General features: G+C 52.4%; 2 protein-coding genes and 1 pseudogene across 4 annotated transcripts; 2 read left to right on the top strand and 1 right to left on the bottom strand.

The window, feature by feature from the left end:
* Positions 1-27,002: 27,002 nt before the first annotated feature.
* OTOS (otospiralin) lies at positions 27,003-28,496 on the top strand. 3 transcript variants are annotated; one of them, XM_019839200.3, is made up of 4 exons: positions 27,003-27,111; positions 27,332-27,434; positions 27,548-27,574; positions 28,254-28,496. In XM_019839200.3, exons 2-4 carry the CDS (start codon positions 27,362-27,364, stop codon positions 28,436-28,438), a joined length of 285 nt encoding a protein of 94 aa, XP_019694759.1. In that variant the 5' UTR covers positions 27,003-27,111; positions 27,332-27,361; the 3' UTR covers positions 28,439-28,496. The 3 variants fall into 3 exon arrangements, with proteins under 3 accessions (XP_019694759.1, XP_003991353.2, XP_019694758.1); XM_003991304.3 differs by lacking the exon at positions 27,003-27,111 and having other exon boundaries at positions 27,168-27,434; XM_019839199.2 differs by lacking the exons at positions 27,003-27,111; positions 27,548-27,574 and having other exon boundaries at positions 27,168-27,434.
* Positions 28,497-31,013: 2,517 nt separating this feature from the next.
* On the top strand, positions 31,014-35,810 carry COPS9 (COP9 signalosome subunit 9). The gene is made up of 3 exons (XM_023259944.2): positions 31,014-31,162; positions 33,084-33,156; positions 35,535-35,810. Exons 1-3 carry the CDS (start codon positions 31,100-31,102, stop codon positions 35,570-35,572), a joined length of 174 nt encoding a protein of 57 aa, XP_023115712.1. The 5' UTR covers positions 31,014-31,099; the 3' UTR covers positions 35,573-35,810.
* Positions 35,811-59,204: 23,394 nt separating this feature from the next.
* Positions 59,205-60,940, bottom strand: LOC101093881 (annotated as a pseudogene).
* Between the last annotated feature and the right edge of the window lie 8,877 nt (positions 60,941-69,817).

The raw sequence follows: 69,817 nt of genomic DNA, 5'->3' as shown, positions 1-69,817 counted from the left end.
TACATCCTGGAAACAAACTACTGGAGGTTGAAATTTAAAGAACAGCATTTACAGTAGTATAAAAAATATCAAATATTTAGGAACAGACCTGACAGAGTGTAAACACCACAAAGCTGAGAAAACGTGAGGAACTAAAACCAGGAGTGATATTCCATGTTCATGGACCCAAAGCCTTGATGTAGCCAAGGGAGCAATTCTCCTCGTTTTGATGTATATTGTGGGTGCAATCCCAATCACAAATCCCCAGAGTATCTTTTGAAACAAATGTGATGACACGTTGATTCTGAAATTCTTTTGGAAACGCAAGGGAACTAGAATAGTCAAAACAACTTTAAAAAGAAGAGAGTCAGGGACGCCTGGGCGGCTCAGTTGGTTAAACATCCGACTCTTGATTTCGGCTCAGGTCATGATCTCAAGGTTTGTGAGACCGAGCCCCATGTCGGGCTCTGCCTCTCCCATGTGTGCGCGCTGTCCCTCTCTCTCTCAAAATAAATACAATAAACTTCAAAGAAAACAGAGAGTCAGAGGACTGACACTATGTGGTTTCAAGACTTTGGTTTCAGGACTTACCGCAAAGCTACAGTAACGAAGACAGTGTGTCTATGTAGACAGACGTCTAGGTCATCGAGACAGGACGCTGTCCAGAGAGAGACCCACACGCACACGGACAGCTGACCTTCGACAAAAGCGCAGAGGTGATTCAGTGGTGAAAGGGAAGTTTTCACAAACGATCCTGGCATGATTGGATACCCATCTGGAAAAAAAGATCCATACCAGGCAGGGAGGGATGGGAGGGAAGGACTACAGGGCCATGAGAAGCACAAGGAAGCTTTGGGTGGTGATGGATAATGTCTGTATTTTGGTGGTGATGATTGTATCTGTTAAGCACAGGTTGAAACTTACCGGGCTGTACTCTTCAAACGTGCGATTCATTGCAGGTAAAAACTTGCCTGCAACAGCCTATGTGGTCTGTCCTCCATTCACCGTCTGACCTTAATTCCCAAAACTCTGTCCCTTGCTCGGTCCACCCCAACCACGGAGGACTCTTTACCGGTTTGGGGCCTGAAGGGGTTTGCACACGCCGTTCCCGAGGCCTGGAATGCTTTTCCCCAGGGTCTGCTTCGCTCTGTCTCACCAGCACACTTTCCCTGAGCACCCTGTTTAAAATCAGCCGTCTCCACCCCTCTCTGCCAACACACACACACACACACACACACACACACACACTCACACACACTCACACACACTCACACACACTCACACGAGTCGTGGCCCACTTTGCTCCTTCATTCTCACCCATGGCACCTGTCAACCTTCTACAGGTTATATTCAGTCGTTTGCGGCCACCCTCCCCCCACGCTTCCGCAAGGACAAGGCCCACTTGCTGCCTGTGGCACCCCAATCTTGGAACAGGGCTTGTCACTGTTTAGGCACTCAGTAAGCCTGCTGTGCAAGGGGGCGAAGTAACGAGCAAATGCTCCTCCGTCGGGATCTCTAACAGATGCGTCCTGACGCAGCGGGATCTTATGCCCGGTAGAAGAGAATGAAGTGTAGTTATGTATATAGTCCTGCCCTCATGCTGCGGGGACACCCAGCGGCACCTCCCGAGGAGGCCTCGGGACATCCCACCGACAGATCAGGTGTGCCTCCACTTGGAGAAGCCCGGTCTGTGCCCTGAGCTCTGCTGCTGCCTCTCTGCTGTGTGACCCGGAAGCAGACCTTGCTCTTCATCCCAGCCCCCCTTGACCCTGCCCTTCATCCCAGCCCCCCTTGGCCCTGCCCTTCATCCCGGCTCCCCTTCCACTCTCCCGAGGCTGTCAGCTCAGAAACGGAGGAGGAGAGTGATAACTGGGCAGAGAACGATTTATCATTACTGCCAAGTCCGCTGATTACAAAAAAAAAAATTAGGCAGAGAAGTTTAACAAATCAGAAAACTCTGGGGTGCCTGGGTGGCTCAGTCGGTTAAGCGTCAGACTTTGGCTCAGGTCATGATCTCACAGTTTGTGAGTTCGAGCCCCTCGTCAGGCTCTGTGATGACAGCTTGGAGCCTGGAGCCTGCTTCGGATTCTATGTCTCCCTCTCTCTCTGTCTCCCCCACTTGTGCATGCTCTCTCTCTCTCTTTCTCTCTCTCTCTCTCTCTCTCTCTCTCTCTCTCTCTCTCTCAAAAATAAATAAACATTTAAAAAAATCAAAAAAAAAAGGAAGAAAGAAAATTCTTCTGGCTTAGTTTTGATTCATTTTGGGCCAAATTGTATACTCTCTCCCTCCACAGTCTGAATATTAAAAAAAAGGAAATGAAATCTAAAGAAGAAATTCCCACCGTCAGGTAAAAATCCACTTCCCTAATTTTTGCCTCAACTCCAAGTTCAGTTCATGCCAGAATAGAACCTTAAAACCCACATGTCTCTGCATATAGATGTTCAAGATACAGTAAGCAAATTAAGCAGATCCCAGAGTGAATACAGAGAGGATTTCAGTTATATCAAATAAATTATGCATACACAAAAGAACACACTGAAAATTGTTCATTATAGCTGCTAACCTTAAAAATAAAACTGCCAGTTACTTCACCAGCAAAAAAAAGGGTCTTATTTGGGAATAGCAAAGAATGACAACTTAGGACAAGCAAGCTATGGCAAAACCCTAGGCAAGTCCCAAGAGCAAAGGAGAGGAGGCTCCTTTATAGAGGAAAGGAAAGGCAGGGGGTGGGAAGGCTACTGTAAGTTAACATTCCATCAGAGTTGGACGTTCTAAGTATAGTGGCTTCTCATGAGCTGGGCTGTGACTGTCTCTCATTGGCTGGGCTGGGCTGTCTCTCATTGGCTGGGCTGGGCTGTCTTTCATTGGCTGGACTGTAACCATCTCTCACTGGCTGGGCCTTGACTGTCTCTCATTGGCTGGGCTGTAACAGTCTCTCATTGGCTGGGCTGGGCTGTCTCTCATTGGCTGGGTTGTGACTGTCTCTCATTGGCTGGGCTGGGCTGTCGCTCATTGGCTGGGCTGCAAGTGTCTCTCATTGAATGGGCAGTGACTGTCTCTCTTTGGCTGGACTGCGACTGTCGCTCACTGGCTGGGCTGGGCTGTCTCTCATTGGCTGGACTGTAACCATCTCTCAGTGGCTGGGCAGTGACTGTCTCTCTTTGGCTGGGCTGAGGCAGTCTCTAATTGGGGCTGTGACTATCTGTCATTGGCTGGGCTGTAACAGTCTCTCATTGGCTGGGCTGGGCTGTCTCTCATTGGCTGGGCTGTGACTGTCTCTCATTGGCTGGACTGTAACAGTCTCTCATTGGCTGGGCTGTGATTGTCTCTCATTGGCTGGGCTGTGATTGTCTCTCTTTGGCTGGGCTGGGCTGTCTCTCATTGGCTGGGTTGTGACTGTCTCTCTTAGGCTGGGCTGAGGCAGTCTCTAATTGGGGCTGTGACTGTCTCATTGGCTGGGCTGTGACTGTCTCTCGTTGGCTGGGCTGGGCTGTCTCTCATTGGCTGGGCTGCGACTGTCTCACATTGAATGGGCAGTGACTGTCTCTCATTGGCTGGACTGTAACAGTCTCTCACTGGCTGGGTTGTGACGGTCTCTCTTTGGCTGGGCTGCAAGTGTCTCTCATTGAATGGGCAGTGACTGTCTCTCATTGGCTGGACTGTAACAGTCTCTCACTGGCTGGGCTGTGATTGTCTCTCTTTGGCTGGGCTGTAGCAATCTCTCATTGGGGCTGTGACTGTCTCTCATTGGGGCTATAACAGTCTCTCACTGGCTGGGTTGTGACTGTCTCTCACTGGCTGGGCCTTGACTGTCTCTCACTGGCTGGGCTTTGACTGTCATTGGCTGGATTGTAACAGTCTCTCACTGGCTGGGCAGGGACTGTCTCTCATTGGCTGGACTGTAGCAGTCTCTCACTGGCTGGGCAGGGACTGTCTCTCATTGGCTGAGCTGTAATTCTCTGCGGGACAGGAAGAAACCATCCCTCCTCCTGCTGGGATAACATAGTAGTGTGAACCTGCAAGGTGGTCCCTTCCCTTGGGGCCTGCAATTGTCAACCGGTGCTGAGCCCGAGGCTGTGCCTGCTGGCCTCCCAACGCTATTCTAAATGAGGTTTCCCTTTATCAACTTGCACACAGATGAGGGGAGGACTCACACTGTTTGACATCATACATTTCTGTAAAGTCTGGACATGTTTCATCAGGTACATATTTATCCTCACCGAATAATAACGGTGTTTCCATTTTGGGAGGGGGTGGGACCCAAGCGAAACAAAGGAACGAAACATTGGCACTTATTCTGGACCTTCTAAATATTCCAAGCAGGCAGCTTATAAGAATAAATGGAGAACTGGAAGATTGCTGTTTTTGTTTCTAAAACCCCTTTGTTATTTTAAGAATGCTTGAAAAGTAAGTATTGAAATCATGTCAGTTTCCGCTAAAGCCCCCATTTGGTGCGCATCCTTCCCTCTTGGCGAGCGCTGGCTTGCATTTGGCCAGCCAACGGACGAACATGTGCGTCAAAGATAAACTTGGGATCAGGAGAAAAGCCTGTTGCCTTTCCAGTGGGCGCCCGGGGGAAAAGAGTAAGAACGACAGAGACCTCATCCAAGGCATCTCTGTGCCGCAGGAACGTTTTGCTTGATGGAAGTCGTCCTCGTAAGCCACGCCTGCGCTGGGGAGCGGAGAGCACAGGGCAGTGGGCCACGGTGACGGGGAATTCCTGGAGGCCTTACGAACCTAAACACTTGCGTGGCGAGAATGCTTGAAATCCTACCGTGGAAGGCTCACGCGGGTAAACCAAAGAACAGTATCCCAGAAGGGCTGGCACGTTCGGCCGCCAGAGTCCGATCGGCTCATTTTCCTAACGTTTGGGTGACCTGGGGAGGTAACTTGAAACCGTGGGTACCGCTCCACGTGACTCCTGCAAGAATGTGGCCAATTCTGGACAATGGTGGGAACCACAGGCCACTTTGGGCCAGCTGGGCTCCATGGGCGTGCGTGGAGGTGGCGGGGTGGGGGGGTGGCCTCACACTTTCGGGATTCCACAACCTCAGGAACGTCAGGTTTCTGACCCGATCCCACTACCTGCCGATCTTCATATTAATGTTTTTGAAAAGTCCGAAAACAGTGATTGGCTCCCGCTATTTATAAAATGAAGTCAAAATCCCTCAACCCAGCACACTCACGTTTTCAGCCTCGCTCACCGTTTTCCCCAGACCCCTCACCCTCGAGCTCCTGGCCTAGGGCTGACATCAAACCCTGCCTGCCCCTCCTGGCTAGAAACACCCCTTTACTCAACCAGCCTCCCTTATGTGGGTCACAAACCCAAAGGCACCCTTGCGTGGTCCCACCCCTGGAATGTGGCCGAAAGAATGACCTGCTTCCAGCGGTTATAATACGGCAGAGACGGCAGGGCGGCCTCTCCGTGAGTGTGTGATGTGAGGCTCAGGTCTCGGCAGGTCTCGGCAGGTGTCCTGAAGGCCTGGGAGGGGCAGCTCCATGAATCCTTCAGCCGCAAAGGGATTCCCACCACCAGTCCCGCCAACGGCCGGCCTGAGTCGCAGCAGCAGCCTCCGGCTGGTGGGAACACAGCCCGGCTGATACCTCCGTTACCATCTGGTGAGACCCTGAGCGGACAGCCGGGCTGAGCTGTGCCTGAACTCGGGACCGGCAGGAACGGAGAGGTAAGAAATGAGGCTGCTTCGAGCTGCCGTGCTGGTGGGAGCTTGTCGTGCAGCCTGGAGTGCCGACCATCGTCCGCTCGTGAGGCTTGTCGTGCCCAACCACCCAGACCAGCCGTGCGTCCCCATCACGGGTCCGGGGCTTGGCACACCGGGAAGCCCCGCGAAGGCGTGGCCAGCGACACACTGCGTAAAACAGACGCTCTCACGGGAGGACATGGCACAGGAGGGGCCCGACTAGGGACGCGCAAGACGCAAAGGACTGAACGTGGTCAGTGCCTGCAAAACAGAAGCATGGCCTTCATCACCCTTCTGTGAAGCTTCCCGCCTGGTGACTCCACGGCACCCGGAGCCCAGCTGGGCCTCCGGCGAGGCAACGCGGACCCGGCGGCCGAGCGCGTGATTGCGGAGTGTAGACGCCTAGGGCGCTCGCCCTCCGGCCGGATAAAAATGGGCTTCTTATTTCGCGCACTATCAACGGGGAGCCCGGGTTCCTGTCAACAACCCAAAGGGAGCGCCAGCATTTGATCTGACGTCGCGTAACTCAAGGAACTGCCACCACGCAGCTGGGCGGCAGCCAAAAGGTCACCCGATCGGAGTTCGGTCCTTAATCTCTCAACCAAACCTAAGTGACCGAAAATACGGGAGAAAATACGTGATTCACCTTCTCCATGGTTAACTTCGTGACACGAACAACCGTCTACGTCGGCCCCGAAAATCAGATTCTCTCTTGACTCAGCAGCGTGGACCGCATAAAACAGCACATTAAATCTCGATTTAATAAACAGGCCTACAATCGCATTTGAACCACTCGCCGCTCGAGACTGAAGGAAGCGAAGAGTTCTGCGTCTTCAGAAATTCTCTGTCAAGTCCCGGCGTTTCTGCCCCGAGCCGGGAAGAGGCACACGGCTCCCCAGCAGACGCTTCTGCTGACACGGCCTGGCCACCCGCCTGAGCCCACGGGCTCGCCTGCGGGAGCAAAGCCTGACTGTGACGAGGGTGGACTTTCCATCCTGGCCACGGGGAAAGGACGGCGTGGACGGCCGGCGCGCACGGGAGCCCTTCCCACGCCAGCTGCGAGATCCACGTCCCGCGTGTCCTCCTTGTGACCGCTTGTCACAGTCACGTGACGAGCCCGCACCCGGCAGGACGGGTCTCAGTGTTGAAAAACTGCGTGTGGGAGGCGCCTCCGCGACAGTCAGCCCTGGAGGCAGGGAGAGGGTCCGGGCCGAGGGTCCCCGAGGCTGGCGCTTCCTTGACCCCCAGACGGCGCTCCGCGTTTCCAGGCCACCAGGCCGGACAGGCGATGGGGCGCCCGAGACCCCAGGAGAGCACAGGCTGTGGCCACAGCCGGCTGAGGCCGGGCTGGATCGTGACCCGGGGGAGCACCAGGGTGTCTCCAGGACACGAAGTGACCTGGAGCCGGGAGGTCACGTGAAGTCACCAGTACCAGGGCTGGTCACAGCCATGTCCAAACCCAGTGGCCGGAGGGCAGAGACGAAGCTTGGGGTGGGGGCAGCAGGCGTCAGAGAGGAGAGAGAGCAGGCACAGACGGATGGAGGCCGCGGGTCCGGGGGGAGGGGCGGGGAGGCCGGGGTGGCACCGCCTGCTAACCTTCCGGTCCCCGTGAGGTCTGGCCGACAGTCCTCTTGTAGGTCCTGGGGACCATCAGGACCCCTGGGCTCCTCCAGAAAACATCCTTTGTCCCCAGGTTCCTTCGGGAGGCTCTGTCTTTCGACGGCAGGTCCTAAGCCGTGCCCAGTTTCTCCCGCCAGGACTGCCAGTGTTTCTAAGGGGCGCACGTGATCCACCCGGCTGCGGGTAAGACGGCCTCAGGGGGGTCAGACAGCCTGCCTGAGGTCTCACCGTGGACACACGGAGGAAGCCGGGCCCCGGCCCTGACGTGGGCCACGTGTCTAGACAGGAGCCCACGCCCGGACCACGAGCGGTCCGGCGCGACCCTGCCCTGCCGGCTGCCCTCTGCCGGTCCCACCCGGATCAGCTTCCGCTGCACCCTGACTGGGCTGGGGACGCTCAGGACCCCGGAGCCACGCGCCCCAGCCCAGACCCCATCAGAGGAGCCGCCCCGGGAGCTGGGGGAGCGGTCGTGTGTCACAGCCTCCGCTGGCCGTCCTTGCTGGCTGGTGCGGTTTTGAGCTCAAAGTCACGAATTGGGAAAAACGGGACATTATTGAGTTTGGTGGCACTGCTTTTAAAAGCACGGACCCGGGGCATCACGGATCTCCCTTCCACAGTCACGGCCGCCTGAAGCGACAGGCACCCTGGAGGCCCCGGGGCCGTTGACACGGGCCCATCCCTTCGGCGGACCCCCTGCCTCGTGGATTCATGGGCACCTCCCACCACGGGACCGCAGCACCTGTGGGCGCTCAGGACCGCTCAGACACGGTTCCCTTGGCCCGGTTCTGCCCCGGGGCTGCCTGGGGCAGTAAGGGCTGAGCTTCTGAACCGAAGCCCAGTACAGAGGCCGCAGCAGAAGGCGCCCGAACGGTGGAGCAGGGAGGGGTCAGCCCCGGGCGGCTAAGACCCCCGGAGGGCCCGGCCTGCCTCTGACGGCGCAGTTGGGACACAGCAGCCCGGGAGCCCGGCCCCCGGCTTGCGGGCCGGGCTCCCGGATCACTTTTTCTGTAGCTTTAGAGAAAACGGGCATTTCCTCCCCACCTTGGGTGCCTCCGACCCCGACTTGCGTGTCGGCCTGTCTGCAGGTGCCCCCACACACCCCCTCCCCTTGCCCGCCGGCTGCCTGGTGCCCGTGGGTCCTGCGCAGGAGCCACCCCGGTCAGGGCACTGATGGTGGCACATTGCTGCCACCCAGATTTCCACGATTCAGTTTGCTGTTGTCCCTGAAGGGTCCCTCCAGCCAAAGGCCCCTCAGAAGCACACGTCACTTTTAGCTGTCTTGTCCCCCGGGTCTCCTTCCACCTAAAGGAACCTCTCCTCTTCTTGGCTTTGCCGACCCTGACACTTGCCAGGCCCGCAGGCCAGTCCCTGCACAGCCACCCCTCCACGTGGGCTCCTCCGACGTTCCCTCCAGGATGCTGGGTCCCGGCGCCCAGCGCGGCAGACAGCTCCCGGGGGGGGATCTGCCGGCCGGCGCGTGGCTTCAGCTTCCCCACCACAGAAGGTACTCCCTTCTGCCGCACGACTGAGTGCTGTCCAGCACGCTTCCAAACTGTAGAGTGACCGTGTTGTTGTGTTAGTAGGTAACTCTGACGCGTCCCGTGCAATGGATGCACATTTTGTGGAAGATTCTTGGAAACAGCGTACGTATCCCGTCCCTCTTCAGACTTGCCGTGAGCTCATTGATTTGTGTTGGTGGGGACCCCGCGTTTCCTGTCTCACTCAAGAAGCGCTGGTCCGGCGCCGCTTATGTTGCTGCTAAGTGGCTGCGATCGGGCGGGGACAGCCAGGAGGGCTTCCCGGAGGAGAAAGCCGGGGTTGACTGTGGGAGGAAGCGCAGGCTTCCTGGCAGACCGCACAGCGTGGCTGTGTCATCCCAGGGGGCAGATTGCGCTGTGGAAGCCCAGGCCGACCCGGGGGGCTGCAGCGGTCCCAGAGGCCAGAGTCCCCTTACAGGCGAGCACACGGGGGAAAGGAAGTGTCCTGGGGCCACCATAATGTGGCACCAGAAACTGGGGGGCCGGAAGCGGCAGCAGTGACCTCTCCCCCAGCTCTGAGGTCAGAAGCCCCAAATCAAGGTGTGGGCAAGACCAGCTTCTCCCAGGGGACCTAGGGGAGGGTCCCTCCTGCCTCTTCCAGCTTCCGCTGGCTCCAGACGTCCCTCGGCTTGAAATCAGGGCCACCCTTCTCCCGCAGGACCTCATCTGCCCTTGACTCATCACGTCTGCTGCAGCCCTACTCCCGAACAAGTCCCAGGGCTGGAGCACCGGGGGCGGTGGGCTTTGCCATATCTTTCTGGGGGGACGCGGCTCAACTCCTAACAACGAGGTGCTGTCTTCTCGCTCAGTGCTTGGTCCTTTGCTCCTGCAGAGGCCTCCGGGGACACGGTTGCCCTCGGCAGGCCTCTCTCCCTCCCCCCGGCCTGGATCCCGTGGCCACCGTCTGTGACTCACATCAGCGCAGAATCCCTGGGATGGCCTGGGCAAGGGGGGCCTCTAGCCACGGACGCCCTACCCCAGGCCCCTCTCCAGAAGGCAGGCCAGGCTCAGGCTTCAAGAATGAGGCCGTCAGCCACAAGTTCGCTGAAAGTCAATTCTCAGAAGGTCACAGAGCCACAAAGCCTCCCACGGAAGGGGGAAAGATGAGAGGCAGTGAGGGTCCCAGGGAGAGCTGCACAGGGAGGCCTCGCACGCTTGCTGTGTGTGCGGTGGATGGGCTTGCACTTCACCGAAGACGCAGGGTCTCCTCCTCCAGGCAGCCGCGTCTGGGATCAGGACTGACTGGTGGAGAAGCCCCCGGGGCCCCCACCACCTGCACCTGCCTGAAGAATCCAGAGGCTGGGGCATCACGCACACCCGGCCCTGCCCTCCACCGGCCCCCAACCCAGAGCCCTCATCACAGCCGCTCCTAACGTGGACCCCGTCCTGAAACAACACTCACCACCTCCCGCCTGAGCCCAGCCGTCCCCAACCCCCACTGTCTCCCGGGTCTGTGCCCCCTCTCCCCCCACCACTGCTGCTCCCCCAGGATTCTCCCTGAGCTGGCCCTGCACTTCCCGTCCTCCCTCCCCCTCCTTCTGGGCTGGCACGGGTCCTCGCCCAACCCCAGGACCCAGCTGAGCTGACCCAGCACCTTCCGAGCCAAGGCCTTGGCCCTCCTCCAGGTTCCCCCACCACCGAGGACCAGGACAACCTCAGCGCCTCCTTCTGGGCCCCACGGAGGCCCTGGGACGCCAGCACGGCCACCTGCCTCAGAGCTCAGAGCTCAGGAGCGGCGGCTCGGCCTCTGTCCGTCCGCCTGCCCGCAGTGAGGGCCACAGACCCAGGCAGGCGCACCTGCAGGCGGGCGGGAGGGGGTGGGGGCGTGTCAGGCGCTGGGGAGACACTTTCGTGAAAGACCCTCCGAGGACGCGAAGGCTGTCTGGCGGGCCCCGAGCACCCCTGGGGCACATGAAGGGCTCTGTGATGGTACAACAGGCCCCTCGTGGGGGCCCAGCCACCAGCCAGGCAGGGAGAGGCGCGGAGGCAGCAACCCGGGAGGGAAGGTGCAGGGGTGGCCAGGCACTCCCACTCCAGCCAGAGCCAGCGCCGCGTCCCTCTCCCTGGGCATCCTCCCCTCCAGACGTGTCCCCGATGTCCCTGAGACAGCAGACACAGAGCCTCTTTCTGTATCTGAATCTGCTTCATGCGCGGGAGAGCGGCTGCTGGGCAGAACTGGGCCTTCGGGGGGCAGGACCACAGCCCCAACCACGTCTGACCCCCAGAACCCACATGGCAGGTGGGGTTAAGTTTCAGCTCACGAGCGGGGACCTTGTCTTGGGGTGTCCGCGTGGGGCCCACGTCCTCACGAGGGTCCTTAAATGCGGAAGGGGCAGACGACGTAAGAGTTCACAGATTCACCATCACAGACATGCCCAGAAATAACGTTTGCCAGTTCCTGGGGTGCCCTCTGGCCCAGGCAGGTTGGCACAGGAGATGAATGGGGGCCCCCGTGGCACGAGAAACGGGGACCCGCTGCGGTTCGTGTTTTGCCAGAGCATCAGGGAGAAGGGCATCCGTCACTTAAACGATTCTCGATTCTCGATTCTCGGGAGCGGCTTCTGCCTTTCTGCAAGTCCCGCCTTGCCTGGCCTCCTCTCCCCGCTCACACTTTGGGTACCAGGCGCTGGGGGGCACCTTCGAGATGTGACGAGACCTCTTGCCTCCCCCTCACCCCCACCGTCCCCCACCGTGAATCAGCAAGGCGGTGACAGGACTATTCCGAGGACTGTTCCAAAGACAGCAACGATGGAGAAGTTTCTCTGCCCGGGAGTGATTGCAGGCCTCCTAAACGTGTCCCACAAGACCCTCGTGGACGATCCCCTCCACAGTCCCCAGGTGCCCACGGCCTGCCCACCACATGCACGTGGGCAGCAGAGCAAAGACATGGGCTTAACTCCTTGTTGGCAAAATATCGCCGTCTGGTTGGTGTTTTGTTTTTGGGAAAATTTACAGACCCGCGTGAGCACATGAGCAGAGCTCTGGACAGGCTCACGCGCCCTCGCGTCCCAGCTGCCCGGATGCAGGCTGCCTGTAGGGAATCCGACTGGGAGGCCAATCAGATAAAGTAAAGCCACGCATGTAAGACGCACTTCAAGATGTTTACTGGGACGCCGCGTGGGGATCTCAAATGGCCCGGCTCTTCATCAACACGGTTGCTGAGTGAATGCAGCTTTGGGCGAACCACAGAGCGAGAGGCCGGGTTCCTGGGAGTTTGCTCCCGGGGACTCGCGATAAGGTCTGGAGACATTTCGGTTTGTCTTGACCGGGGTCTAGGGGACGGACGGAGGCCGGGGGTGTTGCTAACCACGCCTCCACACACAGCAGGGCCGCGCCACGGAGAGTCACGCACCCCACGTCCGCCGTGCCGTGGCCCAGAAGCTCCACGCCACAGTGTCATCAGCCATTAGGAAGCGTAAGAGACTCTAACACACCGGGACCTGGCAGGTGTCCAAAACGTATCATTCGCTGTGAAGACACAGTCAGGGGCAGATGTGTGTGGGCTGAGTCTGATTCTGGAGCAGGAGGGACAGTACCCTGGTGGCACCTGCACCTGGGGGGGCAGGGGTGATGGGGACGGCCTGGGGGGCAGGGAGGGGATGGAGGTGGCCTGGGGGGCAGTCAGGGGATGAAGGCGGCCTGGGGGGCAGGGAGGGGACAGGGGCAGCCTGGGGGGACAGGGAGGGAAGGGGCGGCTTGGGGGGCAGGGAGGGGACGGGGACAGCCTGGGGGTGCAGGGAGGGGAAGGGGGTGGCCTGGGGGGCAGGGAGGGGAAGGGGGTGACCTGGGGGGCAGGGAGGGGACGGGGGTGGCCTAGGGGGGCAGGGAGGGGACAGGGGCAGCCTGGGGGGACAGGGAGGGAAGGGGCGGCTTGGGGGGCAGGGAGGGGATGGGGGCGGCCTGGGGGACAGGGAGGGGATGGGGACGGCCTGGGGGGACAGGGAGGGGAAGGGGCGGCCTGGGGGGCAGGGAGGGGATGGGGACGGCCTGGGGGAACAGGGAGGGACGGGGGCGGCCTGGGGGGGGCAAGGAGGGGATGGGGGCGGCCTGGGGGGCAGAGAGGGGATGGGGGCGGCCTGGGGAGGCAGGGGGGATGGGGGTGGCCTGGGGGGGCAGGGAGGGGATGGGGGAAGGGGGGCATCTGTCCACACCAGGCCAGCAGCCCTGAGCATGTACTCGGAGAAAGGAAATGGAGGGTAGGGGGTGGGGTATCATTTTTTTTTCTTTTTCTTCCACTTTAAAAATATTTCTTTGTTTGCAACGTGTGCCCATTATTTGGCCTGCTTACGGAGTGAGAGGCGGGCCTCTCCCTGGGAGCAAAGCAGGAGGCTGGGTCTTGCTTCAAGGTCCTCGGGCTGCCTCCCAGCCGTCCAAGGAGACCAATTTAGCGTGCGTTTCAAAGGCATTTCCAGCCCTTTAATTCCGAGGTGCCGTTCCCGGCCCAGCTGGGCTCCTGCCCAGCCAGAGCCCCCGGCTCCCCACGTCCCCCCGGGCTCACAATACCTGCTTCTTGGATGAGTCAACGAATCTAGGACAACCAGCTAGAAGGGAAACAGGCAACCTGCTCCTTTACCAACCTGTTTCCACCGACATCAGGGAAGAAGGAGCCAGAAAGTCAGAGGGAGGAGGCCAGGTGGGCGGCTGGCCAGGGGGAGCAGGATGGCTGGTGCCCAGCACCCAGCAGAGCCCCTCAAAGACAAGAGAGCCTGAGGGACCCCCGATGGTGGCGGGACGGGGCCATGCTGCCCAGACGCCTCAGCCAGGCTGAGAAACACACTGAGCCCCGGTTCCCATAAATCCGGCTTTTATGTGGCAATGAATAGGGGTGAACAATGGATCTATTTCAGGCCGCAGAGAAACTGGCCCAGCCTGGGTCCCTCTCCTGCAATTAGGAGCCTCAACATGGCGGGTCCTGGAATCCCGTGCCTGGCCTCAAAGCCTCACAAAGACAGCCACCTGCCAGTGTTTGGTGGCGGGTGGGGGGGGGGGAGATTCCGCCATCCCCTGGGGTCTGTTGCTGGCAGGGCCCCCTCCCCAACCACAAGAGGAAGTGCCGTTGGCCGCCCCAGTTGCCGGCAGGACCCGGCTGGTGGTCACTGCCCCCTGGTCCCATCTCAGGGAGCATGGAGTTGGCCCTTGGCCTTGGCTGGTCTCTCCCAACTCCTCCCCGAACGGGACCCCCTCTGCTGCCCCGTCCTCATCCGCGGTGGCCAGCCTGTGCTCCAATTCTCCTGCAGTGGCAAACCCACCCTTGCAGACAACTCGTAGGTGACATCCGCCTCCACCAGCTACACGCTGCCCTACCTGTGGGCGCCCAACACCCACCCACCCCCAAGGGTGGCCGTTGTGCACGTGCTGGTGGCAGCCAGACCGAGCCGGGCAGCCACTCCTGCACAGCAGTCCCCAGCCCATGGTCTAAGGTGGCCCAGGACCCACCCCCAGTCCTTCCGCCTGCAGGCAGGCGTCCCGTAAGGGGCATACTCTGCAGACTGTCATCACCTAGCCCCCCGTGAGGACCTCGAGGGGACAGGATTCACAGAGAGACCTTAGCATCACACTGCCCTCACTCAGCCCAAGGAATAACTGGCTGGCAGCCTCATGCCACACGCCCCACCCCTGCAGAGAAAGGCTGTCAGCCTGTCCCTCCCCAACTCCCAGCTTTACCTCTCAGAAGCAATCGTGTTCACCTCTATCAGCTGTACCTCTGGCCTTCGCCTACATATCTCCAAAGAATCGGTTTATACTTTGTGATGATTAACTCCGTGTGTCACCCGGGCGAGCCCACGGCACCCAGGTGTTTGCTCAAACACCAGTCTCGAGGTCACCATGAAGGGAGTTTTTAAATGAATGCAGATGGCCGGTGATAATGTGGGTGGGCCTTGTCCAATCAGTTGAAGGACGGAAGAGGAAAGACTGAGGAAGAGGGGACCCTGCCTCCTTATGGCCTTTGGACTCAAGCGGACGCGGAAGCTGCAACTCTTCCCTGGCTCGCCCGCCTGGCCCACGGATTTCAGACTTGCAAGCCCTCACGATCACGTTAACCCATTCCTTAAATCTCTCTCCCTTTCTCTCTCCGGACACATCCTGTAGATTCTGTTTCTCTGGAGACCCTTGTTGTGGGCAGCCGCTGAAACGGCCCCCAGTGAGTCCTGACCCTTGGTGTGCCTGCCCCTGAGTGTGGGAGGAAGCTAGTGTTGGATTCCAGTTAGCAAGTACGGCGAGTGCGGCGGGAGGCCGACTCTGAGACTAGGTTGCGGAAAGACTTCCGTTTCCTCATCTTCCCTTGTGCCCTTTCTGGAGTCAGAATCTTCCCTTTGAGGGAGTGCAGCAGCTTCAGTGGGAGCCACCCGAAGGACGGGCCCTGTGCTAAGCAGCGGAGAGAGGCCTCCCGCTGAGAGGCTGTTAGGGATCGGAATCCTGGCAACGGCACTGTGAGTGAGGCGGCCCCTTCCCCAGTTAGACCCTCAGATGACCGCAGCCCCAGCTGATACCTTGTGAGGGACCCCACGTCAGAAGACCCTGCTGTCCTGGGCCTGGATTCCTAACCCACGGAAACTGGGGGACGATAAACGTCTTTCAGTTGGGGTTCTGTTGTTTTGGGCCCAGACACTTTGAGGTGACTCCCTACACTGGGAGAAGGAACTCATACACCCCCTGCATACATTTAGACCTTATCTGTTGAGTCTTGCTGTTCCACGCGATTTCCCCTTCCCCTTCCTCCCAACACAGCCACATCCAAGTTTAGGTGAAATCGATACTCAGGCCTCACAGGATTATGACTATGTAAAGGAAATGTTCTTCTGAGCTAAATAGCACCTTCTGATGATACTACTGTGTTTTCCCATTTTCCATCCTTTTTTTTCTCCCAGAGTTGGTTATTGCCTTGCTTTTTAAAACGTATTTATGTATTACTATTATTTTAAATTTATTTTGTAAGGTTTATTTTTGAGAGAGAGAGAGAGAGAGAGAGAGAGAGAGAGAGAGAGCAAGTTGAGGGAGGGGCAGAAAGAGAGAGAGAGGGAGACACAGAATCCTAAGCAGGCTCCAGGCTCCAAGCTCTCGGCACAGAGCCCGACGGGGGGCTTGACCTCACGGACTGTGAGATCGTGACCTGAGCTGAAATCAGACACTTAACCAACTGAGCCACCCAGGCGCCCCTGTTCATTTATATTCAAAAAGTGTTGTTTTTCCATATACCTATTGACAATCCAAATGCTCAGAGTTTTTAATGCTCAATACTTGTCCAAATGCTCAAATGTGTCAGATCATGTGTAGTTTTCATTTCCCTTCCTCCCGACGTCTCCTCTGGAGTGCTGGTTGCCCAGACCCGCAGCACCCCCATCGGCACCCTCGTCAGCACCCTCGTCAGCACCTCCGTTGCTCTGGGGCTTCCCTTCACCGCTCCCCGGGGTGACGCAACTTATTTCGCATATTGCGTAGTTTCCCTGCACTCTGTGCCCCAAAACCCAGGCCCAGCGGCTTGCCAAGAAAGAGAACGCATTTCCATCCTTATAGGTCTGCGCTGTCCACATAATCTGCCGGTGGTTGGCCGCTAGAGTGTTTAGGCACCTGGTCCTGGTTCCCCTGCAGGTGCCGGGGGCACCCCGCCGTGTCTCCCAGCCTCCAGCGTGGCCATAGAGAGATCAGACGCCGCTGCAATTCTCTTTCCTTTTATGTGGTTTGCCCTTGCAGTTTGGAAACTTGTAGGCTTTTTGTCTCCAGTGTCCTGACATTTCCCAAGTGGTGCTTTCTCGTGGGTCTGTCTGGGTCTTCTCCTCTGGACAGGAGAAAGAGGGAACCCTGTCATTCTGGACACCCTCTTCTACCCTTTTCTCGTCTTACTGTTGTGCCGTCCACACCAGATCTCCCAAACTGACCTGCTAACGTTCCTGCAATTCCGGTCACTTTCCCTGTTTTCGTCTTTTTATTTTAATCTAGGAGAGGCTTTCTCTGCTCTATCTTCCCGCCTTCCTGTTGATTTTTAAAATTTAGATGATTATGTTTTGAATTGCCGGTAACAGTCCTTGTCTTCCGAATGCTACTTTTGTTGTGACTCCCTCTTTGTTTCATGGGCACCATATCTTACCCGGCCCTGATAATATTCGTGTTTTAAGCCTTTCTCCCCCTGTCCCACTAAATTGGGGCTCACACCCTTAATCCTGTTGACATCACCAGCAGCTAATGCCAGATGCCAGGGGTTCCCTAGACGTTATTTCATCACTTGGTCCGTTTCTCAAAATTTGTCCCTCAGGACGAGGATGGGGAGGTGGACATAGCAGCTCAGAGGGCAGCGAAGCTAGCATTTGTTGAGAGCTTCCCACGTGCCAGGTCCTGCCCCTTCGGTCCCCTTCACGGCCCCGTGACATCAGCGCCCGAGTCTCCACTTTACACATGAGGACGCTCGGGCCCAAGGGCACCGAGGAACTTGCCCCGGGCCTCCCGGTTAACAAGCCGAGATGCTCTCCCCTTAGCACAGCTGTGATCTGGAGCCAGCACCCGGTGCCCTGCCCCTAGGCTGGGAAGGACCTGGCGGGGGGGGGGGGGGGTCCGTGCGTGCGTGGCTGCGCCTTTGGCCAGGTCCCAACACCCAGGATCCCTTGGCTCTTCTCAGAGGGAGGTGAAGCTTTCAGGGAATGCAGCGCTGGGCAGCGGCGGCCAGCAGAACCCACCCCTCCTTGCTTGCCCCTTGCACCCCAGGAGCTGGCCTTAGATCCCACGGGGAACCGGCCCAGCCCAAGATCCCCAACTGGAGAAGGGCCGGAAAGAAGCAGATAGCTGTCTCCCTGCGGGAGAGGGGCGTCCAGAGAGCTGGGTTTGAAGAGCTTGGGTTTGAACTGCCCTCACCTCCCGGAGTAGCAGAGGGAGAGGGAGGCTCAGGACAGAGCAATCATCCCGTGGGGCTTCTCACCCTCCTGGCCTCCGTTTCTTGTTTATGAAGCAGGATCAGTGTGTGAGGGCCCCTCGAGGCTCACGGCGGGCCCGAGTGACACAGGACTCCCTCCGCCCTCTGAGGTCCTGGATCCCAGGATGTAGGGAGCCCGGCATGCCCCGTGCAAGCCCCTCTCCCCCAGCCTCACGTGCTGCCTCCTGGACCGCACCTGCCAGCTGCCCCTTTCCCTGGGTGGGGAGGCCGGGGGGCCAGAGGGGGAGAGGCCAGGAGACCCCGAATCCTCTCCGGGTGCAGAAACACAGACCCACCCAAGGAAAGAAGGGTCCGTCCCCTCGGTGTGCTTCCTTGATCAGAAGCAGAGGTGCACCAGGGGAGCCCGGGGCACTAGGCACGTCCTGCCCTGCCCTCAGGCGGGGCCAGGCTGGTGCAGGCGGAGGTGAGCCAGCTGGGCGTCAGAGACCCGCACGCTCCCCTCACTGCCCCTGCGTGAGCCCCGCAGAAGGGCCAGCTCTCGGAAATCTGTGTGCAAATCCCTGTGATGCCACCGTCACCTTGGCGACCTGTGGTCAGACCTCACTGCCCTCCTCCCGGCCTGGCCCCTGGACGACCGCCCGGCCTGCTCCCGACACCCAGAGTCCCCGTGGCACCCCACTGTCCCCACGGTGTCTAGCATCCGCTGTCTCCCACTGCCCCCGTTTCCCACTGTCCCCACAGTCCCCACCGTCCCCACTGTCCCCAAGCCCCCATCACACACCAGGCCTAGAAGAGTTGGGACGCGCTCCCACTGGCCAAGAACAGATTCCCCTCCCCCCTCAGCCCTTTCCTGCTGTACTTCTGGGACGTGAGGGCGTGTGGGTTTCGAGGAAGCGGGTTGTCCCTGGGTTGACATTGAGTGGATTCTCTAGCGAGCCTTTCAGAATCACGTGGGCATCAGGGATGCCCATACGGAGGAGTGCCCGGAAGTAACCCGCTCACTCGTGCCAGGCGCTCTCTTCTCCCTGCGCTTGCTCCCTGCTCGCGGAACCAGACTCTGGTCGGAAGGGCTGGCGTCAGAAGAACACCACTGTGGCATTCTCTCCCAGGATCCGCCCACCAGACTTCTGCCCCCTGCCCGTGCCCGTGTCTGGATGGAGGCCCTGTGTGCCCACCTGGCTCTCGAAGTCCCCGGTCAGACAGACCCAGACCCATAGCTGGACAAATTTAAACTCGAGCCACAGCCAGTCAGCTGCTGTCCCGCTGTGGCAGCCATCCTGGAGGAGTCCCTCGGCCGGGGCGGACCCCAAGCCAGGGCAGGGGGCCTGCAGCACACCCAGGGGCCTGTGCCCCCCGGGACGGGCCAGAGCGCGCTCTCTGGGCAGCCCACTGGAGGCGTCAGGCCCTGCAACCCCCGGGCCTGGGAGCATGTCAGCAATGCCGGAGCTGGGGCAGGCCGGGCCTTCTGAGCAAGACTCTGCAAGAGGGACGGGCGTGCACACCGGCTCAGGGTGTACCGATGGCCCAGGGAAGGAGGGAGTCGGGCCCTCCCCCGGGGCCGCCCCCGGGCCTCTACCCTTTGCTGTTGTCTCCAGCAGGTCCCTCAATTTGGAAAGCCTCCGTCCCCTCCCCAACACAACGGAGAAGGTAGGAACAGCTCTGGGCTCACCAGGAGCGAGGAGGTCAGTGGGTGGTCCGTGAAGGGCCGGCGTGGAACATCCACTCGGAGACATTTGCTGTGGGGGCACCAGGCCCTTAGCAAGTGAAGCGGGGTCCTCGGTGGGGAGAACACCCCCAGACACGGGATCATCCGAGCCAGCGTCTCCGTGTTGTATCACACGACAAGGGGAACGAATGCCCACCGAGGCTCACCGCCTTCTGCCACGCAGAGCGCTGTGGTCTGCCTTCCTCACGAGTGTGGACCCAGGCCTGGCTCTGTGTCCTTAGGGGACACCTGAGACAGGAAGACTGAGGAGTACAAGGTCCTGGGGCAGCTCCCCCCTCATTCCTCCTGCCCCACAGAGGCAGTGTCAGCCGCAGGGAGAGCTCCTAGGCCTCACTCAGTATTGGACGCCTGCAGGGGCCCAGCGGGCACCCCGCCTGGAGAGGGGGAGTTAACCCCCAGGGGCCCGGCCCCAGCAGCAGAGACAGAAGGCAGTGGATAAATGCTTCTCCTGGTCTGAGGTCTCAGAGCAGCCCCGGGGTGGCCAGGGCAACATGCCTGGGTTCCGGCTTCCCCCGCCTGTCCCCAGCCCCGTCCAGTCCTCCATCGGGCCCCCTGGGACCCCCCCCCCCAAAGGAGCACACACGGGCACCCATGCTTGTGCACGCCCACACACTGAGCTGGCACTGATTTAGTCTCAGGGTGCTGGGGTGCGACCCTTGCAAGCCCTCAGCACCTGGAAGGAGGAGGACGTATGGGGGGTTCCCACGTTCTGCATCCCCGAACATTGTCCCTGGGGGACTGGGGGCCTCTCCCTCTGGGTCTCTCTTCCCATCGGTCCAGGACCGCAACTACGACCTCCAGCGGAATTCTCACACCACCGTGGTGCTGGGGCCCCGGGCTGCCTTCTCAGGGAGTACTTCCAGAAGGAAGGCCGGGGTGCTAGCAGCTTTGGGGGTCTGGGGGCACTAAGCACCCAGAGTGGGCATGTCGTGGCCCCCAGGCACCTGTGACAGCGCACATCTAAGGCCAGTGCCTCTCTGCCCCGAGTCCCGGCCCCACCCTGCCCTGCTGGGCTAGTGGGCTGCACCCCACCGCCCCAGCCGCTTCGACTTCTTTCCCGCTGTGGAGACGCTCGGTGTGCCGAACCAGGAGCCTCGCTGACCTGGGGAGTGCAGGCTTGCAGCCCACCTGCCCATCTGGGTCAGGACCAGAGCCCCACAGCTCCAGGAGGAAGCATCTTGGAAAAGACATGTGTCCCCTCCGGGACTGGGGCCCCCTCTCCGGGCCAGCCTCTGCCCAGAGCCACACACGTGGGATTGCCAGATTTAGCAAATAAAAATACAGGTTTCCCGTTTAGATTCGAATTTCAAATAATCAGTGAGTGCTTTGTTAGCATCGAGTCCCCCCGTATTTTATGAGTCCACCCTAGAATCCTGACGGGTCCCCACTGCCTGGCCTCAATGCCACCCCAGGCCCAGGTGTCCCGGGCTCAGGAGAAGCCCTCTCGGGGACCAAACTGGGACCTGATCAGAAGTTCTCACAAATCAGCTGAAGACAAAGATGAGTTTTACGAAGAATCGTATGGACCTTACACATCTTAGCTTTCAAATCTACACGGTACCCGTCTTGACGGTCAATCCTCTGGGCACGGGGCCTTCTGGCCTGTGAGGATTCCCGTGGGGATGGCGCCCCCTGGTGCCCGCTGCGGGGATGCGCCAGCCGAGATTTTAGGGTCTGGTTTTCTCCCATGGGGGACGCTGAAGGCAGGTCCCCGGGGAATGTGAGGACTTTGGCCCCAAACTCAGCATCGTCCAGGCCACATCTAACTTGACAGTAGTTTCCAGAAACGTCCACCTCGAGTGGGCCTTTCCAAAGCAACTTTGTTTTCATCCACAACACTCTTCATGTTCATTAGATTCTATGATATTTAATTAAATCCTTTTCTCAAAACGACACGCACAGTCAGAAACCGTGAATCTGGGGACAAAACAGGTGAGTGTGAGGAGCGCCCCCTCACTTGCAGGTGCAGAGGGGCTGGTGCTTCCCAAGGGGACCCGGAGAACGGCACACACAACCAGGCGCTGGCCCAGACGCCCAGGTTACAGCCGAGTGAGAAGAGGCCTGCAGGATGCGGCCCTAACGCGCACGGGGGGCCCCAGGCCGGGCACCGACCCGCCGTGTGTTCAGCCCGTCAGCATGTTACCAAGCCCCACCCATGGGGCGACAGGAGCATTCCAGGCCCGAGACACTCGGGAACGCTCGAGCAGCCAGTGGCTCGGAAAGTGGCTCGAACACATAGCCAAGCAGGAGGGCAGGACGTGGGGCAGAGTGACTGTGCGCTGGGGATGGCGGAGGCTCCAGAGGGGGCAGAGCTCCCGGGCTCGGGGAGGGTGGAGACAGAGGCCCCCCGTGCTGGAGCAGTGGGGCACAGCGCAGGGGCCCGAAGGCCGGCCGGCTGGCCGGAAGGCACCCTGGGAGCAGGCCTGCAGCCAGGGCTCAGGCTCCCAGGCTGGAGGGGATGAGCAGTGTGGACGTTTCCAGAAGCAAGCCGAGGCCGTGGATGGGGGCTGAGCTGGTGGCAGCTGCAGGAAGGGTCCAAGAAGAGGCACATCCAGAAGGAGCCCATGGGTAGGGGGACCTATGTCTTTGGGACTTAATAAGGAGCAAGGCTCGGGCTTGCGCGGGGACGGCTGGAAGGGCTGTGAGCCCTGGGGTCCTGCCCACCCTTCGGAGATCTGAAGTGGGCTGGGCCTTGTCCTCGGGGGGCCGAAGCCTGGGTGTTTGCAGCTCCCAGTGACCTCAGCGAGAGGCCACGCTTAGTGTTCCCGAGTCAGACGGCAGAGGGCGCCCCGAGACCTCATGACAGGAGTGTCCGCTGTGCCGGCTGGGGAGGACGCACCTGGGTCATTCAGGCGAAGCAGCAGGGGACAGAAGGCTCCGGGGCCAGCCACCTGGCTTGCTCCCTCCTGCTTGTCTGGCAGAGACCACAGCCCTCCCCTGAGTTAGCCTGGGGGCAGACTGGTGTCCACGAAGACCCGGTTATGCAACCAGAGCCGCCTCTCGCTACAGGCGGGGGGTCCTTGCAGGCCTCCCGTGCATCTGCAGGGAGAGTCCCGTGCAGGACAGGGGCAGGGGCCGGAGGAGCAGGGGGCCTGACCACCCCCAGGCAACAGCACGCTGGGCCCCACCTGGACCCGTTAGAGTAAATCCTGCCTGTGGAGATGGGGCTGAAATCCCCACGGCTGAGCAGCTCCGCGGGTGGTCTGCTGTGCAGTCAGGGTCCGAACCTCTGCTTCCGACGGTGGCTCTCGAAGCCTGGCCCTGAACCTGCTCAGCACCCTTGGTAACACGGCAGACATGCAGAGTCCCGGGCCCAGCCGCGAGCCCTTGGGGCAGAACTCTGCGGGGTGGCACCCGGACCTCTGCCCTCTAACATGTCCCCGACATCGTTCTGAGAGCAGCTCCTTCAGGTGATTCTGACCCTGCCCAGCTTGAGAACCTCCTCGAGACCCTAAATGTACTTTAGGGGCTGGTAGCATGGGCATCTCCCAGGAGCTTGTTAGGAATGCAGATTCCCAGGCCCTCCCCTCAACCTGCTAGATCGGAACCTGGATTTAACAGATCCCTGGACCATCTGATCTGGATGCAGTGTGAGGACCATTGCTCTAGGGATCCCGTAGAACAAGAGTGATGCAAGGCTGGCCGTGCAGACCCCCGGCAAGGGGCACTGTGGGAGAGCTGCCGGGTGAGGGGGAGAAGGGGCCCTTGTCCAGGGCCAGAGGAGTTGGCCTCCAAGGTGGGGTCCTTCGGGTGGGATTCTCCAGGTGGGGCCTTCCAGGTGGGATTCTCCAGGTGGGGTTCTCCAGGGGGGACTCTCCAGGTGGGGTTCTCCAGGGGGGGACTCTCCAGGTGGGGTTCTCCAGGGGGGACTCTCCAGGTGGGATTCTCCAGGTGGGGCCCTCCAGGTGGGGTTCTCCAGGTGGGATTCTCCAGGTGGGGCCCTCCAGGTGGGATTCTCCAGATGGGACCCTCCAGGTGGGGCCCTCCAGCTGAGATTCTCCAGGTGGAACTCTCCAGCTGGGACTCTCTAGGTGGGGCCCTCCAGGTGGGGCCCTCCAGGTGGGGTTCTCCAGGTGGAGACCTCTAGGTGGGATTCTCCAGGTGGGGTTCTCCAGGTGGGATTCTCCAGGTGGAACTCTCCAGATGGGACTCTCCAGGTGGGGCCCTCCAGCTGGGATTCTCCTGGTGGGATTCTCCAGGTGGGGTTCTCCAGGTGGGGCCCTCCAGGTGGGGTTCTCCAGGTGGGATTCTCCAGGTGGGATTCTCCAGGTGGGGCCCTCCAGGTGGGGTTCTCCAGGTGGGATTCTCCAGGTGGGGCCCTCCAGGTGGGGTTCTCCAGGTGGGATTCTCCAGGTGGGATTCTCCAGGTGGGGCCCTCCAGGTGGGGTTCTCCAGGTGGGGTTCTCCAGGTGGGATTCTCCAGGTGGGGCCCTCCAGGTGGGGTTCTCCAGGTGGGATTCTCCAGGTGGGGCCCTCCAGGTGGGGTTCTCCAGGTGGGGTTCTCCAGGGGGGACTCTCCAGGTGGGATTCTCCAGGTGGGGCCCTCCAGGTGGGGTTCTCCAGGTGGGGCCCTCCAGGTGGGGCTCTCCAGGTGGGATTCTCCAGGTGGGGTTCTCCAGGGGGGACTCTCCAGGTGGGATTCTCCAGGTGGAGCCCTCTAGATGGGACTCTTCAGATGGGATTCTTCAAGTGGGATTCTCCAGGTGGGGCCTTCCAGGTGGGGTTCTCCAGGTGGGGTTCTCCAGGTGGGATTCTCCAGGTGGGGCCCTCCAGGTGGGATTCTCCAGCTGGGACTCTCCAGGTGGGGCCCTCCAGGTGAGGTCCCCCAGGTGGGTCTCAGGAAGGCCAGCAAAGGAGAGTGGCTTGAAGGACTCGGGAAGAGGGAAAAGGTGTGGGCTGGGCTTGGGGTGGCCACGTGGTTGTGGGAGACCTGGGAGGTGTATCCAGGGCAGCAGCTCAGTAAGAGGGAGCTATTGACGGCGGTTTGTAAGGTTTTCTCCCCACCACGTAAGTGCTAAGTCAAGGGATATACGTACGCCCAGAAAGAAAACAAGACTAGTATCCCCATGGCTCTCCCACCCAATACCATCACCGCTCATCACTTGTAGATGCTTTCTAGGTTGGGTTTTTTTTAATTAAGAAAATAGCTATAAAGATATAGTACAGGCAGTTTATTTCCTTTTTCCCGACATCATGGGAACGGCTCCCTGGGCGTCATCTTTGGGCGGGGAGAGGTCAGCGATGAACAAAGAGCTATCACCCTCTGGCGCGGCGAGGCGCGACGGGTCTGCCGGCCGGTCCTTGTGCCCTCCACGCCCTGCCCGGCCTGGCATGGCCGCCGCCCACCTCCGAGGCCCCGGCCCCCACAGACGCGCAGGCCACTCGTCGGGGCTTCCTCAGTCCCCGTGCTCCCGGGTCCGGCTCTGCAATAAACCTCACATCCTGCAGGATGCCCAGGGGCCATGTGGGTGGAATACTGGAGCCGGGAGGGATTCATCTCCAGGGGATCGGGTTCGGGATAGAATCGGGAATTGGTTCTCTGGCCCGACCGCAGTGCCATTTGCAGCAGAACAGGGCGCTGCCGTCCCCGGAGCCAACGGGCTACAGAAAGCCGGGCTTTGTGGCTAAGGCCACAGGCCACTTAGCAGTGGAAGCAAGGGCTGTGGGGTTGGTTGGTGGTTTCTAAGTGTGCCGGAGAATGTGGGGAAAGCAAATTATGAGCTTGGAACTCAAAATTCCCAGCTCAGGGGCCAGATAAGGAACCCAAAGCTTCTGTGTTGTGCAGAAAGGGTTGACCAGCAGGCCCCGCTGCCCTCCTCGGGAACGCCCGCCCACCAGGTGGCCCGCGGCTGGAACTCATGGATAAGAGGACCTCGCTGCCCCCTGACGTCTGTGTGGTCTGTGTGGCGTGGTTTCAGCTGAGCACCCGCTTCCGCCCGGGCATCCGGAATCTACGCCAGGCCCGGGGGACCCCGTGCCCAGCCCCCGATTAAAACCCCGGGCGCTGCGTCTCTCACAGACACCTGGTGGTGGCCTGTGTGAGTGCACAGGGAGGGCCCCCGGGAGCTCAGGCCTGCTCCCCCGACTTCTCCCTTCCTGCGCGCCCTACCATTTCTGTGTGGTGAATCCCAGCCGGGAGCGTGGCCTGTGCTGAGTCTGGGGGGGCCCCCAGTGAATCACCAAGCCGGGTGGTCTTGGGGACCCTGACACAATTGCCCTAAAAGAATTACGTCTTGCAGGCGAGGAGTCCAGATTTCTGAAAATAAAACCCAAGGTCTAAGCTGGTGGGTCTGAAACTCACAGGGAAAGTTGAACTTCTGCTCCCTTAGGCCATCTTTTGTGAAGGTCAGGGTTTGTTGGGTAGGAATGAGTCTCTTATCACTTGGACGGGGACGTGTGGGGAGACTGATGAAGCTGGGGTCCTGAGCCCCTACCTTCAGCTGCGTCTCCTTTGCCAGCCGAAGTGTCCTTCCTCCCCATCCGGCGGGTTAGTCCCCCATGCTTGAAAAACCTGTAGTCCCCCCAGAGCTGTCGTCCGCCAGGGGCTGCTAATCCTCCTGAGGACCCCACCCCCAATCGTGACCAGACCTGAGGCTCAGACGTGACTTAGAAAGTGAGGCACAACGTGTGTCCCCAGGAGGGTCCACATATGCCCATACGTGGCGCCCAAAGCCCAGGGGACATATATGGGGTGGATCAGGGTGCAGATGACAGAAGTGCTGGCCTGGGCCCACTTGGAAGAGGGTCCTCTGGATTCGCAGGAGACCGGGAGCGGTTCTAGACGTTTGTGCAAAGATGGCCCGTGCGGGAGGCTGGTCCCGGGTCCGGGCAGGTGCCCAAAGACTTGGGGAGACCAGGTGTGTGTTGGCTGGATCCATCACGGAAGACCTGCTCTCTGCCACTCGCCACCAGCCAGACCACATGCTGTGCCCCCAGCTGTGTGGATTCCGTGGGCGATGGGACCCCGTGGGCAGGGCCACGAGGCATGGCCGCAGTCTTGAGGAGCAGCCCTGAGAGGTAATCAGAGTGGTCTGGATACGCTAGGAGCCGTCCATGGTGTCCCTGGGGCCAGACAGCTGCCTTCCGGACAATAGACTCAATCCTCGTGCGTGAGCCGGAAGGCTCTAGTCTGCAGATGCGAAGCGGGGCTGGATGCCCACACTTCCTGTATGGACTGTGCTCAACATGTCCCATTGGCGGGGGTGGGGGGTGCTGAGCTGAGGCTGCTCCTGGCTCCCCGAGGGTCCTGTCCTGCCTGCCTGCCTGCCTGTCCCCCCAGGGGCCGCTCTGTGATGACCTTGTTCCTGTAAGGGGGGACCTCAGCCTCAGTGCCAGACTCAGAACGTCTTTCTATCCGGTGGAGAGGAAATCGCGTCTGAGTACTGGTGTTGAATTCAGTCCTGGAGATCCTAGCAGTGCCTGTGCAGAGATGTTTTTCTCCGGATCTGATCCTTGGATCAGGTTCCCACAAGTGGACTCTCGAGGTCCCGCTGCCAACAAGGTCACAGAAGCCCTCAGTGCTCTGGCCAGGGATGAAATATTCGGTTTGACAGCTCACGTAGGTGACGTCTGCCTCCTTGTCTCTGGCCTTTTATAAAGAGGGGCCTGCGTGCTGGCGGCAGACTCCTGTCCCCGTTCCGGCTGAGGCTGAACAACAGGATCCCAGTAACCTCTGCGGGGGGCAGGTGTGGGGTCGCCGCCGGCCACGGGGGCGGGGAGGGGTGGTGGGCTCAGCCTCAGGACCACCGTCTGAAGCCACCGAGACTGAAACTGCTGTGAAAACACTCAGAGCTTGTCCTTTTTCCAGAGATGTTTTCCAGGGAGCTGCCCGGGGCAGGGGTGCTGGGAGGAAGCCGGGGCCCTCACGGGCGGCCGGTCTCACCCTCTGGGGTCCTCGTGCTGCAGGGGGACCGGAGCTCCATCGGTTGGTGGAAGATGCACCTGGGGAAAATGAAGGCCTGCTTGGTGCAAGGGGTGGCCTTCTGCCTCCTGCTGGGACCTCTGGCGGGTGAGTGGTGGTTCTGTCCCTCGTGCCACCCCCCGGCCGCTTGGGCAGCTCATGTGCGGTGGGGTCCTACCCTCGGGGGTTCTCCAGGGTGACTGCTCTCTCTTCCTCTGCAGGAGCCAAGCCAGTGCAGGAGGAGGGAGGTATTGTATTGTCCTCCTGGCCTTTTCTGGTGTGTGTTTGGGTGGGGTGGGGTCAGAAGAGGGAGCTGGGTGGGAGCTGGCTTCTTATCCCCAACGAAGGAAGCAGGAGCCTGGGTCAGCTCAAGGCCAAGCTGTGCAAGCAGAGGGACTGAGTCTCTTCCCTGGGCCCTGCCTTCCAGCCACCTGGGGCTGCACAGGGCAGGAGAGACCCTCTGAACTCCCGAGGCTTCGCGTTCTCGCCCCGGACCGGACTCACCCCAGGGCCCTCCCACCGAGTCCGATCCCAGGGCAGCGGCATCTGGATTCCAGGGCTGGGGGCTGTGGCCTCGTCTGCAATCCCACCGGGATGCTTCCCCATCCTCAGCATCTCCAGAACAGGGGCCAGATTTCCCGCCCCCTCCCTCCTTGTCCTCCTTTTCCCTCTTCTCCTCCCCCTGAGCTGTCCCCTCAGACCATGAGTCCCGAGAGGCAGAACCCAGGTCGTTGTCCAGATGGCAAGGCTCCGGGATGCTGCCACAGAGGATCAGGGATAGCCCGGGGCCTGGCGTCCAGCTGGGAGGGTCCCCTCACTGCATGGGGCTGCCGGGCACCGGCCACCTGCCCTAAGGCATCGTGGAGGGGCGGCCTCGGGGCAGGACGAGCGGGGACAGCCCCTGAGGCAGGTGGTTGTGTCTTTCAGACCCCTATGCCGAGCCACCGGCCATGCCCTACTGGCCTTTCTCCACCTCTGACTTCTGGAACTATGTGCAGTACTTCCAGACCATGGGAGCCTACCCCCAGTTGGAGGACCTGGCCCGCACCTTCTTCGCTCACTTCCCCCTGGGGACCACCCTGGGGTTCCACGTCCCCTATCAGCAGGACTGAGCACCAGCCTGGATCCCTGGCCGCAAGCTCAATAAATTCCTCACCTGAGTCACACAAACGCTGGTGGTTTTCTTTCGAGAAACAGCTCCAGTCAGGCCACATTTACTGTCTTATTCAACAAGCGAACCATGGCTCTGACTCGGGGCTTTGCTGTACTTGTCGCCTAATAGCTGAAGTCACATGCCCTTGGAGGGGCTGTGGGTCCCTGGAGTGCAGGGAGGACAGTGCCCCTGGGAGGGACTGTGGGTCCCCAGAGTGCAGGAAGGACTGTGTCCCTGGGAGGGGCTGCGGGTCCCCTGGAGTGCAGGGGGGAAGTGCAGGAGGGAAGGGGTCCCCTGGAGTGCAGGGGGACAGTGTCCCTCGGAGGGGCTGTGGGTCCCCGAAGTGCAGGGAGGACTGTGTCCCTGGGAGGGGCTGCAGGTACCCTGGAGTGCAGGAGGGTCAGTGTCCCTGGGAGGGGCTGTGGGTCCCTGGGGTGCAGTGAGGACAGTGTCCCTCAGAGGTGCTGCAAGTCCCCTGGAGTGCAGGGGGGAAGTCGTCCTCTGGAGTGCAGGGGGGAAGTGCAGGAGGGAAGGGGTCCCCTGGAGTGCAAGGGCGACAGTGTCCTTGGGAGGGGCTGCAGGTCCCCCGGAATGCAGGGGGGACGCGGTCCTCCAGAGCTATCTGCTCTCCTAGGCTCAGTGCAGCACTACTCACAATAGCCAAGATGTGCAAACAGGGTAATTGCCATAGTTCCAGAAGGTAGTTCCAGAAGTCAGAGGTGGAGAAAGGCCAGGAGTGCCTGGGAGATCTCACTCCTCTATGGGAATAGGGGCTCCCATGTTTTGAAACTACCCGGAAGAGAAGCCTGTTGCTGACCATGGAGTAGTGGCTTCCTTTGTCTTTTGCTGGGGTACTTCAGAGTGATTCGTGTTCACGGTGATTTCTGAGGCTCAACCATACTCCCGGTCTCTCCTCACCTCTCCCTGGGCCCCACGCTGCCTACTCAGGCCACAGTCCCCCTCATTCCCTGAGGGAATGAGCCCCCTCAGGCTCATTCCTTGTCTCCCTGCCCCACCCTTCCCCTCCTCCACTTCTCTTGCAGACTAGCCCCCAAGCCTACCTGCTTCCAAAGTCTAGCTCCGGTATCTTATGCCCTCCTCCCATCCACCCTTCCCCTTCCTGCCCCTTCCCTCCTACCCCCTTCTCTCATTCACATGCTTTAAAAAATTATGATAAAATACACATATCATGAAATTTACCACTGTAACTATTTTTAAGCACATTCACATTGTTGTGCAACCGTCAGCACCATCCATCTCCAGAACTTTCTCGTCTTCTCCAACTGAATCTCTGTCCCCATTAGACACTGACTGCCCAGCCCCTCCCCCAGCCCCCAGTGCCCACCCTTCTGGTCTCCATCTCTGTGAATCCGACTGTTGTAGGGACCTTCTGTAAGTAGAACCATACAGAATTTGTATGACATCTCTTTTCACTGATCATAATGTCCTCAAGCTTCATCCATGTTGTAGCAGGTGTCAGAATTTCCTTCCCTTTTATGGATAAATAGTATTCCATCTTATGTATGTACAGAATACATCTTGCTCAGCTATTCTTCTATTAATGAAGACCTGAGATGCTTCTACACTTAGCTATTGTGAATTGCTATGAACATGGGTGTGCAAATATCTCATGAAGACCTTGCTTTCACTTCCTTTGGGGATACACCCAGAGCGGGACTGCTGGATCATATGGCATTTCTATGTTTAATTTTTGAGGCTCCCCCACACTGTTTTCCGTGACAGCTGCACAATTTCCCTTCCCTGCCAGCAGTGCACAAGTGTTCCTATTTCCCCTCGTCCTCTCCAGCACTTGTTATTTTCTGGGTTTGTTCCAATAAGCGTGAGGTGGTAGCTCATTGTGGTTTGATTTGCATCTCCCTGTTGCTTAATGGTGTTGAGCATCTTTTCATGTGCTTACTGGTCATTTGAACATCTACTTCAGGGAAAGGTATATTCAAGTCATTTGCCCATTTTGAATTGGGATTTGTTGCTGTTGAGTTTTGTGGGTTCTTTATATATACTGGATACTAATCCCTTACCATATGTGTACATGTGTATGTATGTGTACATATGTACATATATATGTATGTAACTTGTAAATACTTGCTCCCATCCGGTGGGTTGCCTCTTCACTGCATTGACCATTCACATTCTTTCATTCTAAGGTATAGTTGATGTACAATATTATTCGTTTCAGGTGTACAACATAGTGATTCGACAACTGTACGCACTCTGTCCCCATGCAATGTTATTACGGTGTCGTTGGCTGTGCCCCCAGGCTGGACTTTCCATTCCGCACACCTGCACCTGGGAGCTGCGAGTGTGTCTCTCCTGGTCCCCTCCCCATTGTCGCCCACCCCTCACCCCGCCCCTCTGGCAACCGCCCGTCTCTTTCCGAACACGCACATTCTTTAACGGGCATCTCTTGGGCACCGCTCTGTGCCAGGCCCCGTGGGCCGAGCCTTCCGTAATCTCAGCTTCCCTCTGCGCCAAAAGGCCTGCGGGAGACCATAGAGTCGGCGGTCCTCCGGCGTCTAGACGCACCGCGGCCGGCGCTTACCGGAAGAGACGTCAGGCGGGCCGGAAGTGAGCCGGGGACGCGGGAGACGCCGCAGGCGAGATGAAGCCGGCGGTGGACGAGATGTTCCCCGAGGGCGCCGGGCCCTACGTGGACCTGGACGAGGTGAGGGGGCGGCCGCGGGCAGGGGGCCGGGGCGGGCGGCGGGGACGGCGGCCTGCGCGGGCCCCACCCCCGTCCGAGCGGGCGCCCCGGGAGCCAGCGGGCGGCGAGCGGGCGCTGCCCTGGGCCGTGGCGTCCTCCAGCCCGCGCGGCTGGCAGCCGGCCTGCGGCTCCTCGGGCCCGGCGAGCGCTACGGACGACAGGCCGGAGTTCGGGCCTGTGCTCGGGGCTTTGCTCCGGGTTGCGTGCTGGCCGGGTGTGAGGGTGGGTCCCCGGCCGTGGGTCCGTGTTGTCCGGCAGGAGGCAGGACTGGAGCCAGGCTGGGAAGCCGTCGTCGGGAAAGACGCGGCCGTCGGCCTAGGGAGCCGGGGGAATGGGCGCTTGGCGTGTGTGTGTTGCACGGTGACCCTGTTCTCCTGCAGTCGTGCAGGTTACGAAGGGGTCTTGCGTTTTCGTCTCACTGCGTCCTGGCCACGGGGTGATCTCGGCTGATGGCGGTGTTGGTGAGCTGGTAGCGCCGCGGCCCAGCTCGAAGTGTCAGGTCCGCCCCATCGATGTCTGGGCCTCATTTCCCCTTTCTCAAAGCTTAGGGGGACAGACCCTGAGTCCGTGATCCCTGAAATAGAGGCATGGTCGAAGCTGATTGCAGACGCTAAGTGGAATAGAGTCGCGAGTGCCCTGATGGAGGCGCCCTCCCGGCTTTGGGGTGGCCCGGCTCGGGTTTAGGAGAGCAGCTGACTGTGGGCGAATGCTGAAGGCATAGTGTTTGCTAACTAGTCGTGGTGGAAGAGGAAGTCCTGGCAGGAGCCGAGTCCAGCAGGCTGTAAGGTGCCTGAGCTCGGGGAGAGATTGCAGCTGGAAAAGGGGGCGGGGCTGGGTCACCAAGTGGCTTGTAGCTGTGCCGGGTCAGGTGGGCTGGCTGCACCCCACCCTTGAAGCACTGCCACCGAACCCCAGCTTCTCAGTCCTTTGTTAAAGGCATTTCCCTAGGCAGTGTGGACTCACTTGAGGGCTTTGCTCCAATCTGCTTCCTAGCAGGTCACTCTGGACAGTTTGGGGATTGGGTTTGGAGGTGGAAGAGTGGAATGCTTTGAAGGGAAGCCTTGAGGAGGGTCTGAACGAAGGCGACACCTGTAGGTGGGAGTCGGGACTCACTCAGCAGAGTCTGTCATTGGTGGAATCTGCAGGGCTTACTTGGCCATGGGGAAGGGGGAGGGAGGTTGAGGAGAGAGGAGAGCATCTTGGGCTTTTCTCCCGGGTTTGGGTTACTGACAACAGCCACGAAGAGGAAGGTGGGAGACACTCAGCTCCAGGGAGCCTGGAGAAGGTAGAGCAGACAGCCTGGGAACGCGGGGGGTAGCAGCGGGGACCGGTGGGGGGGGGGGCTGTGCTCCGCCCTCACTGTGTGACTCTCACAGACACCCTGAATCCTGAGGGCATCAGATTGCCCCACTTCGGCTGTGGCACGATTTTACTGCCCCGGAAGTTGTGGCGGTGGGAGGTCCTGAGACGGCACCCCACAGAGCCCCTGGTCAGCAGGTCACTTTCCCAAGGGAAGCAGTTTAATTCCCAGAAGAAGCAGGGGGCAGTCTGGAGCAGAGAACTCGTCAGGCGCAGTTTTGCACGTTTGGGGCCCGGCCTCTGTGGCAACATCGTATAGGGAATTAGAACCTCTACTCCAGGCCTACAGAGCCGTGGTGGTTTTCTGGGGCGACAGCAGGATTCTGTTTCAAAAGTAGGAGGAATCAAGGAGACCTTCAAGATGATACCTCGGAATGCTGCCCCTCCCACCCACTTCCTTTGCCTGGAACTAAATTTTGACTCCCACCTGGGCACCTTTCCTTCCCTCACCTTCCCCTGCCCTGGAGGGGCGTGGCTTCTCTCGAAAAACAGCACTGACATATTCTCACCTTTCCTTTCCCAGGCCGGAGGCAGCACCGGGCTCCTGATGGATTTGGCAGCCAATGAAAAGGCAGTTCATGCTGACTTTTTTAACGGTAAGGACGCCGGGATCGGGGGTCCCGGGTCTAATCGAATGTCTTTCTGTGTGTTGTAGTGGGGTGCTTTGTGATGAGAATGCTTGGGGTCAGAGGACAGGGAAGCCCAGCTGTGTGCTGTTCTCAGACGCGGCGCACTGCGTAGGAGGTGACAGCACGGTTGTCAGCGCTGGCCGTCAGCCTCGTTCTTCGGGAGGACAAGTAGCGTAAAATTGCCCCGGTCATAGTGTGTTTTTACACAAGTAGTGTAAAAATGCCTGCTTGCACTCCAGTAGTTGAACGTGAGCTGCAGCCACACTTTGGACACGGGTGTGGGAGCCCCATCCTGCCTTCTCATCTCTGCTGCATCCTGGCAGCTGGTTTCCTTTCCTTTCCTGTGTCCCTGGGCTCTGGTTGGTCGGCTCCCTTAGCACAGCGACACCGGCTGTCCCCTCCCTTGTCTCTGAGGGCAGGACTCACTAGTATTTAAGAGCTTTAGCGCTAGTTACCAGGCGCATGGGTGGTAAGCGTGGTGGAAACAGTTGATGTGACACCTTCCCGCGTGTCACGGGGGCATTTCTCTGTGTTCCGACTTCCCAAGGCCTTGTTCCTACAGAACGTACTAATTCACACTCAGGGTTTGAATCGTAAACGGAAACACGAGAGGGATCTTCCTCGGAGCGTTAAGTGCGATGGTCTCTCCTTGTCACCTTTCTTTCATCTGGGCGCCCGCTGCTCCGAAGGCCTTCTGTCGCTAGTCAGTGGCAGCTGGGATGCGATCTGGCCACACTGGTTTGATGCTCCAACCCCGCTCCCTCACCCCCACCCCTACCCCCGCCTCGGAGTCCGAGGCCTTGGTAGTTTATCTGGCATCTTCTTAGCAAGTTGTCTGAAAAGAGAAGCCAGTCTTCCCGGGAGTCGGGCCGCTCCTGAGGCAGCATCTGGGCTTCCCCCAGCCGTGAGGACCGGACTCTGTTTCTCTACGCTTTCCAGAGCGCCATGTGAAAGCCCTCGCTCACGTGGGGTGATCTCGGGGGCCCTTACCCCAAGCAGGGTGGGGTGATCCCTGACACCATCCGACCTGCTCCCACACGTGGTGATCTCCTTCAAGGTCCCACGCGTCTTGTGGGTTTACACACAGTTGGCTGTGTCCAAGTTCATGTGGTTTCTAAAAATAGCCCTTTAATTCTGCCAAGGAAGTATCCGGGAGGGACCTGGGCTGCTCTGCCGTGGGAGCACGGAGCGGCATGAGCAGTGTGGCCTCCTCCCTCTGGGCCAGGGCTAGAAAGGGAAGGAGCACAGAAGAGCTCCACGCTGCGTCAGCCTGCCCCCGGCAGCTCGCGAGGCGCACACCGCCCGTCGGGTTGTGGAGGTCCCAAGTGTTACTGCGAGGACGCCGTGAGCGTTTGGATGGGGTTTCTTCTGAGTCCTTCTCGCTGCTCGAGCAGAGGCTCTGTCCTCTTGCCGCCTGGGCTCTAGGGTTCAGACCATGAACAAGGCTTGCCCTCTTCACTCACTGTGTTGCAAAGTAGGGGAGTGTTAGACAAGCCGGCACGTAGGGGCGGTCGTGACGAGAGCCAGAGGCGGGTGGCATTGTTTCTGGGAGCACATCAGAGGGCGGTTTATCGGGGGGGGGGTGACACCCCAGCAGAGGTTGGAGGGTGTGATGAGTTAGCTAGGGCTGGGGGCTGGGGACAAAGTGCTTGGAGCTGTAGGCCACAGGCCAGCCCAGGTGTGGGACCACTCATGTCGGTGCGGTGGGGACACAGCCGGGCAGGAGGTCTCTGGCACAGCACCTTCCCTGTGACAGCCTGGATGTGCGGAGACGTGACTGGGGCTTTCCACTGCCCTCTTTGTAGCTCACTGTTTATCCTGCACCGTTTTGAACGCCCGGCACTACACGGGGCTCTTTGATGTCCTTTCCCCAATATGACAGCAAGGTGTGCCCCTGGTAGCGGGTTTGGGAAACACATAGACACGTAGATGATGACCGCCCATCGCAGCAGGTAGGGCGCTGGGAGTTTGTAGCGCTTCTTCCAGTAGGAAGGGCTCAGACAGTCTCTCCAGACTCCCTTAGAGACAACCACTCTAGCATGGCTCAGTGCTTCTAGCACCTTCCTCCCGCCTGCCCTCTGCGTTCCCCTTGCGGTGGGGTCTCACCTCCGCCTGTGTGCGCTTTCTTGATTGTCACCGACACAGGGGATTAGAGATGCGTTCTAGACTCCTGGGTCCCCTGGGACTGTCTGACCTTGGGATAAAATGGAGTCGGTCGTGGGGTCCCTTCGATCGTGTACTGTTTTCTCCCTGTTTTGAATGTCTGTGTGATTCATCGTGAAGTTGTTTTCTCAGTTGTTTGCCTCATGTGCCCCATTAATGCGTGGTTTTGTTCGTTTATATAGATTTTGAAGATCTCTTTGATGACGATGATATCCAGTGAGACGAGTGAGACGCCGTCCGGCAGTGCGTGTGGTCGCGCCCGCGTCACCTAGGGGTGTGGCCGATCTGCTCAGAGGACAGTTTCAGGTGGTTCTAAGGAACGGGTGGACATTACGTGAAATTAGGAGACGGTTGACCAAGAAAGAGGGTGGTTTTAACCATCCGCGTGAGGCCCGCTGATCTCTAAATGTGACCGACTTTTGCCCTTCAATTAAAAAAAAGAGCTGCCGTCGTTTGCAGGGTCGTTTTCGTTCTTGCAGTTCCCAGCGAATGTTACAATCCCCAAAAGTCTCTGCGAGCTCGCGTGTGGGCGCAGGTGTGTGTCGGCAAGCCGAGTGAAACACGCTCGTCCACTAAGACGCCCTTCGCGGTAGCGGGTGAGCATGATGGCTCCCAGCCTGCCGGGTGGCATCCGTGGCTAAAGGGTACGCGGTGCGGGGCGCGCCCGGGCCCCCCCGGCAGCGCGCCGCGGAGACCTTCCTCATCCCGCCCCCGCCCCGCGGGGGGTGCGTGGCACATCCCCCCCTCCCCCCGCCATAGGGCCTCCTGCCCCCGCCTTGCCACCAGAGCTGCCGCCGTCCCCAGACCCGAGGCTCCGGGTTCGGGATGAGTGGGGGCGAGGGAGACTTCTGGGAGCTTGGGCAGGACTCCTCAGGGGAGCAGGACGCCTCGCTGGAGCCCGTGACAGCAGAAGCAGGGCTTTACCGGTTGGAAGGGCGGGTGAGCCGAGGACAGCTGGCCCTGGGCTCGGGGACCCCGGGCTAGGCCACCTCCCGCCTTCCTCCGCCCTCCAGCTGCTCTGGCCACGGGGAGACACGGCTCTGACGGGCCGGCGCCACCTGTCCCACCGTCACCCGTCTGGGGTTGTGTCCCCAAGAAGGCCTCTGATTGACCCTCCATCCATCCTGCCCCCTGGCCTGTCAGTGGCAGCCGGGCTTCCACTGCGAAAGGAGGTGGCAGTGCCCCTGCTGACCCCCTGGGGTGGGGGGAGCACCTTTCTACGAGGGGAAGGCGTCCGAGGGATGCCCACCTTGGTGGCCGTGGTGGGCTCTTGGGAGAACGTTCTGCTAACGTGGACTCTCTGGGACCCTGCGATCCTGAGCTCCCCGCTTCTTGGACGTGAGAACACGGGTCCATACCCTGTGACTGGCCACGAGGACGTGGGGCCGGCAGGCAGTTGTGGAGCCAAACTGTCCGACTGCCCAGCTGCTTGAGCACTTCTGCCAGGGCCTCTGAAGGAGCCCCTTCCCTCCCCTGCCCTCGGCCTCTGCCTTCTGGCCTCACGCCGGCCTTCACCCTGGCCGTCCATCGGAGCAGGGACCGGCTGGTGGCCTCTGTCGGGACTCCGAATTCTCGCACAAACGCCAAGCGGCCGGGCCAGGCGTGCCGCCAAACAAGTCACACTTTTTAAAAAGCAACGTTAGTGATCTTGGAACTCTGGCTGCTGTGAATTCTACCTGGGGCCAAAATGAGAAAGTGCTGAGTTGGGGTGCTCGGCTGAAAGGCCCTCTGTTTCCCAAGAAGCTAAGATAGGCCCTGGGCATCCGGCCTCTCAGGACCCCAGGAGTCCTGGAAGTGAGGCCTCGGCCGAGGGCGAAGACCACTGGATCCCCCACACCCTCTGCCTCCTCCGCGCCCCTCCCCCGGGGGGAGGCACAAGGAGAGGCCACAGCTTCTCCATGGCCACCTCCACAGGGTCCTCACACGTCCCCCTCCGGCACAGGCCAGCAGGGGGCGTCAGCCGCAGGTGCCTGTGCTGTGTGAATTATCGTCACCCCTGACGAGTCTGAAAAGAAACTAAGTGTGACTCTGATGGCTTTTGTCACCGCTGTGTAATTCTGGAGAGGCTCCATGGGATGGCAGGTGCCCTGCGGTCAAGGATGATAATGGGGTGGGGGGGCAAGTCACCTGACCTGCAGGGTGACCACGCACTAGAGGGACAGCTTGTTCCTTTGTCCCTGTAATCAAGCCGAGTGTCTGCCACACAGTAGGTGCTCAATAAATGTCTGTTAAATGTAAACAAATGACATCTGTTTTCCACGGTGGCTGCACCAGTTTGCATCCCCAGCAGCCGTGCGCGAGGCTCCCTGTTGACGTCCTCGCCGGCACCCGGCGCCCGTCGTCTTTTTGAGTCTAGCCATTCTGAAGGGTGGGAGGTGGCATCTCATCGTGGTTTTAAGTTTCCCTGGTGACGAGTGATGTCGAGACACACTTTTCACGTGTCTCTCGGCCATCTGAGCATCTTTGGACAAATGTGTGTGCATTCTCCAGTCACCTTGTTGGCATTTTTGGTGTTGAGTCGCTCGAGTTCTTTACATATTTTGGATGGCAATCCCTCGCCGGATGTGTCGTTTGCAGAGCCTCCCCCGCTCAGTAGTTTGCCCTTTTCAGTTTGTGGATAGTGTCCTCCGCTGTGCAAACGCTTTTTCTTTCGACGTAGTCCCGGTGGTTTATTTTCACTGTTACTCCCTCTGCCTCAGGAGACACATCCAGAAAAAGAGTTGCTGGGTCTGATGGAGAAATCACTGCCCGTGCTCCCTTCTAGGAGGTGTTGGGTTTCGGGTCTCAATTTAGGTCTTTAATCCACTTTGGATTTGTTTTGGGGAGTAATGAAAGAAAGCGGTCCAGTTTCATTCTTTTGCATGCTGCTGTCCAGTTTGCCCAACACCACCGGTTGACGAGACTGTCTTTATCTCATTGCGTGTCCTTTCCTCCTTTGTCAGAGATTAATTGACCGTACAAACAAGGGTTAATTCTGGGCCGTATCTCTTCTGTTCCACCGATCCCTGGGTCTGCTTTTGTGCCAGCACCTTACCGAGTAGATGACTTAGCTTTGCAGTTCACCCCGAAATCTGGGGCTGTGGTACCTCCAGCGTTGTTCTTGTTTTTCAAGATTGCTTTGGCTCTTTGGAGTGTTTTGTGGTTTCATGCAAAGTTTAGTGATATTAGTTCTAGTTCTGTGAGAAATGATCCAGTAATTCCACTGCTGGGTATTTACCCAAGGAAAACGAAAACACTGATTCGAGATGATACAGGCATCCCCATGTTTATTGCAGCATTATTTGCAATAGTCGAGATATGGAAGCAGCCCAGCTGTTCGCCAGTAGATGCATGGATAAAAAAGGTGTGTGTGCGCGCATGTGTGATGGAATATCACTCGGCCTTGAAAAGGATGAGACCTCGTCATTTGTGACAACACGGGCGGGCCTAGTGTGCATTATGCTGAGTGAGATAAGTCCGAGACAGAAAACACCATATGATTCACTTGTACGTGGAACCTAAACAACAAAGGAGCAAAACAGGAAGAGACCCATAAATGCAGAGAACGCGCTGGTGGTTGCCAGAGGGGAGGGGCGGGGCTGGAGAGACGGGGCGCAGGGGAGAGGGAGGGCCAGGCTGCAGGGGAGAGGGAGGGCCAGGCTTCCTGTTGCGGGGGCGAAGGAGTCCCCGTGCGGGAGGCCCAGCGCGGGGACCACAGCCAGGGCGCTGGAGGAGCGTCGCGCGGTGACCGCCGGGAGCTACGCTCGTGGGAGCACGGCGTCCTGCCCACGCCGTCCGGTCACCGCATTGTACACCTGAGAGTGACGTGACGTCTTGTGCCAACTACACTCAAGTGAAAGAAATAATAAACCTAAATAAACAAGGGTATTTGACACGCACGGGGCTTTGGAAGTAGGCTGGGTCCTGCTGGAGGAGGAATGAACGCAGCCTGGAAAGGGTCTGCGCCCAGTGCGCTCACCGCGCGGCACCTCGTGGGCTTTGAGCGCCCCTGGGGTAGGGGCACAGCTGTGCACGGCCGGGTTGGGGGGGGGGCAGGGTCTCCATGAACGCCCCACGGGGTGTGGGGAAAGGCTGGCACCTGGCGCCGCGGGACCTGGATTTCTGTCTGTCCTCAAGTCACACCCGGCAGATGGGTGTGCCCTGGGAGACACCCCCCCCCCCCGACCCTGTTGCCCACCCCCCTCCCCGCCTGGGTGACAGGTCGTGGCCCGGAGGCTGCACGGGGAGAAGACGGACCCCACAGTCAGTAGGGCCCCAGAGCTGAGCTGCAAGGTCCGTGGACGCGGATGTCGGTGGGGCCGCTCAGGCCGCGTGTGAGATGCGCGACAGAGGAGATCAGGGCTTGGACAGGAGGGACAAGTGGCCGAGCAGCTGTGCGGACAGAGGCAGCGACGGGTCTCCCAGGCCCGAGGCTTCCCAAGAGGTGTGGTCCTCCCCCCGCCGCACATGACGCCTATACCTGGGGTCCCAGGGCACCGTGGGATGAGAGCACTTGCAGGGGGCACGGCCCCCAGGGGACAGGGAACCGGGAGGGGGAGGCAGAGAGGGGCAGACAGGGTGGTGGTTACCAGGGTCCCTGGAGCTGCTTCTCCGCTGGTGGTCCCGGGATGACGGAAACCCCCGGGGGGCTGAGCCCGTGAAGGGGGGGGCGCTGAGAGGAGTCAGGGAGCGAGCTCGCGTTACCCCCGGGACGGCCCCCTGCACGCGTGGCTGGGCCAGCGCCGCGCGAGCGGGTCACGGGAGCGCTGCGTCCGCTGCCCTCGGCTCCCCCCCGAGTGCCCGCGAGTCCCGGGCTTCTCTCGCACGAGGGTTTGTGCACCCGGGAGGGCCACACCCTGGTCCTCGCTCTAGGCCTGCGTCCCCTCTCCCCAGAGACCACCACGAGGCCTGGGGACAAGCGGCGAATTTGGAAGGAATCACAGAGCCGCAGGGTCGCAGACGAAGGCCTGAAGGGTCCGTATTCGCCAGCGCGGAGCACTTGCCCAAAATGGCCCGAGTGCACCCGGCCTTCGAAAACGATGGGCACGGGATACCGAGGAGACAGTCCCCCGAAGGACCGGCGGCGACGGCAGTAAATACTGAAAAGTACCCAAATCTCGAGAAGTTGGTAAAACGTTGGTTAAGGCAACAGGACATCACTCACTACAGGGGCAAACGTTTTAAACGTGTTTAGGGGCCCCGGGGAGGCCCAGTCAGATAAGCGTCCGACTTCGGCCCGGGTCATGATCTCACGGTTTGTGGGTTCAAGCCGCGCGTTGGGCTCTGTGCTGACAGCTCAGAGCCTGGAGCCTGCTTCAGATTCTGTGTCTCCCTCTCTCTCTGCCCCTCCCCTGCTCGCTCTCGCGCTCTCTCTCTCTCTCTCTCTCTCTCTCTCTGCCCCTCCCCTGTTCTCCCTCTCTCTTTGCCTCCCTCTGCTGTCTCTCTCCCTGTCTCTCTCTGCCCCTCCCCTGTTCTCTCTCCCTCTGCCCCTTCCCTTCTCTCTCTCTCTGCCCCTCCCCTGCTCTCCCTCTCTCTCTGCTCCTCACCTGTTCTCTCTCTCTCTCTCTCTCTCTTTCTCTGTCCCTCCTCTGCTCACTCTCTCTCCCTCCCTCTCTCTCTCTGCCCTTCCCCTGCTCTCTTTCTCTCCCTCTCTCTCTGCCCTTCCCCTGATCTTTCTGCCCCTCCCCTGCTCGCTCTCAATCTCTCTCTGCCCCTCCCCTTCTCTGTCTCTCTCTCTCTCTGCCCCTCCCCTGCTCTCCCTCTCTCTCTGCTCCTCACCTGTTCTCTCTCTCTCTCTCTCTTTCTCTGTCCCTCCTCTGCTCACTCTCTCTCCCTCTCTCTCTCTCTGCCCTTCCCCTGCTCTCTTTCTCTCCCTCTCTCTCTGCCCTTCCCCTGATCTTTCTGCCCCTCCCCTGCTCGCTCTCAATCTCTCTCTGCCCCTCCCCTTCTCTGTCTCTCTCTCTCTCTGCCCCTCCCCTGCTCTCTCTCTCCCTCTCTCTCTCTGCCCTTCCCCTGCTCTCTTTCTCTCCCTCTCTCTCTGCCCTTCCCCTGATCTTTCTGCCCCTCCCCTGCTCGCTCTCAATCTCTCTCTGCCCCTCCCCTGCTCTCTCTCTCTCCCTCTCTCTGCCCCTCCCTCTGCTCTCTCCCTCTCTCTCTCTGCCCCTCCCCTACTCTCTCTCTCTGCCCTTCCCCTGATCTCTCTGCCCCTCCCCTGCTCTCTCTCTCTCTCTCTGCCCCTCCCCTGTTCTCCCTCTCTCTCTGCCTCCCTCTGCTCTCTCTCTCCCTCTCTCTCTCTGCCCCTCCCCTGTTCTCTCTCCCTCTGCCCCTTCCCTTCTCTCTCTTTCTCTGCCCCTCTCCTGCTCTCTTTCTCTCCCTCTCTCTCTGCCCTTCCCCTGATCTTTCTGCCCCTCCCCTGCTCGCTCTCAATCTCTCTCTGCCCCTCCCCTTCTCTGTCTCTCTCTGCCCCCCCTGCTCACTCTCTCTCCTTCTGTCTCTGCCCCTCCCCTGCTCACTCTCTCTCCCTCTCTCTCTGCCCCTCCCCTGCTCTCCCTCTCTCTCTCTGCCCCTCCCCTGTTCTCTCTCCCTCTGCCCCTTCCCTTCTCTCTCTCTTTCTCTGCCCCTCTCCTGCTCTCTTTCTCTCCCTCTCTCTCTGCCCTTCCCCTGATCTTTCTGCCCCTCCCCTGCTCGCTCTCAATCTCTCTCTGCCCCTCCCCTTCTCTGTCTCTCTCTCTCTGCCCCCCCTGCTCACTCTCTCTCCTTCTGTCTCTGCCCCTCCCCTGCTCTCTCTCTCCCTCTCTCTCTGCCCCTCCCCTGCTCTCCCTCTCTCTCTGCTCCTCACCTGTTCTCTCTCTCTCCCTCTTTCTCTGTCCCTCCTCTGCTCACTCCCTCTCACTCTGCCCCTACCCTGCCCCTGCTTGCTCTGTCTCTCAAAATAAATAAATAAACATTAAAGAAGAAAGTCCCTTGTGGGTCGGTAGGTCGAGCTCTTCCCCAGGAAGGGGCGAGTGTGGGGCCCGGATGGTTCGCTTCAGCTGGCAGGCGTTGGACGGTGTTACTGGTTTTGTCCTGCTTGGTTTCTTCTTCTTCTTTTTACCCTTCCAACTTTAAATTTTGTTTTGCTGAGACTTAATTTATCCTGTCACTAGGAGGGCGGATTTCTGTCCCCAACCGTGCCCAGCGCAGTTAAGTAAATGTTGAGAGAACCTGCTGGCACGTTTGCTGGGACAGGAACGCCGCCGAACCTGCCGTGAAAGTAACGTCAGGAACAGTTAGCTGTGTTTTTTTTCTTAGCATCCCGTTGCTGATCTTAATAAGCCCACAAGATGCCATTCATTGGAAGCCAACTTTGAGCACAGCGTTTATATTCTATGGTTAAGTCCCCAGGACGTCCCAGAGGGCCGTTTGCATGAATAAACGGAAGCCCTCACCCAGACAGGCCCTCCGAGGCCAGGAGGCCAGGAGGCCAGGAGGACGGAGGACAGGAGCACAGGGCTTTGCCCTGGAGGAGCACAGCAAGGCGGCCTTGCTTAGGACACTCAGGCACGGGTGTTGGTTCTCCCCTGTAGGGTGTGTGACCTGGGGAAAGGCTTCCCTGCCACTGTTTCCCATCTACACAAATGAGGGTTAGAGACACTAGCTCCAAAAGTTAGTAATTCCTGCTTCACAAAAGATGCCATTAAGCTGCAGACTGAGGAATATTACAGTACGTGAACTGACAGAGGACTCATGTTCAAAATATGTAAAGAGCTTCTACAAATCAACAATAAAAACATGAACAACCTAATGAAAAAGTGGGCAAGATATAGGAACAGAACACTTACAAATGGAGCTATGTGAACGGCCAGTGGCCATCTCCTGAAAAGATGTGCAACCTCATCAGTCAGAGAGATGGAGATGGGATGTGATGTCACACTTCCTTGAATGGCCAACGTCCAAAATAGCACATGCGTCAGGGGTCCTCAGGGGTGTGGGGCTTCCTCTGGAACTCCCCTGCTGGGGGTACGTGTCAGGCCTGCCACTTTGGGGAGTGGCCCGGCTGTGCCTTAGGAAACTAAGCCTGTGTAGGGGCGCCTGGGTGGCTCAGTCGGTTGAGCGTCCGACTTCGGCTCAGGTCACGATCTCATGGTCCGCGAGTTCAAGCCCTGCATCAGGCTCTGTGCTGACAGCGTGAAGCCTGCTTGGGGTTCTCTCTCCCTCTCTCTACCCCTCCCCATGTGTGCGCAAGCACTCTCTCTCTCTCTCTCTCTCTCTCAAAATAAATAAAATTTTTAAAAAAGGGTCTCTTGTGGTTTGCCCCCCTCTCTGTTTTTACCTTATTTTCTTTTTCCTTCCTTTCCCCTGTGGTCATCTGTTTTCTTTCTGAGATTCCACATGAGTGAGATCATATGATATTTGTCTTTCTCCGACTTACTTCACGCAACATCATACCCTCTAGTTCCATCCACGTTGCCGCAAATGGCAAGATTTCCTTCCTTTTGATGGCCAAACAGTATTCCATCGTATGTATATAGCACGTCTTCCTTAGCCATTTTTTGAAGAGAAAAGCGTACTGGTCTGCTCTGGCGGCCACAACAAAGCACCACATGCTGACGCTCCGGCAACAGAGATCTGTTTTCTCACGCTCCGGAGGCAGGGAGTCCAGGCTGAGGTGCTGCTAGGCTGGTTTCTGCTGAGACCGCTCTTCCTGGCCTGCGGATGGCCGTCTCCTGGCGTCCTCATGTGGCCTCACCCCTGTGGAGGTCTGGTGTCTCCTCCTCTTCCTGTCAGGACGCCAGGCCTGCTGGACGGGGACCCACTCCCGGACCTCACGTGGCCTCAGCTGCACCCTCGAAGGCCCGGTGTCCAGGGCAGTCACACTGCGTGTTGGGCTTCCACTTGTGAGCTCCTGGGGGACATCATTCAGTTCATAACAGGGGTTTTAGAAGGAAAAAAATGGTAATACCTACTTTGCAGAGCTGTTGTAAGGATCGAACAATCGGGTGAGGTAAGACCTGAGCTCGGAGCCCCGCCCACTAAACGAGAGGGAGCTGTCAGCCTCACGGTTTGCTCTGGAAGGCCAAGTCGTTTCGACCCCATTCTTAGGGACTGTCGACCAGGAGCGCGTGTGGGTCCTAGCTTGTCCTGGCAGGAAATCACCGTGGCGGGAAGGGGCACCGTGCCAGTTAAAGAATTTGCCTCTGCCTACACCCCCGCTCCAGGAGGGGCTTGCTGTTCACGGGCATTGCCCTCGACTCCAGATCACGGGGGCGATGGTCATCCAACCACATCTGGGTCCGGCCGCTTTAGCCTCTCACCCCTGGAAGCAAAGTGCAAGAAACTTGTTAAATCCTAGAACTATGTTCTATGGAGACATGGAAATTTAAGGGACAAGGAAGAAAACAAATAGGTTTATAATTTCCCCCTGCTCCAGATGTCTGTATTCAGAACCTAAATAAGAAGCTTGCTCTAGTCACAGGCAGAAAAAGAAGTTTCAAGAGGTTAATTTATTTTTAAGCAACTTTGTTTCTATATAGTTTACATGCAGTTCAGCGCACCCATTTTAGGAGTATAGATGATGTTTTGGCAAAGGTGGGCATGCATGTAACTTCTATCACATTCGAGATACAGGGCATTTCCATCATCCCCAAACCCAAAACATTCCCTCCTACTCCTCGGAGTCAAACCCCTCCACCCGCAATGTCTGACCTGCTTTCTGTAAATACAGCAAAGCTGTGCCATTCCACATCTCGTACAAACACAGTCACACTCTTGGATCCAGCATATTTTGCTGAGGTGATGAGGAGATTCATCCGTGCTGACGTGTGTGTCGTAGCTCATTCTTCTTTATTGCTTGCTATTCACCGTGCCACTGAATGGATATACCGTAGTTCTTTAACCACGCGTCTGTGGCAGACATTTGGATCGTGTGCAGTTTTTAGACGCTATGAATACAGTTGGTGTTGGCATTACGTGCAAGTCTTTTGCAGACGTGTTTCCATTTCTCTTTATTAAATATTTGGGAGTAGAAGTGCAGGGTCCTGTCAGAAATGCATGTTTGGCCTTACGAGAATCTGGCGAATGCTTTTCCAAGGTGGGGGTGTAAGTGTGCGTCTCCAGGGGTAATAAACAAGTTCCAGCGATTCCACAGTTCTCCAGCCTTTGATACCATCAGAATTTTCCTTCTAGCTACTCAAGCGAACTGTCGTAGTAAGTATCACATTGTGGACTTCATTGCTGTTTCCATGGTGACTTACAGTTTTGAACATCTTACTTGTTTATTGGCCATTCGTATATCTTCTTTGGTGCAGGCTCTATCAAAATGTTTGGCCCCCCTTTTTTGGAGAGTGTGTATTGTCTTGTTACTGATTTCTGAGAATTCCTGATATAGTTTGCATACACGTCTACAAGTCTTTTGCCAGATATGTATGATAAAAATATCTCCCCACCCCCTGTGGCTTGCCCTTGCGTTTTCTTGACGGTGTCTTTTGGAGGAGCAGAAGCTTTAAATTTTGATGGAGTCTATTTTTTTTCTTTCTTTTATTCAATTAGTATTTTGGGGTCTTGCAGTTTTGGCCTACTACAAGTTTGTGAAGATCTTCTATGTTTTTTTCTCTAGAAATTATATTGTTCTACGTCTATGATCCATTTCAAATTAACATTTATGCATGGTACAGGCCAGAGTTAAGGATCATTTTATATTTTCATATGGATATCTAGTTTGTTCAGCAATTGATAGAAATCAATTGAAAGTAGGATCAAATAATCAGACTATTTTGTCGTGATCACTGTTGCTGTATAGTAAGTCTTGAAGTCAGGTAGTATCAGTCCTCCAACTTTATTTTGCTTCTCTGATATTTTGTTGTCTCCTCTGAGTCTTTTAGCTCTCTGTAGAAAATTTAGAGTCAGTTTGTTAATATCCACAAAATAACTAACTGTGATTTTGATTGGATTTGTATTGAACCTTTAGATCAAGTTGGAAAAAACTGACATCTCGACAATAGTGAGTCTTCCTATCCATGAACATGGAATATCCCTCTATCTAGTTCTCCTTTGTTTTCTTTCATCAGAATTTTGTAGTTTTCCTCATATAGATTTTGTACATATTTTGTTAGACATGTCTGAGCATTTCATTTTGGGGGGTGATAATTTAAGCAGTTATAATATAAACAGTGTTTTGATTTCTTTTTTTTTAATGTTTATTTTTGAGACAAAGAGAAAGAGAGCATGAGCAGGGGGAGGGGAAGAGAGAGAGGGAAACACAGAATCCAAAGTAGGCTCCAGGCTCCCAGCTGTCAGCACAGAGCCCGACGCAGGACTCAAACTCACGAACCATGAGATCATGCCCTGAACCAAAGTCGGACGCTTAACTGACCCACCCAGGCACCCAACAGTATTTTGTTTTCATTTTTAAATTCCACTTGTTTATTTTTTCCCCTTGTTTATTGCTGGCATGTAGGAAAGAGATTTTCTTTTAAATGTTAATCTTGTATCCTGCAACCTGGCTGTAACTGCTTATTGGTTCCAAGAGGTTTTTGTTGTTGTTGTTGTTTCTTTTGGATTTTCTACAGATGATTGTCATCTGTGAACAAAGTTTTATTTCTTCCTTCCCAATCAGGATGCCTTCTGTTTCCTTTTTTCTTCCCACTTTATTGAATAGCTAGGACTTTCAGTATGATTTTGAAAAGGAATGTTGAGGGGAGACATCCTTGTCTTGCTCCTGATCCAGGTGTGAAGGTTTCACATTTCACACACCATTAGGTATGATGTCAGCTCTAAGTTTCTTGTAGATGTTCTCTATCAGGTTGAGGAAGTTCCTGTCATCCCTAATTTATGGATGGTTTTTATCATAAATGGATGTTTGATTATGACAAATGCTTTTATCATGTAGAAAAATGTGGTCACATGATTTTTATTCTTTAGACTGTTGTGTGATGGGTTATATTATTTGACTTAAAATGTTTAATTAGCCTTCCATACCTGGGATAAATCCCACTCGGTCATGGTGCATAATTATTTTTTGTACGTTATTGAATCAGTTTGCTAATATTTTGTTGAGGATTTTGTGTCTTTGTTCGTGAGAGAAATTGGTCTGGACTTTTCTTGTGATGTCTTCATCTGGTTTTGGTATTAGGGCAATTCTGGCCTCATAGGTGAGTTAGGAAGTATATGTCTGCTTCTATTATCTGAGAGAGATTATAGATAATTGCTACGATTTATTCATCAGCGAACTCATCTGAGTTTGGTGCTTTCTGTTTTGGAGGGTTATCAGTTATTGCTTTTAATTTCTTTAAAAGATATAGGCATGTCCAGATTTAATTCCAGGATTGTATATTTCATTAGGTTACCAAATTATTCTTTTAGTTTTCTTTCATTATCCTTGTAATGTTCATGGATCTGTAGTCGTGTCCTCTTTGTCATTTCTGATACTAATATTTTCTCCTTTCTGTTTTTCTTAGTCTGGCTAACGGTTTATCAATTGTATTGATCTTTTTAAAGTGACACCGTTTGATTTCATTGATTTTTCTCTCTTGTTTTTCTGTTTTTAATTAATTTCCACTTCAATTTTTATTCTTTTTTCCCTCCTGCTTCCTTTGGATTTCATTAGCTCTGTTTTTCTAGGATGGAACCTCAGATAATTGACTGCAGAGCTTCTCATATCCTGACATGTGAATGTAGTGCTGTCATTTCCCCTGAGCACTGCTTTTACTGCACCCCACAAGTTCTGATGAGTTGTGTTTTTATTTTCACTTAGTTCCAAAACATACTTAAATTTCTTTTGAGATTTTTTCTTTGACCCTTGTGTTATTTAGAAGTGTGTTTAGTATCTGTGTATTTGGGGATTTTCTAGCTATCTTTCTGTTATTGATTTCTCATTTGTTCTGTTGGGATCTGAGAGGAGACATTGTATGATTTCTATTATTTTAAATTTATTAAGATGTGTTTTATAGACCAGAATGTAGTCTCTCTTGGTGAATGTTCCAAGCAAGTTTGTGAATTACGTGCCTTTTACTGTTGTTGGGGGAAGTAATCCATAGATGTCCATTATGTCCAATTGGTTGATAGTCTTGTTGAGTTCGACCATGTCCTTACTAATTTTCTGCTAGTTGGATCTGTCCATTTTTGAAAGAGGGGTGTTAAAGTCTCCAACTATAATAATAATGGATTTATCTATTTCTCCTGGAAGTTCTACCAACTTTTCCCTCATACAGTCTGATGCTCCGTTGTTTGTTTCCTGAGACTGATATGGGGCTCGATCTCACAACCATGAGATCATGGTTGAGCCAAAATCAAAATTTGTACGCTTAATCAACTGAGACACCCCGGTGCCCCAATCTATATTTTCAGTGAGATTTTTATAGGCAACATACAATTGGGTTTTGTTTTTTTTTTGATTCATTCTGACAGTCTATACCATTTAATTGGTGCGTTTAGACCGTTGACATTCAAAGTGATTATTGATCTGGTTGGACGAGTATCTACCATATTTGTTTTCTACTGTTCCCCTTGTTCTTTGTTCCTATTTTTGTCTCCCACTTTTTCTGCCTTTTGTGGCTTTAACTGAGCATTTCATTTGATTTCATTTTATCTTTTCTTAGCATAACAATTATATATATTTTTTTTTACTTTTTTTTTTTTTTTTTTTTTTAGTAGTTGCTCTAGGGTCTTCACTACATGTTTGCAGCTAAACAAAGTTTACTTTCACCTACTGCTTCACGGGTACTGAGTGCTGAAGACTGTCAGAACGACACGAGCCTACTTGCTCCTCCCATCTTTCATACCAGTGCTGCTACTTAGTTCACTCATCTGTAAGTGAAAGAATGACTAAACATGTATGTGGGTGTATAGACGTACACAATTGAAGACTTTGTCACTGTCATTATTTTGAAAAAAAAGTTACGTTAGCTCAATTAGGAAATAGAAAAATGAAAGTTTTTATTTTCCCTTTACTTCTTTCTTTTTCAACAGTATTTTTTTAAATGTTTTTCATTATTTTTGAGAGAGAGAGAGAGACAGAGCACAAGCAGGGGAGGGGCAGAGGGAGAGAAAGACACAGAATCTGAAGCAGGCTCCAGGCTCTGAGCTGTCTCAGCAGAGAGCCCGTTTCGGGGCTCGAAGTCACGAACCGTGAGATCATGACCTGAGCCAAAGTCGGACGCTTAACTGACTGAGCCACCCGGGCGCCCCACAACCGTATTTTTTTTTTTTAAATGCAGGTCTGAGTTTCTGACCTACATCATTTTTCTTCTCTCTAAAAAATTCCTTTGGACACGTCTTGAATAAGGCAGGTCTACTGGCAAAAGATTCGTTAAATTTTTGTCTGAGAAAGTCTTTATTCTCCTTTTTTTTTTTTTTTTTTTTTTTTGAGAGAGAAAGAGAGACAGAGCATGAATGGGGGAGAGTCGGAGAGACACAGAATCTGAAGCAGGCTCCAGGCTGTGAGCTTTCAGCACAGAGCCTGATGCAGAGCTTGAACTTACCAACCGTGAGATCATGACCTGAGCCAAAGTCGGACGCTTCACTGACAAAGCCACCCGGGCTCCTCTCTCCTTCACTTTTGGAGGATGATTTCACAGGGTACAGAATTCTGGGTTGGTGGGTTTTGCTGTCAACATTTTAAGTACTCTCTTCTTGCTCGCATGCTTTTTTGAGAAGTTGGTTGTAATTCTTGTCTTTGCTCCTCTGTAGATAAGGTGCTCACTTTCCCCTCTGGCTTCTTTCAGGATTTTTTCTTTATTTTGATTCTGAATATGATGTACTTAGGTGTAGTTTTTTTGGTTCTGTTTTTCCTTTGTTTTTCAGTATTTAATACACGTGTCATTCTCTGACCTCCCTGGATCTGTCGTTGGTGTTTCCTACGAACTCAGTGTTTGTGTCCCCTCCCCAGTTAATATATTGAATCCCTAATCTCTAGTGTGACGGTATTTAGAGATTGTACTTTGGGACCTCATTATGGAACAGGTGCCCTTACAGGAAGGGACCCAGGAGAGCTTGCCTCCTCTCCCTGTCAGCCATCTGAGGACAGTGAAAAGGTGGTCGTCTGCAAGGCAGGAAGAATGTCCTCACCGGACATTGGATCTTGGACTTTCCAGACTCTAGAACTGTGAAAAAAGCAAACATTTACTGTTTAACCTCCGCAGTCTACTATACTTTTGTTATAGCAGCAGAACGAAGACAGTGTCTGACAGTCATTTAGGGAAAACTGTCAGTCATTATTGGTTTTTCAAGTATTTCTTCTGTTCCTTTCTCTCTCCCGTCCCCTTCAGGTGTTCCATTACACACACATTACAGCTTTCGTAGGTGTCTCACAGTTCTTGGATATTCTGGGGGATTTTTTGCCAGTTTTTTTTCTTTGCTTTTCAGTTTTGGAAGCTGCTGTTGTCATGCTTTCAAGCTCACAGGTGCTCCACTCGGCCCTGTCCCGCTCCTAATAAGCCCATCACAGGCATCCTTCATTTCTATTAGTGTTTTTTATGTCTAACATTTCCTTTGGGCCATTCCTTAGAATTTCTATTTCTCTGTCTACCTTTGCCCATCTGGTTTTGGATGCTGTCTACATTATCCATTACAGCCCTTACCGTATTACTCGGAGTTGTTTTAAATTCCTGGTCGTGCAATTCTGCCAACTCTGTCGTACCTGGATGTGGTTCTAATGCTTGCTGTCTTTTTAAAAAATCTGTTTTTATGGTTTCAGTATGCCTTGTAATTTTTCTCAGACATGGTGTACTGAGTTAGAGGAGCTGCTGTAAACAGGCCTCTGGTGATCTGGGGGGGAGGTAGGGGGAGGGGAGGCACTCCCAGTCCTGTGATCTCAGCTGGTCTTGCAGTGAGCCTGAGCCTCCGGACTCCAGCCTGCACAGCGCGTCTCAGCTGTCATTTCATTCCACACCCAGCCCCGCGTGGCACAGTGGGGCCAGAATGGGCCACAGCGGGGTGTCTCCCTCCCACCAGGTCAGTCATGTTCTGATAGTTCCCCACCAGGTTGCACTCTGGTGAAATAGTTAAATAGTCTTCTCCTGAGGGAAAACCTTGCTGAGAAGTGCAGAATGTTCTGGCATGTTTCAAAATGGCTCCTTGCCCCCTCCTGCCGTCAGAGGAGTGAAGGGAGTTTCTCCAGTATTTGTGTGAGAACCTGGTAGAGCTCCGGGAGGAAAACGCCCCAGAGTGTGGGGGCCCCTGACGGCTGGGTCCCCCTAGAGGTTTTTTTTTCTCAGGCTCATCCACACTGAGCCTCCAGCAGCTCATCAGCTGTGGCTCAGGTTTTCTGAGCTGGCGCTGGTCCCACCAAGGTTTCAGCTCAGAGTTTCTGCTCTAGTAAGTTGTGATTCTCAGTGTTTTCCTGTGTCTTTGATGTTGGGAGCGGTGGTTTACTGCCTGACCTCACTCTCTTGTGGATCTAAGAAGAGTTGATTTCTCAGTCTGTTCAGGCTTCCACTTACTGGTAGGATGGAGTGGGGACTTACGAGCCCATGCTGGAGAAACCTCAAGTCTCCGTGCCTGGTTTTATTCCCTCCCTCTCACTCCTTTCCTCAGGCAACCACTGACCTCTTTTCATATAGATTATGTTGTATTTGCTAGACCTTCATATACATTGAATCGTGTAGTACACGCTCGTTTCTTTGTCTGTTTTTTTAAATTCACCCATGCCTGCTGTTGGGTGTATCAATAGTTTGGTGATTTTTATTGCTGAGTACTCACACATTGTGTTTGCCACAGTCCGTGTATGCATCGATCTGTTGAGGTCTTTGAGCCACTTCCATTCTTGGGCCATGACAAATTTGGGCGCTATAAACATTCATGCACCGGTCTTTGTATGGCCGTATGCTACCATCTCACTTGGGTCAGCATCAAGGAACGGATTGGCGAGGTCATATGGTTGGCGTATGTTTTACTTTTTAATAAATTATTAAATTGCTTCCCAAAGAAGGTGTATCATTTCATATTCTTACTAGAAATATATGAGCGCTCCATTGCCCTTACGATCAGACTTTTACATTTTAGCTAGTCTAGTGAGAGTATGTGTGTGTGTATGTGTATACACACCCACACCCACACCCACATGTATGTGTATATATATATATATATATATATATATATATATATATATATATGTATATAACATGCAAATATTTTCTTCCAGTCTGTGACTTGTATTATGGGTAGACAACCTCCAAGTGGACCCCAATGATCTCTGCCCCCCGGTGTTAACACCATTGTATAATCCCCTTTCTGGGGCTAGGTTTAACTTAGTTACTTCCTTCTAACGAGTAGTATGGCAGAAGCAATGGTATGTTTCTGTCGCTATTCAGTTAGTTATATAAAGCCTGGCTTCTCATTTCCTCTCTCTGTTTCTCTCTTCCTCTTCATCCCCTTCTCTATGTCTCTCATTATTTTCTCAGGTAAGACAGCCTGCATATTGTAAGGATGCTTAGACACTGTAAAATGAGATCCACTTGACAAGGATGTGAGTTATCCAGTGAGTAACTGACATCTGTCAGCAATCATGTGGGTGAGCTTAGAAGCAGATCTTTCAGCTGACTGCATTCTCATGAGTAACTCTGAGAAAGAATCAGCTTTACTTCAGCTAAGCTGTTCCCAGATTACAGACCCTCAGTAACTTTGTGAGATAATATATGTTTTTTGTTGGAAGCTGCTAGATTTGGGGATAATTTGTTATGCATCGATGGATAATTAGAATAGACTTTGTACCTGGAAGTACATAAAAAATGGTAAACTGTGGAAGTGGCGTTGGCACCAGGCCGTGGGCTTTGAGGATAGTGTTTGTGAAAGTCTAGAATGCCTTCAGGAAGCTCATAGTCTCTGCTTAGGGCTTACAGAAAAAAGGGGGACGCTAGTTAGGTAGTGGCAGAAAAGTTTGTCGTTGCTTGCGGTAATAAGGAAAGTAGAAGTTATCCTGAATGGATTGGGAAACCTAGCTAAGGAGATTGTCTCCTTGCTGCTTATAGTAAAATTCAAGAGGATCAACATTTAATAAAATGAAGTACCCTTAAACAGAAAGGAGCCAGGAAATCATGTTTTAAAATTTTTCAGCCTCTCCAGATGACAAGTGATGTTAAAATTAGGAAATGGCCTCTGAGAAAGGCTCAAATCCAGGGCACTTCCAGGAAAACTAAATACAGAAATCAAACCACGGGTGTGACTGTGAACTCCTTTGTTAAGACCTTATAAGGATCTAAAGTCATATAAAGCCTTTGGAAGAGAGTAAGGATGTGCCTCAAAGGTGCTTTTACTCACATAGCACCAGCAGAAAGCTAAGGACCTTGTCCTTACCAGTCTCAGCAGGAGACCAAAGCATGAAGGAATGACGTCAGAGAGCCTCAAGATTTGCAGGAGACCTCCATGTTCTTAAGAGTTCAACATGCAACAGCACCACCAGCCAGCTAAGAGGAGGACAGTGATAAACAAGAATGGAGAGGAGTCTTTGGGCTTCCAGAATTGTCCTGGCAAAAATCAGGGTCAGAGAAATACTTAGCTAAAAGCATTTTATACCATTCATGCAAAAAGAAAGATGGCCCAGAGGGCAGAGCCAAAGGCCCCTGAGCATTATTCCTGGGCCATCAGACATAGTTAAGGAACTTAGAGCATTTCCCAGCTGGATTTCAAAATTGCTATGGTCCAGTGGCCCCTCTCTGTCCCCACTTCTCTGTTTCCTGAACGGGAGCATTTACAGAAGCTGTTCCATGCATGTCCCACCATTGCATGTTGGGAATGTATGGATTCAAATAACCTCTCTCTTTAGGTTCACCAATCCCAGGTTGAGAAAAATTGTACTCATTGAGCCATAATTGAGGAACTGCTCCTGAGGAACTGTGTCCCCGCGTGGGCCTAATATAAGTGATGAGATCTTAGACTTTGAAGAGGTGTAGTCATGAGATAAGATTTGGGCGAACCTTGGGATGGAATGAGTGTATCTTTCATGTGGGAGAGAAATTGACCAAATGAATACAGAAAAAACGATGGGATGTCAGGCCCCCGTCTCTCACTGCCTGTCTGGAGGAAGTCAGCTGCAGTGTCATTGGTCAGTCCTGGGGCCAAGTTGCATGAGGGAGCTTGGGAGAAGGTCTTTTGAGGCCTGTCCATGGACACTTGAGTGATCTTGAGCCTTTAGGTGACTGTAGCCCAGGCTGACACTTTGCTGTCTCAAGGGAGACCTTGAGTGTGGACAGCCTGCTAAGCTGTGTCTACATTTCTGGCCCACAGAAACTGACGTGATAAATGTTTGGTTTTTTAGCCTCTATGTTTTGGGATAATTTATTAATCAACAATAGATAACTAATAGGACTATTTGCCTTTCTATGTAAATTTTAGAATTAGTTCATCAATATCTTTAAAAAACCTATTGGGATTTTGATCAGGTTTGTACTGAATCTACAGATCAAATTCGGGTGAAGGGATATCTTAACAGTATAGGGTATTCCATGAACACAATTTATGTCTCCCTTTATTTAGGCTTTCTTTAATTTTTTAAATCAGTCTTTATAATTTTACACAAATATATCTTGTGCTTATTTTGTTATGTTTATACTGAAGCATTTCATTTCTGTGATACTGCTGACACTGTTGTAAAATGTGAAGCTATTGTACTTTTAAAATTTCAAATTCCAACTGTTGATTACTAATCTATACAAATATGATTGATTTTGTATTCTGGCTATGTATCCTGAGACTTTGCTAAACTTATTTATTGGTCTATGGGATATTTCGTAGATTCTTTGAAATTTTCCATATAACTGACATTATCTACTAACATTAAACAGGCCCCAGTGACCCAGAAACTTTAGTTCACTGGCATAGTTGCAACACACATGAGTGCTTATGACCATCAAAAGGCATGCAAAAGGTTGTTCATGGCAGTTTGAATTGTGATAGCCCCAAAGGGAACAGCTCAAGTGGTCATCAACAGTAGAGAGGATAAGTAGGTTGTGTGTTTATGTGATAGAGTACCGTGCAGCAGTGGGAAAGAGTGAACCTTTGGGACGTGCTACAGCATGAAGGACTTTCATGGCATTGTGCTGAGCCAAACAAGCCAGGCAAAAGAGGACACAGTGTTTAATTCCATTTTTATGAGGTTCAAAAGCAGAGAAAATTATGTAATTAGAGATCAGAACGGCTGTCATCCTAGGAGCAGAGCATTAACTGGGGAAAGGCAGAAATTAGCCCCTTTGGTTCTGAGAACGTTTCAGTCTTGACCTGGGTGATAGTTTCATGGCAGTTTTCATATGTGAGAATCACTGAGCTGTTGAGGTAGTATTTGTGCATTATGGGTGTGGATAGATGAGATGGGATGAGATTGTCTCCTATGGAGACAGTGACCTCTGAGGTGGTGGACCCTGGAGAGAGGGGCAAGAGCAGCTCCCTGGGGGCGCCAGCATTTAAATGGAATGAAAGACAGGGCCCAACACAAGTGTCTGGGTAGGAATGATCTGAGGCATTTGGAAAGAACAGAGGTTGCCACATGTCCTAGACATTAAAGGAAGAGGAGCTTTCAAAGAAGAAAAGGGTTACACTTGAGCCATCACTGATAAGGACCAGAAAGTGTCCATCAGACTTGGAGAGACCATTGCCAGCAATTAGATGCAGTGCTGGGTGCAGAGGCATGATTGCAAAGGGATGGAGGACAGCACAGGCAGAGACAGTGAGTGCAGAGTATGAGTTTAAAAAACGTTCATGGGGAGTGAGTGAGAGATATAAGCAGGCCACAGAGATGTCTGGGCTAAAGGGAGGGACGAGAGGTCTTTGCACACCTTTGAAGCCTGAAGAGAATGAATCAGGAAGGAAGAAAGGTCAAAATTAAGTAGAGGGACAATGCTTGTTGGCAGGGAGTCCTGAAGGAGCCCACACCCAGCATAGGGTTGAGTCTTGAGCAGGTTAGGGATGATTCATCCCAGGAAGATAGAGGAAGGAGGTAAAGATGGAAGTGCCTGATGGCCCCACGTTTTTACCAAATTCATGATGACCTACTCTGCTGATGGCGAGGCAGTTTGGGTAACTCATTTCAGTTCGGCCAACCTTCAGCATCCACCAGGTGCCAGGAACAGGGCTACAGAGACAACTGAGATGTGATCTCAGTCCTTGAGGAAAGTGCATGTGCATACACACACACACACACACACACACACACACACACACACACACACACACAGTTACCATTCATGTAACATGGGAGATGCATTGCTAGGAGTATCCACGGTGGGGAGAAGACATGCAGAAAAGTATGTAGATTTGTCCTGGAGTTGGATGCAGGGACTGTGGGGGTGGGGGGGGGGTAGGGCAGAGGGAAACAAGATGAGGTGTAGCCAGCAAGCTAGGAAGGAGGTTCATTCTAGGCACTGTTGCAGACTTGTTACAAGAGGAGCACTGGCTTCCTGGGACAAGGGAGGGACCGCGATTGTCCAGAGAGAGTGCCAACATGGCCAGACTTCTCTGGGTTTGGTCTTATTAGCCTCACCATAAGGATCACCCTTCCTGAGCCTGAGGCTGAGGCACAGTTAGAAGCCCTTTCCAGGGGCTCTGATAAACTGCTTGGTCTGAGGCTGGAACAGTTATTTGCAGAGAAGCCATGGTGGGCAGGGAGAGCATGGAAAAGGTTAATGGACTGAGAGCCAGAAATGTCAGGGCCTCTGCCTAGGGTGCATTTATGATTCAACCTGGTGTGCTCTTGATTGTGGGAGAGTTCTAGGTAAGAAAGACATATTCCTTCTCTTTGCTCTAATTTTTCATGTAGGTTTGGTTATTCTTATAGTTAGTTTCCATGTAGAAATTTTAAATCACTTGTCCAGTACTATAAAAAAAAAATCATGTTAGGATTAAGACAGCATTGAGTGTATTGGCTATATTGCATAAGAATACTTATGTTAAAACTTCTTATCCATGAACATAGTATAGTTCTCCATTTACTCAGTTCTTTTTTTTTTTTTAATATCTATTTTTGAGAGAGAGAGTGTGAGTGGGGGAGGGGAAGAGAGTGAGGGGGCCAGAGGATCCAAAGTGACAGCAGTGAGCCTGATGTGGGGCTTGAACTCATGGAGTGAGATCATGACCTGAGCTGAAGTTGGATGCTCAACCGACTGAGCCACCCAGGCACCCTACTCAGTTCTTTTCTATATTTCAATAGCATTTAAAATTATATTTCTAAAGATATTGCACATCATTTGTTATATTCATATATATTGAAGAGCTTATGATATTTTACTTTTTAAACATGAAACAATACATTATAAAATAGGACAAGAATAGATAAATAGCATGACGAGACAGAATAAGACTCTAGAAACACACCAACTTATGTATATAGGGATACTTGGTTTATGACAAAGGTGACACTACATAGTGGGGGAAAAACGTATATGTGTATGTATATTAAAAAGGTCAGTACGGGGGTGCCTGGGTGGCTCAGTCGGTTAAGCGGCCAACTTCGGCTCAGGTCATGATCTCGCGGTCCGTGAGTTCGAGCCCTGTGTTGGGCTCTGTGCTGACAGCTCAGAGCCTGGAGCCTGTTTCAGATTCTGTGTCTCCCTCTCTCTGACCCTCCCCCGTTCATGCTCTGTCTCTCTCTGTCTCAAAAATAAATTAACGTTAAAAAAAAAAAAGTCAGTAGGATAACCATATGGAAAAAAAAAAAAACCCGAAATAACCCCTACATCACAAAAACCACAAAAAAGTTAACTCCATGTGGATTATAGATACTAATATAAAATACAAAGGAAGAAAACTTCTACTAGATAACATAGAGAAATATCTTTTTGATCTAGTATGGGCAATAATTCTTTAAACATGCCATAGGATAAAGTAACCATGAAGGAAATGGTTGGTAAATTAACTTTACTGAGTAAATTTAAGAACTTCTGATAATCAAAAAAAAATTTTTTTAGTCAATACAAGTGCAAATGTGGAAGCTACAAAGAGGGCGAAGATATTTGCAAATCCTAAAACTGATAAAGGGCTCCTATCCAGAATATAGAAAAAAAAATTCTATCAATATGAAAAAGAAAAACAATACAGTGTAAGAAATGAGCAAAGCATATATACTTCCCCAAAAAGGACATCCAGATTGCTGCTAATTATATGGTAATCTGGTCAGCCCGTTGGCCACATATCATGGTGGCTTCTTGCCCACCAGAATGGTTAAAATTGGTGAGACAGACAACATGACTTATTCGTGATAATATGCAGCAACAGGAACTCTTGTGCACTATTTCTGGGAACAAAGATTGCTGTAACATTTTTGGAAAACTTGAGTTATCCAAAAAGATGAGCAAGTCCACTAAGAATGCCCCACAGGAATTCACTCACAGCAAAACAAACAAAACAAAACAAAAAACAAAACATGTAAAAGAATTTCGTAGCAGCATTTTTCTAAAAAAGCCAATAACTGGAAACAACCCAAGTGTTCATCAGCAGTAAGATGGACAAATAATGGTGTCTCCATATAATTAAATTTATACATTAGTGACAATCAACAAACTCCTACTATATACAGTCACAAGGATTAATCTACAAAGAGAATATTAGCAGGGAAAAAAAGTCACAAAAGAAGGAACGCTGTGTGGTTCTATTCATAGGAAGTTCACGGCAGGCAAAACCAATCTGTGCATCAGAGGCAGGATAGGCGTTAACTAGAAGGGTGTTGTGGAAACTGGGTAGGTTTCTTTTCTTGACCTGGGTGGTGAACTCCCTGAATGGATGTGATTTGAGCATTTTTCCGTAGATAGATAAAAATTATATCTATCTGTTTGTACTTCATGTCTCTAGACCTGTGACTAGGAAGGTAGATGTCCTGGCTAGAGCTCTGGGTCGTCTTTTCTAGTGACAGTGTCTCCCCTGCTTGGTACCATGAAGCAGAGCTCAAGGGATCTTCTTCCCTGAATGAAACCAGTACATTTGCCTCAGACCAGCAACCTGGCTCCTCTGTGAGAGACGCCCTGTAGTCAGACCTGAACCACTCCAGCCAAACCCACCGTAGGGAGCGCCTTGGCCTTGCATTAAATGATTGTTTTAAACAGGTATCTCCGGCGATGGTGTTGAGGACAGGCTGATGAGAGGTAAATGGGGGCAGGTGCCCCTTTTAGTTAATGCTCGTGTCTAGCCAACAAGAGACAACAAGGCCCTGCATCTGGAGGACAGGAGGGTGGAGGTGCTGTGATGCAAACATTTTTTTCTTCCCAGTTTGATCAAGATGCACAAACATTTGACTTCTTTCCTGCTGAATCCCATGTATCGCCCAGAGAACCATGATGCCACCCCTGTCTTGATGCCCAGAGATTGCTCTATATTCATGTGATTCAAGTTATGCTCCTTCCTTGAACATTTAGTTTGGGGTGAAGAACATCCTTATTTGTTTATACATTTCAGACTTAGTAAACATGTGGTCCATTAAACGCTTTCAAGCAACATTGATCGAATGCGTAAATGAGTGAATTTCTTAACACATCTAATTCCTTCTGGAAGTGGAAGAGGTTTGAAGGGGTCCTTACATTTCAGTGTCTCTCTGAGGTCTCCATCCAATCTGTAGGACACTGTCTCCCACCAGCACATCCTTCATGTGACCGTGTGTCTCTGGCCCAGCCTCTGCAGGGCCTCCTTCACATCCTTGTTTCGAAGACTGTAGATGAGAGGATTGAGCATTGGGATGACCAACGTGCAGAAGACAGAGACCACCTTGTCCTGCTCCATGGACTCAATGGCTCCTGGCTGGGCATTCATGACAAAGACAGTCCCAACAAAAAGAGTCACTACAGTCATGTGGGAGCCACAGGTGGAGAAGACCTTGCGTCTCCCAGCTCCTCAGCGCATCCTCAGGATGCTCACTGTGATGTAACCATAGGAGATGAGGACTACAAATGTCACACCCACAACGATGAGCCCACAGATGCCAAACGAGAAGTTCGTTGATGGCTGTGCTGCCACAGGCAAGCTGGAGCAGAGGGGACACGTCACAGAAGAAGTGGTTGATGCAGTTGGAGCTGCAGAATGGGAGGCGGAATGTGAGGCTGGTCTGCACAACAGAGTTGAGGCAGCCTCCACAGTAGGTGCCCAGCACCAGGTGAGTGTAGGCAGAGTGGCACATGGTGATGGGGTAGCACAGGGGGCTGCAGACGGCCATGAAATGGTCACAGGCCATGACGCCCAGGAGGAAGCCTTCAGTGGTGACCAGTAAGGAGATGAAGAATAACTGGGTGGCACAGCAAAGGTGATGACCTTGGGTGGGGAGAAGAAGTTGGCCGGGGCACTGGGGGCAATGACAGATGAGGAAGAAGAGTGCAGGCGGGCATGCAAGGTGATGACCATGATAATAGTGAGGTTCCCCATCACAATTACCATGTACAGGTTCAGGAAATCAGCAAAGAGCAGAGCCTGGGTCTCCAGGCCACCCTGAAATCCTTCCAGCACAAAATCTTGAAAGTAGACCATGGGGAGGTTCCCATTTCTGTGCAATGGCATGAGCCTCAGGCTTCACGAGGGGAATTACACCTTCTGTACTGGCAGACTAAGTAAGTCAAACTAAACTTCTTGCTGAAGACTGTTGAGAAAAGATAGACAACATGGCATGCCTGGGTGGCTCAGTCATTTGAGTGTCCGACTCTTGATTTCTGCTCAGGTCATGATCTCATGGTTCATGGGTTTGAGACCCACATCAGGCTGTGTGCTGACAGCTCAGAGGCTGGAGCCTGCTTGGGATTCTCTGTCTCCCTCTCTCTCTGCCCTTACCCTGCTTAAGCTCTCTCTTTCTCAAAAATAAATAAACATTGAAAAAATGATAAACAACAACAAAAACAAAATCTAATTGAAGGTAGAAGAGACTTAATGATTTAGTAAAGAATTACTAAAGAAATTCAAGACAAACACACAGACCCAGGGATTCCATTACTGAAAATGTCTTTTTTCCCTTGAGACACAAGCCAGTTTTGAAGAGGAAGTCTGAGAGACTAGGTGCCAAGCAGTGGGTTTATGCCTTGCGGAACTAATGCGGACAGTGGCTAGTTACTAGGACCACCCAGGATGCACCACTGGAGTGAGTTAAATAGACAGTAGGTATGCATCTCAACTTCTGACCATTTCAGTCACTGAAATTGTGTTATGGTGAGATCTGAGTGCTGTGCCTCTGACACCTTGCAAAAGCAAATATATCTCAAGAGAAGACATGTTATGCTAGACCTCAAGTGTTATCTATAAAAGTTTTGCATAAATACTGCCAGACACACAATTTAAAAATTGAGGAGTTCCCACAATATGAATTAAAATAACAGAAACAATAGAAAAACCCAGAAAGATTTCAGATTTTGGCGTTAACACACATAAGACTTTTAAATAATTAAGATTATTATGTTTAAAGGATAAAAGATGAGAATTTTAGCAGAAATGTAGAAGTAGTAAAGAGAATCATGTGTCACTTGTTACAAGTACAATGGCTAAAATTAGGAACTGAATGAATGAGTTTTAAAGGAGATTAAGAATAGCTAAAGAGAGGGGCGCCTGGGTGGCTCAGTCAGTTGAGTGTCCGACTTCAGCTCAGGTCATGATCTCATAGTTCTTTAGAGCCCCGCATCGGGCTCTGTGCTGACAGCTCTGAGCCTGGAGCCTGCTTCAGACTCTGTGTCAGCCTCTCTCTGCCCCTTCCAGGCTCATGCTCTGTCTCTGTTTCTCTTTCTCAAAAATAAATAAACATTAAAAAAAGTTAAAAAAGAAATAGCTAAAGAGAAAATTTGTGAACTAGAATACAGATCAGTAGAAAATACTCAGATTGAAACATTAAGATATAAAAGGATAGAAAAATTAGAAATGAAGGTTAGAAACCAAAGATATAGAGACATACATAGTATGAGTTCAAACCCCCTCCCCCCCACACACACCAAAGAGGAATGAGATAAATAGGCTGAATCAGAACTTGGAAGAGATAATGGCCAAGTATGTTCTCAAACCAATAAAAGATATATCAGAACTTGGAAGAGATAATGGCCAAGTATATTCTCAAACCAGTGAAAGATATTTTACAGATTCATTAACCCTCCAGACTCAAACCAGGATTTATATGAAGAACACCACACTTAGACACAGCATGATAAAAATATTTAGAACCAGAATAAAAAGAAAAATCTTAAAAGTATCATGAGAAAGAAGAGATAGTTGCTTCAAAGTATCAACTTTAGAAGTCTGACAATTGGCTTCTTACCAGATTAAAAATAATGTAAACCAAAGTAAAAGAAATTATATTTTGCTTTGCTCAAAGAAAATAATTACTAACTAGGATTATACATGTACCCAAAAATATCCTTCAAGACTCAAAGTGAATTTAGCAATAATAGTTTAAGACTTAGGGGCGCCTGGGTGGCTCAGTTGGTTAAGCATCTGACTTCGGCTCAGGTCATGATCTCATGGTTGGTGGGTTCAAGCCCCATGTCGGGCTCTGTGCTGACAGCTTGGAGCCTGGAGCCTGCTTTGGATTCTGTGTCTCCCTCTCTCTGTTCATGCTCTGTCTCTCTCTGTCTTTCAACAATAAATAAATGTTTAAAAAAAATTTTTAAAGACTTAAATACTCCACTTTCAATAACAAATAGAACAACAAAACTAAATATCACCAAGGAAATAATAGATTTGAACAACATTACAAAGCAAATAGAGCTAACATGCATATGTAGAACACACTTTATCCAACAACAGCAGAAAACATTCTTCGCCAGTGCACATGGAACATTATCAGGATAGTTATCCATATTACCCATGTATTAGTACACAAAGAAAGTCTCAATAAATTTTAAAAGGCTGAAATTATACTAAGTATGTTATCTAAACAAAATGGAATTAAATCACAAATCAAGCAATTGAGAAAATTTACAAATACGTGGAAATTAATCAACACATTTATTAATCACCATGGGATAAAATAAGGAATCACAAGGGAAATTATAAAGTATTTTGATATTAATGAAAATGGAAACACAACATACCAAAACTTACAGAATTTAATGAAAGAAGGACTCAGAAATTTATAGCTATAAACACCAACATTAAAAAAAAGACCTCAAGGGGCGCCTGGGTGCCTCAGTCAGTTAAGCGTCCGACTTCGGCTCAGGTCATGATCTCATGGTCTGTGGGTTCGAGCCCCGCGTCGGGCTCTGTGCTGACAGCTCAGAGCCTGGAGCCTGCTTCAGATTCTGTGTCTCCCTCTGTCTCTGACCCTCCCCCGCTCATGCTCTGTCTCTCTCTGTCTCAAAAATAAATAAACATTAAAAAAAAAAAAAAGACCTCAAATCGGGGTATATGGATGGCTCAACCAATTGAGCATCTAACTCTTGATTTCAGCTTAGGTCATGGTCTCATGGTTCATGAGATCAAGCTCCCCATAGGGCTCTGTGCTAACAGTGCAGAGCCTGCTTGGGATTCTCTCTCTCCCTCTCTCTCTGCCTCCTCCCCTGCTCACGCACTCTCTCTCTCTCAAAGTAAATAAACTTTAAAAAAAGGACCTCAAATCAATAACATAAGTTCCCATATTAGACAAGTAGAAAAAGAAGACCAAATTAGCTGAAAGCATATAGAATGAATGAACTAATAAAGATTAGAGAAGAGATAAATGAATTGAGAAGAGTAAAATAATACAGAAAATCAATGACACTAAAAGTTAGTCCTTTGAAAAGTTTAACAAACTTGACAAACCTTTAGCTAGATTGACAAAAAAAACAAAAAAAAAAAAAAGAGAAGACTTAAATTTCTAAAATCAGGAATGAAAACAGGGGTATTGCCTCTGACTTCACAGAAATAAAAAGTACTATAAAAGTATATTAGAACAATCATATGCCAACACATTTAGATAACTTAGATGAACAAATTCCTGGAAACACACAAACTAATAAAACCGAATTAAAGAGAAACAGAAAATCTGAACAGACGTATAACAAACAGATGAAGTCAATGGTGAAAAAACTTTTCCAACAAAGAAAAGCTCAGGACCAGATATTTTCACTGGTGAATTCTACCAAATACTTAAAGAATTAACACCAGTACTTCTCAAACTCTAAAAAATAGAAAAGAAGAAAACACTTCCCAATTCATTCTATAAGGCCTGTTGTTCTAAAACTAAATGGAGACAAAGATGTTACCAAAAAAATGAAGCTATAAGCCAATATCTCTTATGAATATAGATATAAAAATCCTTAACCAAATACTTACTAGCAAGCGAAATCCAGCAGAACATTAAAGGGATTATACAGCAAAACCAAATCAACCCTGGAATGTAAGAGTGGATCAACAAACAAAAACCAATTAATATAATAAACCATACAAATGGAATGAAAGAAAAAAAACCCACATGATCATCTCAATAGATGCAGAAAAATGACAAAACACTACTGAAAGAAATGAAAGAAGACCTACATAAATGTAAAGATATTCCATGTTCATGGACAAGAAGACTTAATAACTTCAAGATGCAGTAACCCCCAATTTTATGTACAGATTCAGTGCCACTTTATCAAAATTCCAATTGCCTTAGGGTTTTTTGGGGGCAGAAATTGACCCTAAATAGCCAAAACAATATTTAAAAAGAACAAAGTATCCATTCATCAGTTGATGGACATTTAGGCTCTTTCCATAATCTGGCTATTGTTGAAAGTGCTGCTATGAACATTGGGGTACAAGTGCCCCTGTGCATCAGCACTCCTGTATCCCTTGGGTAAATTCCTAGCAGTGGTATTGCTGGGCCATAGGGTAGATCTAGTTTTAATTTTTTGAGAAATCTCCAGACTGTTTTCCAGAGAGGCTGCACCAGTTTGCATTCCCACCAACAGTGCAAGAGGGTTCCCGTTTCTCCACATCCTCTCCAGCATTTATAGTCTCCTGATTTGTTAATTTTAGCCACTCTGACTGGTTTATAGACACAATGGAATACTACTTGGCAATGAGAAAGAATGAAATCTGGCCTTTTGTAGCAATGTGGATGGAACTGGAGAGTGTTATGCTAAGTGAAATAAGTCATACAGAGAAAGACAGGTACCATATGTTTTCACTCTAATGTGGATCCTGAGAAACTCAACAGAAGACCAGGGGGGAGGAGAAGGGGGAAAAAGTTACAGAGAGGGAAGGAGGCAAACCATAAGAGACTCTTAAAAACTGAGAATAAATTGAGGGTTGATGGGGTGTGGGAGGGGAGGGCAGAGAAGGGTGGGTGATGGGCATTGAGGAGGGCACCTGTTGGGAGGAGCACTGGGTGTTGTATGGAAACCAATTTGACAATAAATTTTATATTAAAAAAAAAAGAACAAAGTAGGTGGACTAATACGCCCTGATTTCAAAACTGACTACAAAGCAGAAGAGTGTTGTGCTTACTTAAGGATAGACATAGACCAATGGAATTGAATTGAGAATCCAGAAATAAACTCATATATCTGCAGTTTTCAACAAGGGTACCAAAAGCACCATTTAACAGAGAAAAAATAGTCTTTTTAACAAGTGGTGATCAGAAAACTAAAAATGCACATGCAAAATAATGAATTAAGGGCTTCACCTCACACCATATACCAAAATGAACTCAAAATGGACAAAGACATAAATGTAAGTGCTAAAACTATAAAACTATTAGAACAGAGACATCTGTGTAACTTATTGTGACTTGGGGTTAGTCAGCAGTTTCTTAAATATGACATCAAAAGCACAAGCAACAGCAACAAAATAAACAAACTGAACCTCATCAAAATTTAAATCTTTTGTGCACTAAAGGACACCATCAAGAAGCTGAAAATAAAACCCATATGATGGGAGCAAATATCAACAAAGTATATATCTAATAAGGATCTAGTATCCAGGAAATGCACAGAACTCTTCCAAGTCAGCAACAAAAAGACAGTCAAATTTTCAAATAGGCAAAGGACTTGCATAGACGTTTCTCCAAAGAAAATATACAAATGGCCAGTGAGTACAGGGGAAGGTGTTCAATGTCATGAATCGTTAGGGAAATGCAGATTGAAACCACAGTGAGATACCACTTTGCTCATTAGAATGGCTATAATTTATTTTTTTTTAATTTTTTTTTCAACGTTTATTTATTTTTGGGACAGAGAGAGACAGAGCATGAACGGGGGAGGGGCAGAGAGAGAGGGAGACACAGAATCAGAAGCAGGCTCCAGGCTCTGAGCCATCAGCCCAGAGTCTGACGCGGGGCTCGAACTCACGGACCGCGAGATCGTGACCTGGCTGAAGTTGGACGCTTAACCGACTGCGCCACCCAGGCGCCCCAGAATGGCTATAATTTAAAAAAAATAGAGAATAACAAGGGTTGGTGAGAATTTGGGAAGATTAGAACCCTCATACACTGCCAGTATAAATGTTAAGAGTGGTGCAGCCTTTGCCGTTCCTCAGAAAGTCAGACATAGACCTACCATATGACCCACCATAACTCACATGTAGGTGTGTGCCCAAGAGAATTGAAAATATGTGTTGACATGAAAGCTGGTACACAAATGTTCGTAACAGCAATGTTTATAAAGGCTGAAAAGCGAATGCAGGCCAGATGTCCATCAAATGATGAATAAAGTGTGAAATACTTGTATAGTGGAACGATATTCAGCCATAAAAGAAATAAAGTTCTAATACAAGGTACAACATGGATGAGCCTTGAAAGCATCATGCTGAGTAAATGAAGCTTGGCACAAAAGGCTGCAGGTTCTAGAATTCCATTTCTAAAAAATGTGCAGAATAGGCAAATGCACAGAGACATACGTACATTTGTAGGGGCCAGGGGCTGGGGGAGAGGGAATGGCGAGCAACTGATGACAGATTCGGGGTTTCTTTGTGTGATGAAACTATTCTGGAACCAGAGAGTGGTTATGATTGAACAACACTGTGGATACAATAAAAAAAAAAAAAAAAAAAAAAACACCACACTGGTTTGTATGCTTTAAACTGGTAAAATTGTGACTCTTATGTCACGTGAGAATTGTTCCTCAATTTAAAATATTAAGAATAAAAAAATAACAAAGGAGAAATAAGAAAAGAACATTCACCAGCATTTCAAACTGAGAGAATGTAATTGAAACACATCAGATATGTTAAAAACCCATGAGATGATGATCCCGAAAGAATATCTTCATTGGCTACCTTTGGAGGGCGATGCTGAGAGATTCTGAACTGCTCCTCACAGTGACAAAATATTTTTTTTTTTGTTTAGAGAAACTTTCCTTTTATAGAAGTACTGATAAATAAAGAATGAATTACAGAATTTGCATATCATCATCTTATAAACCCCTAACAAAATAACAAATCTAGGTAGTTATTACTAATGACCACTACCAGGACGCAATCAGCAAAATCCATCTGAGCATCTCTGCAGGATAACTACCTGTTTTCTTCAGTAAATAAATTGAAGTAATAATTTAAAATAAAAATAGAGGGGGGCGCCTGGGTAGCTCAGTCAGTAAAGCATCTGAATCTTGATTTCGGCTCAAGTCATGATCTCGAGGTTCATGGGATCAAGCCCCGAGTAGGGCTCTGCACTGACAGCATGGAATCTGCTTGGGGTTCTCACTCTCTGCCTCTCCCCTGCACCCTCTCTCTCAAAATAAATAAATAAACATTTGGGGCGCCTGGGTGGCTCAGTCGGTTAAGCGTCCGACTTCAGCTCAGGTCACGATCTCACGGTCCGTGAGTTCGAGCCCCGCGTCGGGCTCTGGGCTGATGGCTCGGAGCCTGGAGCCTGTTTCCGATTCTGTGTCTCTCTCTCTGCCCCTCCCCCATTCATTCTCTGTCTCTCTCTGTCTCAAAAATAAACGTTAAAAAAAAATAAAAAAAACATTTAAAAATAAATAAAATAAAATAAATATAGAGGGACTGGCAAGCAGGGAATTAGAGACTTAAGAGGCATCAGCAAAACACAGTGGGCCTTCTGAACACTGTTTCAAAACAAACTGTAAAAGAAAAATTAGCAATCAGGAAAATCAAAATACTACATGGAAATTTTTATAATATTAAAAAGTAATTATTATTTGTTTTATGAATAATGGTAACATTGAGGTTGCCTTTCTTTAAAGTCCACATTGTTTATAGGGATTAAATATGATTGACTCTAAGTTGATAATTTTGAAGTTGGTTGGTGAGAATAGGTAGGTCATTACTACTCTAGTTTTATGTGTGTGTGTTTGAGAACATCCATAACAAAAAGTAAGAGGCATATGTCTAAAATAAATTAAATAAAACTAAACAGAGAGAATCTGTTATCAGTAGACACACACTAGAGGGAATGCCCGAGAGTGACCTTCAGGAGCAGGAAACTTACCACTGGTTGGAAGGTCAGTCATGACAGAAAGAATGAAGGTTAAGAAAAGGGCCCCAAAGAGGATATATCTAAATAAATACCAATTTTATAAGATGTATGAGAGGTTAAAAATGCAGGGAGAGTAAAATACACCACAACAAAGATATGTAATTCAGGAGTGAATAAGTAGAGTTAAGAGTTTCTGTGTTTTTCAGGAAGTTAGCAAAAATGCTAATATTGGTTGTGTTAAGCCAAAAATGCAAGTTGTATAAAGAACTTATCAAACTCAACACTCAAAAAACACATAATCCAGTTGAGAAATGGGCAGAGGACATGAATAGACATTTTTCTGAAGAAGACATCCAGATGGCCAACAGACACATGAAAAGATGCTCAGCGTCACTCATCATCAGGGAAATAGAAATCAAAACCACAATGAGATGCCACCTCACACCTGTCAGAGTGTCTAAAATTAACAACACAGGAAACAACTGATGTTGGCGAGGATGTAGACAAAGGAGAACCCTCTTACACAGTTGGTGGGAATGCAAACTGGTGCAGCCACTCTGGGGAACAGTATGGAAGTTCCTCAAAAAGTTAAAAATAAGGGCACCTGAGTGGCTCAGTCAGTTAAGTGTCCAACTTTGGCTCAGGTCACGTTCTCACAGTTTGTGAGTTCAGTCCCTGCATTGGGCTCTCTTCTGTCAGCATAGAGCCTACTTCGAATCCCTGTCTCCTTCTCTCTCTGCCCCTCCCCCACTTACTCTCCCTCTCAAAAATATATAGACATTAAAAATATATTTTTTTAAAGTGAAAAATAGAACTACCCTACGATTCAGCAATTGACTACTAGATATTTACCCAGAGGATACAAAAATACAGATTCTAAGGGGTACATGCACCCCAATGTTTTAGCAACTGTTTAGTAACTTTTAGCATCAACAATAGCCAAACTATAGAAAGAACTCAAACGTCCATTGGCTGATGAATGGATAAAAAGATGGTATATATATATATATATATATATATATATATATATATATATATATATATACACATATATATACACACATATATATGTATATATATATTACCCAGCCATCAAAAAGAATGAAATCTTGCCATTTGCAACAACATGGATGGAGCTAGAGAGTATGATGCTAAGCGAAATAAGTCAGTCAGAGAAAGACAAATACCATATGATTTACTCATACGTGGAATTTAAGAAACAAAACAGATGCACATAAGGGG

This window comes from Felis catus, chromosome C1 (assembly GCF_018350175.1).
Source record: "Felis catus isolate Fca126 chromosome C1, F.catus_Fca126_mat1.0, whole genome shotgun sequence".
NCBI lineage: Eukaryota > Metazoa > Chordata > Mammalia > Carnivora > Felidae > Felis > Felis catus.
Note: the sequence above shows the minus strand (reverse complement) of the source record. Positions and strands in the feature narration are given on the sequence as shown.

Excerpts from the sequence above, each read along its gene's own strand:
- OTOS (XM_003991304.3), top strand. The coding sequence starts at position 27,236 with ATGTTTTCCAGGGAGCTGCCCGGGGCAGGGGTGCTGGGAGGAAGCCGG. Across the intron at positions 27,435-27,547 it reads CCTGCTGGGACCTCTGGCGG|GAGCCAAGCCAGTGCAGGAG; the intron begins GTGAGTGGTGGT and ends CTTCCTCTGCAG. Across the intron at positions 27,575-28,253 it reads GCCAGTGCAGGAGGAGGGAG|ACCCCTATGCCGAGCCACCG; the intron begins GTATTGTATTGT and ends TGTGTCTTTCAG.
- COPS9 (XM_023259944.2), top strand. The coding sequence starts at position 31,100 with ATGAAGCCGGCGGTGGACGAGATGTTCCCCGAGGGCGCCGGGCCCTAC. Across the intron at positions 31,163-33,083 it reads CCTACGTGGACCTGGACGAG|GCCGGAGGCAGCACCGGGCT; the intron begins GTGAGGGGGCGG and ends TTCCTTTCCCAG. Across the intron at positions 33,157-35,534 it reads TCATGCTGACTTTTTTAACG|ATTTTGAAGATCTCTTTGAT; the intron begins GTAAGGACGCCG and ends TCGTTTATATAG.